This window comes from Scleropages formosus, chromosome 2, assembly GCF_900964775.1.
Source record: "Scleropages formosus chromosome 2, fSclFor1.1, whole genome shotgun sequence".
Taxonomy (NCBI): Eukaryota; Metazoa; Chordata; class Actinopteri; order Osteoglossiformes; family Osteoglossidae; genus Scleropages; species Scleropages formosus.
The window spans coordinates 38,490,803-38,562,743 of NC_041807.1; the positions used below are offsets into that span (position 1 = coordinate 38,490,803).

At 42.0% G+C, this 71,941-nt stretch overlaps 5 protein-coding genes and 2 long non-coding RNA genes across 16 annotated transcripts in view; 1 reads left to right on the forward strand and 6 right to left on the reverse strand.

Annotated features, from left to right (window-relative positions):
* The window catches only part of LOC114909864 (uncharacterized), a 3,885-nt gene extending 3,783 nt beyond the window's left edge, over positions 1-102 (reverse strand). The window contains exon 1 of the long non-coding RNA XR_003797423.1: positions 1-102. This exon is cut by the window's left edge and continues 51 nt beyond it. This is a non-coding gene — a long non-coding RNA (uncharacterized LOC114909864).
* Positions 103-5,313: 5,211 nt separating this feature from the next.
* On the forward strand, positions 5,314-13,191 carry LOC114909860 (tumor necrosis factor receptor superfamily member 14-like). Of its 10 annotated transcripts, XR_003797412.1 has the most exons (11): positions 5,314-5,546; positions 7,091-7,150; positions 8,277-8,371; positions 8,493-8,618; positions 8,806-8,961; positions 11,083-11,170; positions 11,287-11,465; positions 11,665-11,684; positions 11,782-11,821; positions 12,790-12,864; positions 13,110-13,191. XR_003797412.1 is itself a non-coding variant. In XM_029249792.1 (8 exons), exons 2-7 carry the CDS (start codon positions 7,104-7,106, stop codon positions 11,441-11,443), a joined length of 669 nt encoding a protein of 222 aa, XP_029105625.1. In that variant the 5' UTR covers positions 5,314-5,546; positions 7,091-7,103; the 3' UTR covers positions 11,444-11,465; positions 13,110-13,191. The 10 variants fall into 10 exon arrangements, 2 of the variants coding, with proteins under 2 accessions (XP_029105625.1, XP_029105624.1); XR_003797409.1 differs by having other exon boundaries at positions 11,287-11,684; XR_003797413.1 differs by lacking the exon at positions 11,782-11,821.
* A 9,675-nt stretch (positions 13,192-22,866) lies between these two features.
* LOC108922362 (tumor necrosis factor receptor superfamily member 14-like) lies at positions 22,867-25,363 on the reverse strand. Its single transcript, XM_029247054.1, has 6 exons — positions 25,310-25,363; positions 24,411-24,513; positions 24,150-24,275; positions 23,645-23,800; positions 23,162-23,249; positions 22,867-23,014 (listed from the first exon to the last, which is right to left on the reverse strand). Exons 1-6 carry the CDS (start codon positions 25,325-25,327, stop codon positions 22,867-22,869), a joined length of 639 nt encoding a protein of 212 aa, XP_029102887.1. The 5' UTR covers positions 25,328-25,363.
* Positions 25,364-29,207: 3,844 nt separating this feature from the next.
* On the reverse strand, positions 29,208-31,062 carry LOC114909861 (uncharacterized). The gene is made up of 4 exons (XR_003797416.1): positions 31,002-31,062; positions 30,837-30,856; positions 30,652-30,699; positions 29,208-30,396 (listed from the first exon to the last, which is right to left on the reverse strand). It is a non-coding gene; the product is annotated as an uncharacterized LOC114909861 (long non-coding RNA).
* On the reverse strand, positions 31,063-39,364 carry LOC114909232 (tumor necrosis factor receptor superfamily member 14-like; the record flags this gene model as incomplete). Its single annotated transcript, XM_029247057.1, has 7 exons — positions 39,337-39,364; positions 34,535-34,687; positions 33,346-33,448; positions 32,840-32,965; positions 32,590-32,745; positions 31,338-31,425; positions 31,063-31,195 (listed from the first exon to the last, which is right to left on the reverse strand). Coding segments are annotated over exons 2-7 (672 nt in total), but the record flags the coding sequence as incomplete, so codon positions are not given.
* Positions 39,365-47,248: 7,884 nt separating this feature from the next.
* LOC108922356 (tumor necrosis factor receptor superfamily member 5-like) overlaps positions 47,249-71,941 on the reverse strand; it is a 533,457-nt gene continuing 508,764 nt past the window's right edge. The window contains exon 10 of the transcript XR_003797213.1: positions 47,249-47,288. The gene's annotated coding sequence lies outside the window, so the exon portion shown is untranslated. The remainder of the gene's footprint in view (positions 47,289-71,941) is intronic.
* LOC114909233 (tumor necrosis factor receptor superfamily member 14-like) overlaps positions 68,958-71,941 on the reverse strand; it is an 11,424-nt gene continuing 8,440 nt past the window's right edge. The window contains exon 8 of the mRNA XM_029247060.1: positions 68,958-69,083. Within this exon, the coding sequence (XP_029102893.1) occupies positions 68,958-69,083 (126 nt within the window). The remainder of the gene's footprint in view (positions 69,084-71,941) is intronic.

Sequence of the window (71,941 nt, forward strand, 5' to 3'; positions counted from 1 at the left end):
GACACTGTTAACTGTACAAAGTCCACGATCCGCTCGCACTCGGAATGTAACACATTGAGGACGAAACAAAGTAACTACAGTAACTTGTTGCTCCACCTCAATTTCCAGCCCGGATCTTTACTCCACCTACCGAGACAAGTTCTGCTCGACGATGAACGACGAATTTAATGCGATTCGTCTCCACCTCCGCTTCTTCTTGACTCCACCCCAGTTTACCCTGCTTTACCTGACCTGTAATACCACTTTCGTACCTCCTCGCAGCGCTTCACAGACTCAGTGCGCAGCTTCCCTCTATAAACGCAGCGATTCAGTGTCCCTTTATTTTCTCCTCTCACTTGTGTTTTTCACCTCGTTTTACCACCTTCTCGCTCTAACCAGCTGCATCGAACAACTCTGTGTGTGTGTCGTGTTACTGTTAAGATAGGACCGCTTTTGAGAGAAAATTAGAAATACTGAACTTGGCCACTCAATTCAATACTGAACAAACTGCGATGCTGATAAACAATATTGGAATCCGCCCCCCCATCGAGTCACAAATACTTCCAGTTTTAATATGAACAGCTGAGGAAGTTCAGACTGAACAGAAAGTGTACAAAACTTTTATCCTGTTTACTGTACTGTGTAATAAACTCAACACAGCTTTACCACTGTTGATGTTCCATATGCATAAGGGAACACCTCAATAGTTTATTTTTATTTTAAAGAGGGAAAAAACAGCACAGTGGTCCCATAGGAAGGGGTTGAGAACCACTGAAGTGATTGGCGGCAGCAATCCACATCTCCTAGTCTGTCATGCAGAGGTGTGTATTAGTAGGGTGATGTATTCAATTAGAATATGTAAAATATATAAGTGACTTGATTACGAAGTAGGAGGAATTGATGCGTGTTCATGCAAGATGGCGGAATAAAGAAGCCACGTTAACTCAGCCATGTCTGGAATGCTCATTATACCACAAACAAAACAAGCAATGTTAGGTGTACTACATTTATTCACTTAGTAGACACTTTTTCTCCAAAGCAGCTTATAATGGATACTATGTAGTGTTACCAGCTCATACACCTTATTCACCAGGGTGACTTACTCTGCTAGATACACTACTTACACCGGGACACCTGAACAGCATGTTTTTGGATTGTGGGAGGAAACCCGTGCAGACACAGGGAGAACATGCAAACTCCACACCAACTGAGCAGGGATCGAACCCACATCCTCTCCTTCCACCCAGGCCCTGTGAGGCAGCAGTGCTACTTGCTGTGCCACCCTGCTACCTGTATAAATGCATTTTTGACTTATGATGGGTTTCACGCAACATAACTCCATCATAAATCAGGGACCAACTATGTATTAAAAAGGCATCTTTTCTTCCGTAGGTTACTGAATGACCTCCACACTTCTGCAATGGGAACTGAATGAAACCTGCTTCCTATTGAGATGTTCTGATGTAATGTGGACAATTGTCAAAACCTGGATGAGTTCTGCACTATGTTCTACCAAAAAGTAAATAATTTGCTAACTTTCCCACATAATTTAAAGTTCCTTGTTTATCATGTTTAGTGATTAATATAACACCTCTGCAGATCATACCTGAAACTGTTACATTGCAAATGACTGAACCATTTCACATTTCTTTCTAGAAATTTTTGATATCTTTCTTCATTATTACTTATGACCTCTGTTCCGGATGTGATCGGGCTGAATATGAAATAAAAGGTGAATGCTGTCCTATGTGCCCTCCTGGTAAGTTGTGCTTCATTGCAGCATTTTAATGCAAAGTGTGATTTAAATATTCCCATATTATCACGGCATATTCTTATTAGGGGAAGGGTATCACTCAGAAAAGTTAAATGAACCTGTTTTTACTTTTCTTTAGGAACCCGAGTTTACAAACACTGTACAAGAAACAGCAGTACTTCATGTGTCCCTTGTATTGGACCCACTTTCACTGACAAGCCAAATGGTCTCATTCACTGCTTTCCCTGTACGGTGTGTGACAAAGGTGAGATTTCCTGTGTCACAGCGACAAGCTCTTTATTTTTTGTTTATACGTGAAACGTTTCTCAGACTTTATTCTTTTAACTTCCACAAGTAAACATATTTTCTTAAACACAAGAGATTGTTGGTGCGCACTTTGTACTACACCTTGTCATTATTAGTGTTATTACTGCCTATTTCCCCCACAGGTCTTCATTTAAAGACAGTAAAGAAGTGTACAGCTACTTCAGACACAGTGTGCGGAGCCCTGGAAGGGAACTATTGTATTGATCCTTATGAGGGAGGATGTAGAGCAGCACAGAAACACACAACCTGCAAACCTGGATACTTCATCAAACACCCTGGTCTGATGTCCTTTGTCACATTTTCACTACTAATATTTTGCACGTTAAAAATGAAACAGTACACCATGTATTTCTCATCTTTTCTGTTTACTACTGTAGGAACAGACTCTACTGACGCTGTGTGTGAGAAGTGCCCTGAAAATTCTTACTCTGTTGAATCTTCTACATCCTGTACACCACACACACAGTAAGTGTGTTATTACAGTACAATGCACTGATTCATTCATGAACATTTTTTTTTAAATATTAAAAGTTCTTTTATTCTATTGGTTTCTATCATGTATAATCTCATATATATCTGTAAATGTTTTTTCACAGCTGTGAATCCAAAGGACTTCCCACAGTCAAACTAGGAGACAGTGTGTCTGATTCTCTGTGTGGAGAGAATTGGATTCCCCTTCTAGTTGGGATTATTATTGTCTTTGTTATTGTTGCTGTTGTAACAGTAGTAGCAGCTTATGCGCAAAAAAAATTTAATCTTCTAAAGATGGTAAATATTTTTGTATTTTAATTTTAAAATGTAAATGAACAAAATTTGTTATTGTTCAATGAAAACACTTCAAAATACCTGAAGCTGCTTAAAATTAGTTTTTTATCTCAGCAGAAGCTTAAGGAAATCAATTCCAGACTGCCATTTATTAAATCTATACAAGTAATAGTGGAAATAATTAATTAATGTCAGCTTAGATTATGCAGTTCTTTTACTGTGGTAAATGTAATTTTTTTTGTGCTTATTTCCTCAAATATTTAATCTAGTCATTTTAACCTTTTACCGATTTATCAACCATTACCAGTATCAGACATTAGTATGTAATAGTAAGAACAGAATTATGAGAATTAAGCATTACTGACACTTTTTGATTTCTGATTTCTGAGTGTTGTGGCTCATGTGGTGTTGGATTCCAGATGATCCTCTGGTTTTGTTAAGTGTTGTACTAAAAAAAAATGAAATTCCTCAGTGTTGATGAGCAAGGTTACTTTCCTAATGAAACATTATGTTCATTTGTATACCTGTTTCTTTCTACAGCTGTACAAGATTATCTACACAAGGACCTGCATAATTCTTACATTTATTCCCTTAGCAGACACTTTTCTCCAAAGCAACTTACAATGCATACTATGTTGTGTCACCAGTCCACACACCTTATTCACCAAGGTGACTTACACTGCTAGATACACTACATACAATGGGTCACTCATCCATACATCAGTGAAACACACTCTACCAGTGTCACTCACACACACTATGAGGGAACCTGAACAGCATGTCTTTGAGAGGAAACCAGAGCACACACAGGAAACCCACACAGACACAAGGAGAACATTCAAACTCCACACAGACTGAGCAGGTATTGAACCCACATTCTTTCACACCACCCAGGCACTAGGAGACAGCAGTGCTACTCACTGTGCCACCATGCCACCCATTCTTTACATTAACCACCTGCTGAAGACATTTGCTTCTGAACTAAAATAAAATACAATAGAAATCTCACCAGGAACAATATAAAACTGAACACATAACTGATTTGAATGATGACCTTTTCACAAGGGAACAGCAACAGGAGGGGATAGTTCATGACCATAAAGACATTTCCCAGAAGCTCCCTGGTTGTCCAAGTGACTATATTGATAATACAAGTAAACACCACTCTACCATAAACACCTTTCATGTTACAGAAAAAAAGGTGTGTAATATAATTATCAATTACACACACACTGACTGAAACCTCTTGCCCCGAGCAGGGTCGCAGCAAACCGGAGCCTAACCTGGCAACACAGGGAGTAGGGACACACCCAGGACAGGACACCACGCCATCACAAGACACCCCAAGGAAGACTTGAACCCCAGACCCACTAGAGAGTAGGACCTGGCCAAACTCGCAACACCATCGCACCCCCCCAGTGTAGTGATACTAAAAACATAAGGCCAAATAATAATAGCTCTTTCACATTTATCCGATGTTTTTCTCTAAAGCAAACTTATAGTGTTAAGCTACTTACAATGATTTACTTATTTATACAGCTTTAATTTTACTGGAGCAATTTAGGGTAAGTACCTTCCTCAAGGCATTAAAAAAAAAAAAAAAAAGGAAAAATGTTGTCCGAAAAAATTCAATGGTTAAGTGTGAGAGTATGAAACCTGACAAACTGGTGTTAAATGCCTCTGGAGTAGACGCTAAGTCATGAGTAAAAAAAAGTGAAATTATTATTTTTTTGGACATACGCTTACACACAGCTTTAAAAAAAAACGATCAGGTCAAAATGCTACACACTTTCAATGTCTAACACTCTGACAAAGCAACAAAAGTCAAATTAAAATCTCTGGGAGATGGTTTTGTTCAGTTTATTGTGCTCCTACATCCATCTGGGAAGAACATCAGTTTACTGAATGTCCAAATCTATTTTGTACACAAGTTACAGTAAATTACACAATTTGCTTTGTGTATATGAACAAAAACAGTTCACAGGGTTTCAGTGGTCCTGCATCCATTCTGGAAATATAAAGGCATGAGACAGTGTACAGTCAGGATGGTGCAAGTGTATAACAAGGCAGTGTGTCTATCTGCTCCATATTCTTCATATCACGGTGCACACACACACACACACATTCACTCTGCATTTGAGAACATCACCCTTTCCATCTGCATTATTTTTGGACGTGACCGATAACTTGCGTGGGGAAAAAAATAAAGCACAGGGACACATTTTTGGTTGGGTCTCCTTGCCTCTGCAATAATTCAGCTCCCACTCCAACTTCAGATGCAACTGCTTCCACCACAGATAGATCTGGATGCCTTAGGAGGCAAAGGTGTTCATCCTGAGTCTAAACCTCAGGGATCATAACAATAGTACAACTACCCCTTTTCCTCCAGGGCCTGAACCTCATTCCAGCCCCCCACCGACTATCTCCTCCTTGACCTCCTCTGGTGGACGCAATCGCCCCCTTATACCCCCTGCGTCGTCGCCCAAATTCAACCAATTAAATGTTCGCGTTCTCCCGCTCAAACTAAGCCACGGCAATAAATTAGACACAGTGTATGTTACATAATTTCTTCACAGTCTCTTAGTTCTTCTTTATTTGGCAAACTTCTGGTTTCTCTTCCAGAATGGCGTCAGAATTGGTCCGATTAATTTAAATAAATAAAAGAAGTAAATAAATGCGTGACAAGCCAAGGGTCCTCGCTCCATGATACCTTCATATGACCGTAAGTACGAAGCGCCGCGAGTTTCTGAGACTCGGACGAAATTCGGAGTCGGAAACCAGTAGAATCTTTTTTTTTCTTTTTTTATTATTGAACAACAAATCACACACAATACCAGAACATTAATTCAGAACAGGAAACCAGTAGAATCGCGCTTTTACACCGACTCCCTGCTGCTGGAGAAACTTCCTCTTCTACGTAACATGATCTTATTTATTATGAGCGATTGTGACGGAGCACCAATTAATATGAACGATTTTGTACCTTTGAAAGTTTGAGTCCAGTTACAGAGTAAAACACACACACACATTGCTGAAACCGCTTGTCCGAATAAAACATTTGCTGTTAAATCATGGAATAAACTCACGTGGAGCCCCAATGAATGCGCGCAGACGCGACGCGGCTCAGTCAGTGTATTATGTCGGTAAATTAAATGTCGTTTGTCGGTCGGTCGACACAGACCTGCTCTTCGAAAAAAAAATCTAGCTATGCCATGGTCCATGGTCTGTTACGTAGCAAAAGTTTTTTTTTTTAATTTTTTTTTCTCCCTCTGTTAAACCGCAAACAGTGTCATGGTTGAGATGTTATCATAATGTGTCCATCACCCCCCTCCCCATGACTGTCGAACAGGTGACCGCAGTACCAACTGTAAGAAAATGGTGTTGGGTTTGTTGGATTGTGGATTTTAATGTATTGTTTTGGTTGTGTATTATTGATAACTTTATCAAATACAGTTAAAAAAAAAAAAAAAAACAAAAAATTGTACATCACTCCACTGAGTACTACTTTTATTAACATTTTTTGGTCCCCAAGTCACAAGTGCCTCGCAGCTTGTTACGTCGCTGCTGCTATTGGGATGATGTGTAAAGATGTGTCCTGTTACATGTGCACAATTCACATGATCATGTCTTTTATACCAGGGGCGATTCCAGGATTTTTTAAATGAGGGGGGTCCAAGAACCAGTCGGGGGGGGATGATGGGGGGCATGGGGAATCAGAAAATTCTATCAGAAACAAATACTGTACAGCGCAGAAAATTGGCTTAGAAAACATTGCGCACAGTTTCCACGCTCTTGCCTCTTTCTTTTGGCAGCGAATTGTCAGACTGACAGTACTCTATCCCAGAGGCACTGGGGGGGCACCGGGGGGCGATGCCACCCCTTTAGACACACCCCTATTACAGTAATATGTATGTGCCGACGTGCAGGCTGACGCATGCGCATTGTGTGTGTAAAAAAACTGCGCTCGAGGGGTGGCTGTAATCATGTGCTCCGTATGTTTAAATGTAACAGTAAATAAAATGCTTCCCTTCCAAACTGACATGCCGTATGGAGAAAAGCACGAAACATAGTTTCGGTTTCAAAATGGGACATGATTTTAGCAGTAGCAGGCGGCCGTAATTTTGCTCTTTTTTTTAAAAAAAAAATCCATTTGTCTAGATTGTAAATCGACTTCAGGACATAAGTGAATCCGGTAGAAAATACTGTAACAAATGTGCGTTTTGTCTTCAAGGTGTAACTGTGCAAAAATGTGCTCTTCTCTCCTAGTTGCCTGAATCCAATGGAACCCACTTTGCTACACATCTGGGACAAAAACAAGCCCCTGAGGTGATGGTGGTTATGATTTATGAAAAATTGTCTGAAGCCGCATACATTTTTTTCCTAAAATGATTTTTGGGTTATGCTCTACCTTTTTGTACGTAGTGTTGACATTTGCCTGTCTCCTGGCTTATGTAGCAGTGGAGAAAATCATCATGAAAAAATAATTTAATGAAGCGTTTGCATCTTTTTTTTAAATAACTTTGATACCTCAGTGTTTTGTGCAGTTAAATTTAATGGTTTAGTGGATTTTTTTTTTTTTTTCTAATGCAAAGTACAGTACAAATTATAATGTATTCTTTCTTAACTTTTTTCCAAGGTGACTTAATCGACACTTAATGGCCTACAGTCATTCAATCATCACACAGCACAGCAACGTAACACACACACACACACACAGTAATACGGAGTCACTGGTTCTCCTGAAAGATGGGTCTTTGGCCTGTGGGAGGAAACCAGAGCCATTGGAGTAAACCCAATAAAGAAATTTCATGCAGACTGAGTAGGGACCGAACCTATATCCGATCACACGGCCCAGATGCTGTGAGACACCAGCTCTACCAGCTGTGCCACCTACCTTCAGCATTTAAATCAACTGGAATGTGAATAGCTTTGCTTTTGGACCTAAATACATACATTTTCACATAAATAAATAAATTTTTAAATTGGTTTTATGAACAAGGTCACAACAGCATACAGATAGACAGAACTCCAAGAAAATGTAAAAATGTCCATATACATAGAGTGAGGGCCCAGGGTCAAATGTTTATAATTTCTCACAGTTATGATTATGGAGCACCTTCTAATAAATTCCAGAAGGGTGTCTAGATATTTCAGAATTAATTGGAACTGTCATGTAAATGACAAATTTAAACATTTCCGTTATCTACATGCTACAACTGTTTTTATCATTGCAAATGACAACACTTTCTCTTCATAAACCCCTTTTTATTGCCTGTTGATAAATTCATTCAATAAACGTGTGCAAGGTTTGTCATCGTGTTACTGACCACCAACACTGAAGCACACCGGACATGACTGAAATACTGTGGAAGTGAGCTCCGTTAATCTGATACTAGAACAAGTGCCTATTAATTGTTTATATATCTAAAGGGAATATCTTCCATTTTTTCAGATATGTTGTAATCCTGCTCGTAAAATACTTTTGTTCTGCATGTGATCTGGCTGAATATGAAATATATGGAGAGTGCTGCCCAATGTGTTCGCCTGGTAAGACATTTTTTTTGTTACTTTTGTGACTTTAACATTTTCCAGTATCATACACAAATATACACTTTTTTGATCCTCAGATATGTGCCCAGTTAACACTCACCCATTTATTTTTCGTTAGGAACTCGTGTTTACGGACACTGTACGATGTACACCAGTACATCTTGTGTTCCATGTGATGGATTCACTTTCACTGATAAACCAAATGGTCTCAGTGACTGCATACCATGTACAATGTGTGACCAAGGTAAAAAAAAAAAATTACAGGACATTTTATACATTAACTTACACTGCAGTACAATAGAGTCATTGTCATGTCCAGGATGAACCCTTAGCCTTGCACCCTGTGGAAAAAGGATAAACTCTAGTTAATTCTAAAGAATGGATGTAAGTCACACTACAGTTCATTCTGTTCATTCTCAATTTTCAAACAGGTCTTGGTTTAAAGACGGTGAAGGAGTGTACAGCCTCTTCAGACACAGTGTGTGGAGCCCTGGAAGGGAACTATTGTACTGATCCTTATGAGGGAGGATGTAGAGCAGCAAAGGAACACACAACCTGCAAACCTGGAGACTTCATCAAACACCCTGGTCAGAATGAACTTTTTATGTTTTGATATTAAATACTAACCCTTATTTCCACGAGGTCTACCGGTGTTTAGGAAAATACCGTCAGCACTTGTCCTTAACAAGCGCAGACAGTTTCCAGCTTATATAATATGCGACTTCCAGAAATGTTTACAGAATAAGAATGTCATCATCAGAAATTCTACAGAAAATATGCGACACTGTTTACACGGTGCCACCTTGCAGCGATGCGGATGACATGCAATACGATCGCTTGCTGGCCGTCTGTGCCGTCCTCTGGTCTTCCGTCACGTTTTGTTCTTGCTCCCTGATTGGTTATACAGCAATTCCTTTTGTACACTGCAATGTACTGTATTTTAAAATATTTATGGTGCATTTTTACTTGTTTCTTTAGTACTACATATTTATAATATATTTATAGAGTACAGTGTACTATAAATACTGTAGCGGGTGGAGGTTTGGGCTCTGATGGGGTGAGGAAAAATGCACAGAAGCCACAAATAACTGAAGGTTTACTGGAACACCATAACCCATCAACAATTATCTGCAATATAGAAGAAAGTACATTTTTTTTACTGGTCAGAATGGAACAAAAACATAATTAAGAAAAATTAATAAACACTAATGTGTACAGTAAATTAACCTACACTACACTAAACTAACATTTAATAATAATAATAATAATAATAATAATAATAAACACAGAGGGGGTGCCTTGTGACGGACTGGCGTCCCGTCCTAGGTGTGTCCCCTCCCCCTCCAGCCTTACGCCCTGTGTTGCCGGGTTAGGCTCCGGTTCACCGCAAACCCATGGGACAAGCGGTTTCAGACAATGTGTGTGTGTGTGTGTGTGTGGAATGGCTACAGGCTGGACTCCATGCAAGCCTTCCGTGAGGCTTAAAGTGCATATAAAGGTTTTAAAATGTTTAATATCGTCCTTCCTCTCAAGAAAAATATTAAAGTCTCCTCCTATTATCAGATATCTTTCAGTCACGCAATAAGTGATCAAGTCATCTAACAGAGCGATGCAGGATCTGACCTTCATCGGAGTCATAGACACACAGAATGCATATGTGCCGACTTCTCCACATGACGTCCGCTCCCAAAACCCGGCCAGAATGAACAGTAAAAGGCCTTACCTTCTCAAAAGCACGGTCCTCAAAAACAATCCCCACACTCATAGAGTGGATGCCACCTATGCTCCGCTTACTTCCTCCATTTGCTAGAGAAGAGAGTCACATCCTATTTGGTTACATTAAAAGAGTAAAAAAAGGTAAAACGCTAAAATAAGAATAAACCTGTCCATAATTATTCAGTCTATGAAAACCTCCTCCCCGGAGGAAACAGCCCCCGCTGCCCCACTAGAGTCCCCCTCTGGCAGATATGTCTCTGAGTTCGGCGTCGCCCAAACACCTTCATACGATGACCACCGGCTCGAGACATCAACAGGGAACTCCGTAGGGTCCACGTAGTTTCCATCTCTTCCGCAGAAGTAATGTCTTCTTAACAATAGAAGAAAGTAATACTCTCAGTCTGAGCAATTCCCTTCTCCTCAGTGGCCAACACCTCAAGTCAGCCTTCTTTCTACACCACTCAATAGGTTCTCACCCCTTCATAGTTTCCGCTGTGGTTGCACTATTTAAATTTCCCAGCAACCCTTGTTCACATCAACCATTTACACCCCATCCCCTTTCCTCCCCCTATGGGGCAGAACTTACCAGTAGTGTGGGTTGCTATAAAACTGTTCCTATCAAAAAAAATTTTGTGACAATTGCATATTTTTTATTTCTTTCTTCATTACTAACTGTATGTAAAACATATATTCATATTAATGAGAATTAAATTTTTAAATATTGTATTTTTATATTTTACACTATACACTATTACATAACATTAATGCTGTACTTATTTGATGCATGTTTCATATTAAACTGATGTCAATGTAAAAATTAATTCTTTCCTTACGTAAAATTTCAACTTAAGTAAGGGTTTCCAGAACAGATCCATTACATAAGTCGGAAAGTATATGACTAATTTTCATGTTCATGTCACTAAAATCGTGTCGTGTGTAGTCTTGAAAACTCCAGTGTTTTATAGAATACTTTCAACTCTTTAATATTGCAGGAACATTGTCTTCTGACACTGTGTGTGACAGCTGCCCAGAAAATTCCTACTCAAATGGATCTTCAGAATTCTGCAAAAAACACACAAAGTAAGTCTGTCTGCACTAAATTCACCCCAGTTTATATTAAAATGTTACATATGGAGTTTCAGTTTTACTTACACATTTTATAATAACAGAATAATTTTTATTATCTATTTTCACAGTTGTGAGACCAAAGGACTTCCCACAGTGAAACCAGGAGACAGTGTGTCTGATTCTAAATGTGGAGAGAAGAATTCTGGACATCTTATAGCTGTGATTATAGGTCCAATTATAGCTGCAGTTCTTACAACAGCAACTGTAGCAATATTCATATTCTAGAAAAAATCATCACTTTCTGAGGGTAAGATTTTTTATAGTTTTATTAGTACTCAACTGCACAAACAAAGGCTTTTCTGGTAAATAAACATTTATATTATTGCTTATTTAAAATTGTAGTTCAATGGTTATATATTCAAAAATATTGTGATGATGATGTATAATGACAAAGACTGTGTAACATCAAGCTAAGCTGGATCTGTTAATGGCTGTCTTTATTTTAGGTGATTCAAGCATGAGTCCGGTATGTTTTTTTCTTGATTTGAGCTTATTTATTGTTTGTTTACTTTTTATTGTCTACTGACTGTAGTTATAAAATTACCATTTAATTGCCTTACCAGAGACAAGAAATGATAAATGGCCTAAAAGCAAAAGCTGAAAGTAAGTAATCATAAGCAAGTAAAGAGCCATAGTTAATAGAAGGCTGATGATGCTGTATTCAAAGTGAAACACACACACACACATTTTCCAAACTGCTTGTCCCATACAGGGTCGCAGGGAACCAGAGCCTACCCGGTAACACAGGGCATATGGCCAGAAGGGGAGGGGACACACAGGACGGCAGTCCGCTGCAAGGCACCCCAAGCAGGACTCGAACCCCAGACCCACCAGAGAGCAGGATCTGGTCCAACTCACGGCGCCACCACGCCCCCTGAAGTGAAACAGCTAGATGTTAAACATCATCATGCAAAATTGTGCAGAATGTTTGTAATATCGATAACATATTTTTTCAGGTTACTTGGAGGGAAAACAGGTATTTTAGTTTTTTCTGCCCGTTTCTTGTAATTCATTGCAATGCAGAATACAGTATTTATAAGAACTCACTTCTGTTGCTTCAGCCGATGTCAGAGAGAAAAAGTAAACATGCTTCTTCAAGAACATGAAACAGATACAAGTAACAGCAATAAGACTTTCGACAATTTAAGATGTGCTTGGTGAAACCCCTGATGTATTGTCATAGGTAGCAGTACCACAAAATAAGGCAATTCACCTTCAAATGAGGAGGGGAATGGTGACGGAGTGGGTTGGACCGGGTAGTGCTCTCGGGTGGGTCTGGGGTTCGAGTCCCGCTTGGGGTGCCTTGCAATGGACTGGTATCCTGTTCTGGGTGTGTCCCCTCCCTCTACGCCCTGTGCTGCTAGGTTGGGCTCTGGCTCCCTGCGACCCTGTTTGGGACAAGTGGTTCAGACAATGTGTGTGTCAGACAGACCTTTGAATGAATATGATTTGCTTCTAGAAAATTTAAGCATAGAACAGCAATACTATTTTTGTTACTTAGTTTTTTCCATCCCTGTGTCTTCCAAATCATCACCATGTGTTGTGAGAATTGACTTGTACTATTTTATCAGGCATCTAGAAATGGATCCAAGTCACTGGAAAAGTTGTCATAACAGAGTCCTCAGCTAACAGTGAAATCGCGTGAAGTAAGAGTTTGTCAGCCTTTTGGCTAAGATCGAGTGCAGTACTGGGGATTTTAGCTGGGGCAAAGTAGAACATAATACAGGACTGTGCATGACCCCAATATTCTCAGGGGGAAGCTCTGCTCCTTGGTTGGGTTTTATTTTTTTTGGGTAGCCTGCTGAGCCTAAGGTGCAGAAGTTCAGCTGGCTTCTCTGCTCTCCCCGTAGGGTGACGCAAAGATTTTTTTTTTTTGTATTTTTGACTCTAGGTAGCCCAGAGTAGTTTCACTCCTGAAGATGTCAGTAGCCCCAGGTGAACATGAAAGGACAATCAATGACTGTGGAAGGGACGGTGAGGCTCCCAACTGAAGAATACCATCCACTTTATCAGAAGGAACCAGGACTACACCGATTGATTTCGTCAACATATTGGTTTTGTTCAACAGATGTTCATTGAACTCTTGGGACTCTTGGGACTCTTCCAGTGGAGGAAATTGTGTTATGTCCTTGTACAGGTTTACGGTATTTTATGCCTTTCTGCGTTTGTATTTCTGCTCTCGGCACAGGTCGATTGTCTATCATTGGTTGCCATCCCTGTTCATCATCATCAGTTCCTGCATTTGGACAAATCACCTCTAGACCCCACCATCTTAAAAACCCCTCCATTTCCCAAGAAAATCAGACTGTCTGCTGGTGCTTGTGTTTGGCTTGTTGATGTTGGTTTGTGTGTTAAGCGCTTCTGTTTGGTTTATTGTTATGATTTATCTATTAACTTGTTCTTGTCTTTGGGGGAAAAAGCACATCATGTGACCTACATATCCAGCATGTAGGTTTCAGGCAGCTAACTGTAACCCTAACCCTAACCCTAAACTTAAGCACTTTGTGTGTATGTTTTTGTGGGCCCCTTGTTACCACTCACCTGATGTTTTCCCTAATCACCTCTAGGTGCCTGGAGTTGTAGCGGTCTTCATCCAGTGGAACAGGCCATTGTCCTTAAACAGTAATGAATAGTTCCGAAGGGTTTTGGGAACATGTAGGGTTGAGTGCATTACAGTCTAAACTGTGCCCCTACTCCAGCAGACTTATATGGAGGACTCAGATCAGAAACTGCTCACATCCCCTAACTCCTTTGTGTCAGCAGACATGAGAGCCTTTCTAGCTCTATTTGTTGAAGTCTTTCCTGGATATGAAGAGGGGGACATGTTTGGTTGCATCCCAGTCCAAATGCCACCCTCCACTATCCTTTGCCATGGAGAAACAAAAGGGTACCTGAACATGTCGTGCTATGCTGTGTGTTATTGTAACAACTATGTGAGTAAGTGGGAAAAACAAAAGTAATTTTATAGTTAAATGCACTTAGTGGGCACACACACACCGTTGTTGTCACGAACCACGTTGCAGCTTCTCAAGTTCGCAAATGACGAGACCGACTCCTGGGTTTCTAATAAAACGTTACATTTAATTAAAATACCAACAACCATCCGTCGCTCCACTTGTACACTCTGAGGCAAAACTCTTCTTCTCTACTTCTTTTTTCATTTACGCAGAAGACCAAGGGACGTAATTAACGTATGGACATCTAGTGGCAGTTCTATAAATCGCATTTCAAATTGTACAATTAAACTCAATGCCAATCATTCATCAGCAATTACAAGTTGACAACCAAATACAAACAACGCCTTTCCACACAACATCAACAACACCAACGGAAACAACAAAAATACAACACATCGAGTTGGCTATATTCTTTGAATCCACAGTCACAGATGTTCATTCAGCAGATTTTTTTCTGCAAGGCAACATACATCTCACAGAATAATACAAGAAGTGGATTACAGAGAGACTTGTAAATGTGATTCTGAACCACAGCTAATTTATCACATTCTCCCATATGAACCAATGTACATCAAGTAGCTGCACAAAGCTTAATCCAATAACAGCTGTCACAACATTACTGAACATAAATATTTGTCATGCACTTAGATCATGGGATAAGTGACTAATAAATTGGTAAACTATGTGTATTTTAACATTGTTAATTTTTTTTGGGGGGGGGGAGCACCCACTAAATGGGTGAATACAAGTGTTCCCAGTGTCCTTGTTCTGTGTGAACTTGGTTATTCTTCACGTTTCCTGGTGCCCAAGTCAACTAGAAACTAGTTCAGTTCACCTTAACTGAAATCTCCATATGCTCATGATACGCACTACAAAACTCCAAAATTTGTCACATATCAAGCAAATTACCACACAAATCTTTTGGGATGTTGTGCACCATAGTCTCAATAATGCAAAATGCGAACAGTAAACAACTGCATAAAAATACGTTATTGTCAGTAAGAAGTACACTGTATGTGGGTCTTCCAGCAGTTAAAAAAAAAAAACAAAAAAATACACCCATACAGCACACTGTCCTACTCAATTAGGAACTAACACAACTAGAGGAAAAAAAAAAAAAAAAAACTCCATATGGAAACACTGTCACGGTTGCGCGTAGCATGGACGGACTCAAGTGCAGAGTGTTCGGATCGACGTGCACGGAAGCCGAATCAGAATCCATAATCGTAGTCGAGGGGCAGGCGAGGGTCAGGCGATCAGCAAACGTCGTAGAAAGGGCTAGGCAAAGAACGTGGTCAGGAAGAAACAGGCAAAGGGTCGAAGTCGTAATGGGTCTCTCAGTAATACGGTTTGCAGGGAAACGAGGCAAAACAAGGTTCCGCGTCTGGGCTTCCTCGGCTTCCCTCTTTATAGTCGTTCCCATCAGGGAACGGCAGGTGTTGCAGAGGTGCCAGATGCGGAGAACGTGACAGTACCCCCCCTCCACGGGCGGCTCCGGACGCCCTGGGCCGGGAAGGAGGACGCCCCCGGGGACGCGGAGCCGGGCACTCGGGATGGTCCCTATGGAAAGCGACCACCAGGTCGGGGTCCAGGATGTCCGAAGCAGCTACCCAGGAACGCTCCTCCGGACCATACCCCTCCCAATCCACCAGATATTGTAGTCGACCTCTCCGTCGGCGGGAGTTTAGCAGGGTTCGGACTGTGTAGACATCGTCCCCTGCGAGGGGTAGTGTCGACGGTGGTGAGGTTGTTTCTACTGGTGGCTGATGCAAGGACACCCCAACCTGTTTCAGGAGGGAAACATTCAATGTTGGGTGCACTCGGAGGTCAGGAGGTAACTGAAGGCGGTAGGTAACCGGCGTGACACGACGCACTACCTTGAAAGGGCCGATGTAGCGGGACCCGAGTTTCTTGGAGGGGGTCTTCAGGTGAAGGTCTCGGGTGGAGAGCCAAACTCTTTGTCCAGGCAAGAACGAAAGGGTGCGCCGGTGCTGGTCAGCCTGACGTTTGTGGCGTTCCACACTGCGGAGCAGGTGCGCCCGGACCGTCCTCCAGATGCGGGTGCTCTCCTTATGCCATGTCTCCACAGCCAGAACAGGACTTGGAGAGGTCTCACTAGGGAACAGGACAGGTTGGTAGCCTAACACACACTGAAAGGGCGACATACCTGTGGATGTGTGAGGCGCGGAGTTGTGGGCATACTCTGCCCAGGCCAGGTAGCGAGCCCAGTGGTGGGGCCTTTGGGAGCAGTAGGCTCGGAGAAACCTTGCAACATCCTGTTGCAAGCGTTCCACGTGACCGTTGGCTTGCGGGTGATATCCTGATGTAAGGCTGACCGTCACTCCGAGCCGGCTCCAAAAGGCCTTCCATACCCGAGAGGTGAACTGGGGACCTCGATCGGAAACAATGTCTTCGGGGAGTCCGTAGAGTTTAAAGACTTGCTCGAATAGGACCTCCGACACCTCGAGAGCGGTGGGCAGCTTCGGAAGGGGCACCAGTCTGCAAGCCTTAGAGAAACGATCTATGACGGAAAGGATCACGGTCTTACCCTCTGAGACCGGGAGGTCCACTAGGAAATCCAGTGCCACGTGGGTCCAGGGTCGGGTCGGCGTAGGCAAGGGTTGTAGGAGACCTGCTGCCTTTTCGGGTAGGGTCCTGGTCTGAGCGCAGGTGGCACAGGCCTGGACGAAGTCCCTGACATCGTCGGCCAGTGAGGGCCACCAGAACCGTCTTTGGACCAGGGATAGGGTACGGCGGATCCCGGGATGCCCGGCCTCCGGAGCCTCATGGGCCCATTTCAGCACCGCTGCGCGGAAGGAACTGGGGGCATACGCATGGTCGATTGGCCTCCCGGGCGGTTCTGGTTCGCTGTCCTGGGCTTCTTGGATGTCCTGGAGGAGTTGCCAGTGGACCGGACCCACCACGCATCCCTGGGGTAGGATCTCCTCTGGGTTGGGGGGCAGTGGTTCTGGGTCATGAACTCGCGATAAAGCATCAGCTTTTCCATTCTTGGAAACTGGCCGATAAGAAACAGTAAAGTGGAAACGGGTGAAGAACAGGGCCCATCGGGCCTGGCGGGAGTTCAACCGTTTTGCGGTCTCTAGGTACTCTAGATTGCGGTGGTCCGTGAGTACCACAAAGGGATGGACCGCACCCTCCAGCCAGTGACGCCACTCCTCAAGCGCGAGCTTGATAGCAAGGAGTTCCCTGTTCCCAATGTCGTAATTCCGCTCGGCAGGGGTCATCTTCCTGGAGAAGAAGGCACAGGGGTACAACTTGGGAGGGTCCCCTTGCCGCTGTGACAGGACTGCACCCACCCCTACCGAGGAGGCGTCGACCTCCACCACGAACGGCAAGGAAGGGTCCGGCTGTTTCAGCACGGGGGCGGAGGTGAACCGTGTTTTTAACTCCTGGAAAGCCTTCTCCGCCTCCGCCCCCCAAGGGAGTCTTCGGTCCTTGCTTGCTGTTAACGCGGTAAGGGGTGCGGCTACTGTGCTGAAATTACGGATGAATCGACGATAGAAATTGGCGAACCCAAGGAAGCGCTGGAGCGCCCTTACCGTGGTAGGTCGAGGCCAGGAGGTTACTGCACCCACCTTCCTGGGGTCCATGGAAACTCCCTCCTGGCTCAGGATGTAGCCCAGGAAGGAGATTTGGCGTTGGTGGAATGCACACTTCTCTGCCTTCACATACAATCGATGTTGTAAGAGCTGCCTGAGGACCGCCCGGACCTGTTGGATATGCTGCTCTTGGGTCTTCGAGTAGATCAGTATATCATCCAGGTAAACGATGACGCAGTGATGAAGGAAATCGCACAACACATGGTTGAGAAAGGCTTGGAAAACTGAGGGGGCATTAGCTAGACCAAAGGGCATGACCCTGTACTCATAGTGACCTAGTGAAGTGGAGAAGGCCGTCTTCCATTCATCCCCCTCACAGATCCGGATGAGGTTATATGCACTGCGGAGGTCTAATTTCGAGAACCAGGTCAATCCATGGATCCCCTCCAGAGCCGAGGTAATCAATGGTAAGGGGTGCGGGTACTTGACCGTTATGGCGTTCAACCCTCGGTAATCTATGCACGGCCTCAGTCCCCCGTCCTTCTTACCGATAAAGAAGAACCCCGCCGCTGCTGGTGACGTTGACGGCCGGATCAGACCAGCTTCGAGGGCCTCCCTGATGTACTCCTGCATGGCCCGTTGTTCCGGTAACAACAGGGGGTACACCCGGCCCCGAGGTGGTGTGGTACCTGGCAAGAGGTCGATAGCACAGTCCCAGGACCGGTGAGGAGGCAGTTCAGCGGCGCGGACCTTGCTGAAGACCTCTCGTAGATCCTCATAGTCCGGGGGTATGACCGGCGGGAGAAGGCCTTCTACCCCTTCCACCGACGTGGCCCGGCAAGGAAGCGTGAGGCAGGATGCGTGACAGGATCCTCCCCAAGAAACCAGCTCCTTGGTACTCCACCTAAAGACGGGGTCATGTCGTGCCAACCAGGGGTAACCTAAAATGACAGGGGTGTCTGGAGCTCGGATCAGAAAGAAGGTGAGTTTCTCGTGATGACACGCGCTTTTTTCGAGCACGAGAGGTGCCGTCCGGGAATCAACCACCCCATCACCCAGGGGTTGACCATCCAGGGCTTTCACACTCAGGGTGACTTCACATGTTTTAATAGGGACATGGTGCGCTTGGGCAAAGCCTACATCCATGAAACAGCCCGCGGCTCCGGAATCTATGAGGGCGTTCGTCTGCACCCGGCTTGCCCCCCAAGAAAGACTCACCGGCAGACGTAGCTGTCCCTGGTGCTCCCCTGGACTCGCCTTCGTTTCTGTGGAGGTCCCCTGAGGTGGTCGCTTGGGGCACGCCGCACGGAGATGCTCCGGGGACCCACAATAGAGACACAGTCTCCCCACCTGGCGCTGTCTCCTTTCTTCTTTCTGGAGCCGGTCCTCTGCTGGGCTGGTCCCCAGGGGTTGTCGACTCCTGCCAAGATTGTCGATGGCGATGGCTGTCTCCACAAACCGGTCGAAGTCCCTCTCCTCACCCCTGTACGTGAGCTCGTCCTGGATCCGGGGATTCAGCCCTTCGAAGAAGCAGGTGAGGAGGGCAGGGGAGTTCCAGCCACTCTTGGCCGCGAGGGGTCTGAACTCAAGAGCGTACTCAGCCATGCTTCTACTTCCCTGGGTGAGACGCATGAGATAATTACCTGCCGCGCGTCCCGCGTGCGGGTGGTCAAAAACCGCTTCGAACTTTTCGCGGAGAATGTCATAGGTAGTTCTAGGGCGAGTGCGCCACCCAGCGGTGGCCCACTCCCAGGCTGGACCGATCAACAACGACAGGACAAAAGCGATCTTAGCTGCGTCCGTCTGATACATGCGTGGAGAACACTCAAAAACCAACTCGCACTGCATCAGAAAGTCCTGACATTGATCGGGCGAACCGTCATACCTCTCTGGGGTCGCGATCCTTGTGACCGTCCCCGAAGCCTCGAGGGGTGTGGGCGGGACAGGCTCAGCAGGAGTCGCGGGTGCACCCTGGAAGGCGGGGTTGAGAATACGTCCGGTTTGGAGGACCTGGATTAATCCGTCGACATTTTCTTGTATGCGCTGCAACGACTGGGAATGCATTCCCAAAAACTCGCCTTGCTTGGTGAGCGCTGTACGCAGTTGCGCATACTCTGCTGAGTCCTGGTAGCTGGCAGAACCTTCTGTCACGGTTGCGCGTAGCGCGGACGGACTCAAGTGCAGAGTGTTCGGATCGACGTGCACGGAAGCCGAATCAGAATCCATAATCGTAGTCGAGGGGCAGGCGAGGGTCAGGCGATCAGCAAACGTCGTAGAAAGGGCTAGGCAAAGAACGTGGTCAGGAAGAAACAGGCAAAGGGTCGAAGTCATAATGGGTCTCTCAGTAATACGGTTTGCAGGGAAACAAGGAGGCAAAACAAGGTTCCGCGTCTGGACTTCCTCGGCTTCCCTCTTTATAGTCGTTCCCATCAGGGAACGGCAGGTGTCGCAGAGGTGCCAGATGCGGAGAAGGTGACACACTCCTTTCTGTACTTTAAAAAAAAAAAATTAAAAAAAAACAGGATAAAGCCAGCTTGTCATAGTCTCACTAATTTCATGACAGAACCCATAAAACAGTCCATGTCTAAAACTCCCATCCAATCAGATGTTGTACAAGAATACTGACAAAGTGCTTACCAACTACCTCAGTGACTTCCATCAGGGAAATGCACCCTGACAACCCGAAAGCCTCTGGCCCTGACTCCTGTTAATAGAGGAGATGTGTTGTGAAAAGGGAAACACCCAGAAAACAGGAGGTGAGGTGTATGGTAAGACCCTGGGAACAGACCAGGGGACCCCCCCCATCTTGAACGATAGATTTACTGGGTAAGTTCCTTTTAATGATTTATGGTTTTAAGCCTTGGGGTATTTTTTTTTTAAGGTTCTGTCATGCAGTCTTTATATTGGTTTTATTGACACTTATTGTTTTATTATATTTTATTATTCGCATGACAGTTTTTAGAATTTATTGAATATATATTTTAATTAGCAGAAATAATGAATGGAGAATTTTTTAACCTGTCGAGTCTAACACTAAACTAAACATAAAATAAAATAAAGAAATGACAATAAATAAATGGAACTCAAGGTCAAAGAATTTTCTGCATTTCTGAGTGCCAAAATCAAGACCCCTTTATTAAAGCATCACCGAATTCCACATTCAAATAGATAGTTATCCTATAGTTCATATTGATTATAGTACAACATAACAAAGTTCCAGGTTTTCCTTCATTATTTACTCTATAATACTGTACGGCTATTTACCTGCACTCTTTCAGCTCTTTCATAGCTATTCCACACTGCACATTTAACAAAGGTTCACAAAAACATATGTACAGCACTTAATGTTTAAACTTTTCTTAAAAATAACAGAACAGTAAAACAAAAGAAATTGATGAAAACAATGTAAATAAATTATCTCCATGTACAAATGGACATGTTTTGGACAGTCCAAATTGGGACATGATCACAGAGGTATAACAGGTGAAACTAGTCAATGAGGACTCACTCCTGTTTTTCTCTACATCTTTTTACACTGATTTACCCATTTATTCTCGGTCGTTTTTTTTTACTGTATCAGTTCAGGATAATGGCAGACACAGGGATCTGAGCCTGGATCCTTCAGACATAACTCAATCTATGAGACCACAAGTTGTCCTAATTTAAAAAAAAAAAAAAAAAATTGGCATAACTGCCTCACGTCTACATCTGGATGTGACTTTCAGTCCAGCTCAGCCTGTCCACTTTGCATGTTCTCTCTACATTCATGTTGGTTTCTGTCCAAAGACATGCATTTCAGGTGTTCTGAACAATATAAAACTGCCTGTGTGAGTGACTGTGTTAAACTTTGTCCCAAGATGATGTCACATGACCAATTTGGTCATAAGTCATGGTATTTCTATTAATTATGCTTTTTTCAAAGAATCTGAAGAACTTTTAACTGTCATTTTCTGATTTGAAACTGGGGGCTTCGATGGTGCAGCTGGTTTCGCTGGGTCCTGCTCTGCGGCGGGTCAGGGGTTCGAGTCGGATTAGGCTCCGGTTTGCTGCAACCCTACTTAGGACAAGCGGTTTCAGTCAGTGTGTGTGTGTTGCGTTCCATAATTAATCTGTTGCAAAATTCTTAAAAAACTCTATGTGAAGCAGTTCATGAAAACTCCAGAAAAACATTTCACAAAATAATACTTCAGAAGAGGGTGTCAGCAGGTACAACTTCCAGCACCTGGACTGTGCAACGCGATGTAGGTTTGCTTAGTTCACTCTTGGTGTTTGCATGTTCTTCCCATGTTTGTGTGGGTTTCCTGCAGGTGCTCAGGTTTCCTCCCACAGTCCAAAATCATGCTTCGGGTAGATTGGTGACACTTCATTGCCCTTCGTGCATGTGTCACTGTCCTGTGATGGACTGTCATCCTGTCCAGGGTGAACATTGAGTAGCCTGGTGCCTTGTGCTTCCAGGATGGTCTCCAGACTGCAGGAACTCTACTTTAGGATAAGCAGTTAGGGGTCATGAGTGAGTGGATGATATTTCATGGGCTTAACAGCCTTCCCAGTCTTCCTTGAAAACACCAGTCGTCACACCTTCGCTGTCTGATCTCTGCTCAACAGGCTGAGGTGAGGTATGTAATTCTCTGCAAAATATCGTTTGTTGGTTTGTTTCACAATTTATGAGGATCTGAGCAGGAATCTGGAGAAAGAAACAAAGAGATTTTAAAGAAAAGCAGCACAATATTAACTTAGTAACAGTAACTATAATGAGCAGTAATGTATTTATATTAAAACTTTAAAGATGTATCAGCAATTGATATTGCCTCTGAAAAAACAATTTCTCAGTTGTTTCTTCACTGTCCAAATTAGTCCAGAGTAGCACATAGATAATACAATATGTTGTGAAATATTGGACAGTAAATTGGCAAAAGCATATTAAAACAAACCTGATTTTGTAGTAAGGGTCTTACAAAAAGGAATAAAATGTTAGATTCATTCTATCTCAATGTCAGTTTAATTTCAGTGTTAATGGAAAAACCGATGGTAATTTGGTCAATTTTTAATGGACAGTCTTTGTATATATAAAGTCATTACTATTTTCTTACCTGGTTCACTGGAGTTGTTTCTTTGGACGGAACTGTGATTTTTACAGTGTTATTCCTCCAATTGCTAATAACAATAAAATTATTAGAACTACAGTCCCAACTATCAGAGGACCCAAATTATTCTCTCCACACTGAGAATCAGACACACTGTCTCCTGGTTTCACTGTGGGAAGTCCTTTGGATTGACAGCTGTGAAAATACATTTAAATATATACATTATACTGTATATTATATACTTCATACACATTGAACACAAAATTAACTGCATTTTTCCTTTATCCAATTAAATAAAAACTAAAGAGATAATGAAAAAAACAAGAATCACGACAGACTTACTCTGTGTGTGGTGTACAGGAGGTAGAAGATCCATCTGAGAAAGAGTTTTCAGGGCAGATTTCACACACAGTGTCAGTAGAGTTTGTTCCTATAATAGTTAAAGAAAAAAAATATTTTACCAAACCTTAAAATCAATGTCAACTTTATTCTCACTTCCACAGTATGTTTGGAACATACATCTGAGCGAAACAGCATTTTTCCAGGACCATGATGTGACAGAGGACAAGTAAAAACAATAAATAGAAATATATAATATATTGTTCAATGAATGGAAATCTAAATCGAGTCAAAAGTCGTAATGCAAAAAGTGAGTTTTTTGCAGTAATCGTTTGGAAAGAAGTAATACACGGTGTTAGTATAGTCTGTTCCTATAACAGTAAAACAAAGAAAATATTTTATCAAAGCCCAAAATGGAGACTATATTACAAATTTGCAAGATCATAAATCAAACAGATGGCGTTAAAACACATGAACATAGCAGACCAGGGTGTTTGATGAAGTCTCCAGGTTTGCAGGTTGTGTGTTTCTTTGCTGCTCTACATCCTCCCTCATAGGAATCAGTGCAATAGTTCCCTTCCAGGACTCCACACACTGCATCTGAAGAGGCTGTACATTCCTTTACTGTCTTTAAACCAAGACCTGTTGATGCATTTACATTTACATTGTTAAAATTTTAAATTTATTCATTTAGCAGATGCTTTTGTCCAAAGCGACTTACATCTCATCAAAAGTACAATTCATGCATTACATTAAGAGAAAGAGACATGGCTGCAGATGTGTAACTCAAGTAAACCAAGTAGTGTTTTTTCCCTACCACTTGCTGTACTGAGGTTCATTGCTCAAGTAGGTGCATAAAACACAGGAGAGATAAATCCTTATACCCTCCTACCAATTTTTTTTTTTTTTAATGCAAAATCAAGAATATCCATGATAGATTGTACAATTAATTTGTACAAAAAAGTGGTTGATTTGAAACATGACTTCTCACCTTCTTCACACACCGTACAAGGAACACAGTGAATCAGATGATTCGGTTTGTGGGTGAAAGTGGATCCGATACATGGTACACAGGAAGTACTGGTGTACGCTGTACAGTGTCTGTAAACTCGGGTTCCTAAAGAAAAGTGAATGTCTGCTGATTATTTCACACCCTTTTCCGACAGAAAATATGTACCTGTGATCCGCAAATCAAGTGTCTGTACACTGTATAGACATTAGAGGGGCTGCAGTATAATGAAACACAACTTACCAGGTGAACACATGGGACAACACTCTCCATTTATTTCATATTCAGCCTGATCACATGGAGAACATAAGTTCGATTTTAAAATCAGAAGAAACACTGAACATATCTGAGGACAGAAGAAAACATTTCAGTTTAAACATTATATACAGGTACAAAATAAATAAATGGTGGAGTATGTTGCAAACCATTGATGAAACCACACGAAGCACGGAATACGATGCACGCATGTTATTAAAGGACACTTCCACCTTGTAAGAAATACCAGACCAAGAGCTTTATTATTAACCACAGTAAAAATAAGATTTTTTCCCCTCACTGGAAAATATCAGTATCATTCACACTGAAATCACAACAATATCCATCTTTTGTGGTGACACCTCTGCTGTCTTCATACTGACCCATCTGACTGGTACCTTGTTAAGGTGAATTCTCATCTTGGAGATTAATCAGAAGGTGTTTTCAGTATGACTTCATTAAAAGGCTCTGCTCTTAGATACTGTACAAGTTCCCTTTGTGTTATAATTAAATATTAGTGGTGTTTTGTGATTACTGCATTGTCTGGGATTTGTCTGTAAAATAATAAGAAAATTTCACTAACATAAAATCAGATGGAATCCCACAAACCAAATATTCATCACACCCACTATTTGAGGCCAGATTGTGACCAAGAATGTAGTGACAAGAATCATTTCATTCAATGAAAGTAGCAGAGTGTTTAAAAAGTACAGTATTTAACTGACATTGACAGCTGTTTTCTGTGGGGAGTCAGTGGTAGCTAAAGCTGAACGTGATTTTCTAACAAATAGAATATTAAACAGTCTGAGGAGTCACTACACACAAGGTCAGTGTTATTAACTTGAGAACTTCTCTCTTAAATTAAACAGACATTTATTCTTACATACCATTTGGTAGAACATCATATGCAATTCCACTGGGAAAAAATATCAATTGTTTGATAAGCACCCATAAATGGGAGTTAAGTAATAATATCTCATATAAAGCTGTTTTTATCCTTTTGCAACAGTGCGAAGTTCATTCAGCAGCCTGGGGAAAAAGAGACTCATTTCAGTGCATTTATATTTCAGTCAGGAGATACATGGTCTCTGTTACCTGCAGTATCTACTTGACTGCTTCTTAAGCCCATTTCTCCACAATCACTGTTTTTTCTTTTATTTCACACTGAACTTAAACTTGTAGACATGATAACTGAACTGCTTATTCCTTAACCCTAAAAGCAATTATAACGTACAGAAAACACTTTAATTTCACTTTCACTTTTAAAATGTTCTCCGTCATACAAACTACACTGCCCGTTGGACCTGAGTGTCTCTTTCACCCTCTACTAACCTTTGGTACATAAACTGGTATTTATAATTATTCTACTGCGAGTTTACACACAACGACATTAATTTACCACATTATTGGCCCGTTTCGACACGACTGTTCATATTGACACTAAATGCTCCTTCTAGATGTGGACTTTCTGTATTCGTCATCGCTATGAAGAATAAAAAGTCCATACTGAAATAGAATCAGAGTTGCAGGACACAGTAAATAGGAATATTTACACTGCCTGTCAGAGTAAAGAACAGAAACACCAACAGTGTTAAAGCTGCATTGAAGCACACCAGTTTATTACCAGAGAGTAAACAGGGTAAAAGTTTTGCACACGTTCTCTATACTGCGAACTTCCCACAATCTTGAGAGTGAAATGCAAAAGCATCTTTTTGGACTGTGGGATCAGACCAGAGCAAATTGGCACAGATTGAGGGGGGATTGAACCCATGCCCTCTTGCACCCCCTAATTGCTATGAGACAGCAGCTACTTGCTGCAGCACCCAAATTCTTCCACATGTGAGTTGGAGAATACCATCATAAGAATACGGTACTCAGAAAGACTACAGGTACTTTCAAAATGAAAGAAAACCATTTCTAATGTATTTCCAACCAGGGAGAGCTCGAAACAGAACAACACAACTGTCTCTGAAGGGAAAAACCAAAGTGAAACTGAAATTCCACAGGTGAATTTGTGTGTCCTGTCTCACCCTAGAGGCTCCGGACCATCATGGCGAGTTAATGACAATTCATTCATTTTTACCAACATGTTGCTGTTTAAAAGCAATGATTTCTGTGATCTGCCTTCAGAATGTTACTCAAAGAGGGAGTAAAACTGTGAACAATTCACAGGAGAAGTTCAAAAGAGTAAAATATACATTTCCTCAACGTAAATCTCAGAGAAAAAAAAATACAAACTATAAACAGAAGAAAAGCTGCAGTAGTGAACACATGTATATTAACCTCATATAGATTCATACACAGCACATATTTTGTTTACAATGGATTTATAGTGATTCTTACCTTAAATTGTTAAATGACGCCGAATCCTCCCGTATCGCTCGATATCTGTAACCGAAAAGTGTCCAAGTTTAACAGTCTTAACTGGAAATTATCTACACGCTTACACAGAAATATAGTTCTCTTTTCTATATTAACACAGCTGCTATATAGCAGACAAATAAATCCCAAGTTTTCCCTTAACAAAGATCAGACAGCACCATAGACTGTGAAACCTGCTCTGGTTTCCTACCTTTCGCTGTCAGGAAATGACATGTAGCTGAACTCAAACTCGGAACGACGATATTCAAAATGTTGCAGCCCTGTCACTCCGATAGTAAACTGTGTAAATGTGGATTTGCGTTATACTGTAATATTTACTACAGCAGTTCCACCTGCTTTGGATGTTTAAGTTTAAACCCACTTTTAGAACTCAGTCTCACCTGAGTGTGTGTGTCTCCCTTCCAGGGTAGCAGTCCTGTTCTAGCATCTTCTGAAGTATTCATTTAATAAAAACAGTGTAGAGTGTAAAACTTTTTCTGTTTTGTCCTTCTCCGAATTCTGTTATCTTATCAACGTGCTGAAGTTCAACCCCTCCAGTGTGGAAATTCTTTCGCTTTCATTTTCTTTTTTTTTTAAAATTCATTTACAGAACTTGAACACAGCACTTTTTTGGACAGTTGGGAAATACACCAGTTAGTGTTGGTGAATTGACTGGAGATACAAGAATTTTTAGTTGTGCTGTCAAGTGCTGAACACCAATCACGTCGAGGCAGAATTCCACGACTGTGATATTTAATACATGGAAGGTGCCGAGTCAAATCTGACCCAGAGCGTTTTCGAGGTAGCTCAAGGCAGGAAGAGATGTGGGTTTTCAGGTCCTTCCTCTGCATGTTAAGCGAACACAAGGGGAAGTACACAGCCGCTGTGCGTCCAAGCACGGCTCGAACCCCAGGCCCACCGCACGGCGAGGCGCTGGTCAAACCCGCCGCGGCACCACATGCCCCCTCGGAGCTAACGCAATGGAATAATACATTTTGATGAAGTTGTAACAATGTTTTCCATCATCGTATCACAGCGACATACCATTTCTTCTCAGTTTACATTCATGAAGGGTGTTTGAATGTAATTTCTGATTACGTTAACCGACTTATACTTTAGCTGATGTGATGTGCACTGTAACATATAAATGCTCTGATCCGTACTGATCTGAGATGTATGTCGCTTTGCCGAAAAGTTTCTGCTGAATGAACAAATGTAAATACAAATGTAAAGACCCTCTCCTGAACAAATTTTTAAGTGTCCCTAACATTTCAGATAATTTTGATAAAACATTTCAAATAAGCACTATTTATCTACCGTTCACCAATATAAAGTGACAACAAAATTAGTTAAAAATTTCATAAACCTAAATTCATTCTTATGTTTAAAGTGATCAGGTCAAATTGGACTGAGAACCTAAGTGAAAATTATATAAATCTTACTGGCTGAGAGAGGTGTGCAGTGGCGCAGCAGGTTTGGCCTGATCCTGCTCTCTGGTGGGTCTGGGGTTTGAGTCCTACCTAGGGTTCCTTGTAATGGACTGGCATCCTGGCCTGGGTGTATCTCCTCCACCCTGTGTTGCTGGGTTAGGAAGGAAGCGCACCTCTGATCCAACCCTGAGCTTTCATGTAAGTTGCTGAGTGAAAATGTTAATTTAGCTCTTCCTTTGTAATACAGCTACTTAAGCTTCTTTAAATGATTTACTCATTCATACAGTTGAGTAATTTTTTACTGTCAGTTCAGAGTATAACAGGTACAGGGATTTGAACCTGGGTCCTTCAGACAAATATTTACATATATTTACATTTATTCATTTAGAAAATATTTTCTACAAAGCGACTTACATCTCAGAAAAACACAATGTGTGCATTTCATACTCAGAAAGAGACTAAGATGCAAATGTGTGATTCTAAAGTACAACTAATTTACTTTCCACCATATGAGCCAATGTTCACCAAACAAGTGGGTGCATAAAGGTTTATACAATAATTAGTAATTTCTAATCACAAAATTTTAACATTTACATCACACAAAACCTTATCATAAGGTGAACTTGAATAAACTGAAGACATAATTTGTATTAGTTTCAAGGCCAAACATTTTTATGTGTTGCTGAGTGTCAAAATTAAGACCCATTTTTACTGAAACATCACCAAATTCCACATTCAAATGGATACAGTTATCCTGTATTTCATATTGGTTGTAATGCAACATAACAAGGTTGTTTCCTTCATTATTTACTCTATAATACTGTACAGTTGTTTACCTGCACTCCTTCAGCGCTTTCATAGCTATTCCACACTGTACATTTTACAAAGGTTCACAAAAACATATGTACAGCACTTAATGTTTAAACTTTTATTACAAATAACAGAACAGTAAAACAAAAGAAATTAAAGAAAATAATGTCAATAAATTCCACGTACAACTTGACATGTTTTGGACAGTCAAAATGGGGACATGATCACAGAGGTATAACAGGTGAAACTAGTCAATGAGGACTCACTCCTGTTTTTCTCTACATCTTTTTACACTGATATACCATTAATTCCGGGTAGTTTTTTTACTGTAACAGTTCAGGATAATGGCAGACACAGGGATCTGAGCCTAGATCCTTCAGACATAACTCAATCTATGAGACCACGAGTTGTCCTAATTTTTTTAAAAAAAAGGGCATTACTGCCTCACCTCTACATTTGGATGGGGGTATCAGTCCAGCTCAACCTGTTCACTTTGCATGTTCTCTCTACATTCATGTTGGTTTCTGCCCAAAGACATGCATTTCAGGTGATTTGTAGAGTATAAAACTGCATGTGCCAGTGACTGTGCTACAGATGGTGTTAAACTTTGTCCCAAGATGATGTCACGTGACTAGTTCGGTCATAAGTCATGGTATTTCCATTAATTATGCTTTTCAAAGATTCTGAAGAACTTCTAATTGGCATTTTCTAACTTGAAACCGTTAATCTCCATACATGTGTCATCCATAATTATGTAACTGGAATTAATCCCATTTCTCTAATTCCATTTGTCTACAGTATTGTGTTCCATGATTCATATGTTGCAAAATTCTTAAAAAACTCTATGTGAAGCAATTTATAAAAACTCCAGAAAAACATTTCACAAAATAATACTTCAGAAGAGGGTGTCAGCAGGTACAACTTCCAGCACCTGGACTGAACAACGTGATGTAGGTTTGCTTAGTTCACTCTTGGAGTTTGCATGTTCTCCCCATGTTTGTGTGGGTTTCCTGCAGGTGCTCAGGTTTCCTCCCACAGTCCGAAAACATGCTTCGGGTAGATTGGTGACACTTAATTGCACTTTGTGCGTGTGTCACTGTCCTGTGATGGACTGTCATCCTGTCCAGGGTGAACATGGAGTAGCCTGGTCAGTTGAGTAGACTGTAGGAACCCTACCTTAGGATAAGTGGTTATGGGTAATGAGTGAGTGGATGATATTTCATGGGCTTAACAGCCTTCTCATTCTGCTTCGAAAACACCAGCTGTCACATCTTCACTGTCTGATCTCTGCTCAACAGGCTGAGGTGAGGTATTTAATCCTGTGCGAAATATTGTTGGTTTGTTATCAAATTTATGCGGATCTGATCTGGAATCTGGGGGAAGAAACAATGAGATTTTAAAGAAAAGCAGCACAATATCAACTTAGTAACAGTACCAATTATGAGCAGTAATGTAATTATATTAAAACTTTAAAGATGTCTTTTCGGAGCCAATATCAACTAAAGACTAATATGAACTAGAAGTCACGAGCAGGACCCGGTCCAAACCCCTGCGCCACCGCACCCCCCAGAAGCCACATTTAGTCAATGGATAATTTCTTTTAATAATTTAATGATACAATTTCTTACTTGTTTATGAACAACTTCACTTTCTTCTGATTGCTGCAGTTGGCATTCCTGTTATAACAGTAGAACACTGAATTATTGTTAATTGTACCAAGTTTAAAGAAAATTTAATCCAGAGTAGTATATAGATGATAAAACATGTTGTGAAATATTGGACAATAAACTGGAAAAAACACATTAAAACAAACCTGATCTTGTTGTAAGGGCCCTAAAAAAAGAATGAAGTGTTAGATTGTTCTATCTCAATGTCTATTTGAATAGCTAATTTCAGTGTTAATGCAAAAACTAAAGGTTATTTGGTAAATTTTTAACGGACAGTCTTTGTATATACAAAGTCATTAAAATTGTCTTACCTGGTTTACTGAGGTTGTTTTTCTTTGAACAGAACCCTGATTTGTACAGTGTTACTCCTCCTCCAACTAGAAATAACACTACAATTATTCCAACTACAATCCAAACTATCAGAGGAGCCCAATTCTTCTCTCCACACTGAGAATCAGACACACTGTCTCCTGGTTTCACTGTGGGAAGTCCTTTGGATTGACAGCTGTGAAAATTCATTTAAATATATACATTATGTATTATATACTTCATACACATTGAACAGAAAATTTGTTGCATTTTTGATTTATGCAATTAAATAAAAACTAAGGAGATAATGACAAAAACAAGAATAATGACAGACTTACTCTGTGTGTGGTGTACAGGAGGTAGAAGACCCAGATGAGAAAGAGTTTTCAGGGCAGATCTCACACTCAGTATCAGTAGAGTCTGTTCCTATAATAGTAAAACAAACAAAAAAAATTTACCAAACCCTAAACTCAATGTGTGAAGTTTACTGTCACTTCCACAATATGTTTGGAACACACACACACACACACACACACACACACTTTCTGAACCGCTTGTCCCATACGGGGTCGCGGGGAGCCGGAGCTAAACCCGGCAACACAGGGCGTAAGACTGGAGGGGGGGGGACACACCCAGGACAGAACGCCAGTCTGCCACAAGGCACTCCAAGCAGGACTCAAACCCCAGACCCACCAGGGAGCAAGACCCTGGTCCAACCCACTGCGCCACCGCGCCCCCCTGCAAATACCATATTTACCTCAGTTTTCAATCATTCATTTGTTTATTATCCATAATTGTATTATAAATTCCCTGTCAGTCATGTTTGTACATTTCATAATGAATGAAAACTTTTTTTCAGATCAAGGCAGCAAGCGTACATGGAAAAAGTCAGCAAATAATAGAGATGGTCTTACGATGCCGTTGAGACTGTAATTATGCTGTAACTTTGACCAGTTTACCTCTCTATTCAGAAGTGGGGTTAATGTTTTTGAAATGTCTCTCTTATATTCTTTCCTTAAGGGAGAACTGAAAGTGAAACACTTTTCACAGTTATTACTAATTTACAATAATCCCAATATCATTAGTTTTATCATGTACAGAAACGGTACAATTTTACTGTTGCTTTTAAAATGTTTTGCATACATCGGAGTGAAATAGCTTTTACCCAGGAATACAATGTGACATAGATGACAACTAAAAACACATCACATCACACACATCGTCTGAACTGCTTGTCCCATATGGGGTCGCGGGGAGCCGGAGCCTAACCCGGCAACACAGGGCGTAAGGCTGGAGGGGGAGGGGACACACCCAGGACGGGACGCAAGTCCGTCACAAGGCACCCCAAGCGGGACTCAAACCCCAGACCCACTGGAGAGCAGGACCCGGTCCTACCCATTGCGCCACCGCGTCCCCCTCCAACTAAAAACAATAAATAAAAATTTACAATAAAATATGCAATGAATAAAAATTTAAATAAAATTCATAATGCAAAAAGTGAGTTTTTGCGCAATAATTGTTTGGAAAGAAATTGAAATTACATTACAAATTAGTAAGATTACAAATCAAACGGATTTAAGCATATCAGACCAGGGTGTTTGATGAAGTCTCCAGGTTTGCAGGTTGTGTGTTTCCGTGCTGCTCTACATCCTCCCTCATAAGGATCAGTACAATAGTTCCCTTCCAGGACTCCACACACTGTGTCTGAAGAGGCTGTACACTCCGTCATTGTCTTTAAACCAAGACCTATCAAAGCAAAATCAATAATATCCATGACAGATTGTAAAATAAATTAGTCAAATTTACAAAAAAGTGGTTAATTTGAAACATGACTTCTCACCTTGGTCACACACTGCACAGGGAAAGCAGTAACTCAGACCATTTGGTCTGTTGGTGAAAGTGGCTCCAATACATGGCACACATGAAGTACTGGTGAACTCTGTACAGTGTCTGTAAACCCGAGTGCCTAAAAAAAATAAATAAATAAATAAATGTTTTCTGATTGTTTCACAGTGTTTCCCACCTGGGAAGATGTATCTGTAATCCAGAGATCAAATGTCGATTGTATGTTATCTATGAATTATGTATATTATTATGCATCGATCCAATGTACACTGGGTGTGGGTCCAGTGGTGCAGTGGGTTTAGCTCAGGCTTCCTGGCTGGTGGGTCTGGGGTTCAAGTCCTGCTTGAGGTGCCCTGTGATGGCCTGATGTCCTGTCCGGAGTGTGTCCCCTCCCTCTTACGCCTTGTGTTGTCGGGTTAGGCTCTGGTTTGCCGTTACTCTACTTGGGACAAACGTTTTCAGACATTGTATGGGCTGCAGAATAATCAAACTACAACTTACCAGGTGAACACATGGGGCAACATTCTCCATTTGTTTCATATTCAGCCCGATCACATGGAGAACATAAGGTAGATTTTAAAATCATAAGAAACACTGCACATATCTGAGGACAGAAGAAAACATTTCAGTTTAAATATATTATATACAGGTATCAAATCAATAAATGGTGGAGTGTGTTGCAAAACATTGAAGCCATTATGGTGAAACCACATGAAGCAGAGAATAAGATGTTTGCATGTTATTAAAGGACACTTCAGCTTTGTAAGGAATGCACCAGTTGAAGGGTTTCATTATTAACCACAGTAAAAAAAAAATATGGAAGATTTATCCCCCCATTGGAGAATATCAATATCATTCACACTGTAATCACAACAATATCACTTTTTTGTGGTGACACCTCTGCTGTCTTCACACTGTCCCACCTGAGTGGTACCTTGTTAAACTGACTCTTCACCTGGGATGTTAATCAGAAGGTGTTTTCACTCTGACTTTTCTAAAAGGTTCTGCTCTCAGATACTGGGCAAGTTTTCTTGGTGCTATGATAAAATATTTGTGGTCTTTTCTGAGTACAGCTCCAGCTATTGTCACTAATTTGCATAAAATTCTATAAATCTAATTGGTTGAGAGTAAGGGCTGCTGCACACTGAACTGCTGCAGTATGGAGGGGCAGCCTGGAGGGAGGTGCACTGGGCGCTCGAACCCTGATTTAACTCTGGGACCAAATAGGACAACGAGACCAGCTGACCAGCAGGACACAGGTTGGTGAATAAGATGATATTAAGATTAATTCATTTCTACGAAGACCAGGGTGGTCGTTAGCCAGGAGTCCACTGTACTGCATTTTCTAGGATTTGTTTAGTAAAATAATATTTAAAAAATGCACTAACATAAACTTTGCTGGAATCCCTCAAACAACATATTCATCACACCACACTATTTGAAGGCAGACTGTGACCAAGGATGTAGTGACAAGAATCACTTAATTCACTGAATGCAGCAGAGAGTGTTTATAAAGTACAGTATTTAACTGACATTGACAGTGGGCTTCTATGCGGAGTCAGAGGTAGCTAGAGCTTATTAATATGTACATTTTATTTTCAAGCAAAGAAAATTGCAATAACTTGACTCAAACACACACAAGGTAAGTGTTCTTAACTGAAAGACAGAAAAGACAATCATTCTTACATACCGCTTGGTAGAACATCATATCCAAATCCATTGAGGGAAAAATTTCAAGTGTTTGAGAAGTGGCCATAAATGCAAGTAAATTTAATAATATCTTATACAAAGCCGTTTTTATCCTTTTGCAACCACGATCAGTTGTAAAAGTTCATTCTTCAACCTGAGGAAAAAGAGACTAATTTCAGTACATTTATATTTCAGCCAGGAGATACATGGTCTCTGTTACCTGCAGTATCTACTTGACTGCTTCTTAAGCCCATTTCTCCACGATCACTGTTTTTCCTTTTATTTCACACTGAACATTGCCTGATTCCACTATTGACAATTCTCTATGTAGATTGACTGAACATGATGAATTCAAATACTTTTGTGCCTCCATACCCAGAAAGGGCTGAAAAAAGTCAAATGAAGCAGAGAAGAAATGCTGTGTAACCTATTGTGTGTTTTACCATTTGTGGCATTTTCTAAATGGAGTGTGTTCCACACTAACTTGCTCTGTTACTTCCTTATATGTAATGGACTGAAAATCTATCAACTTTTTTGGGCCTTTCAACAGTTACTGTGCAACTGCAAAGCCCGATAATACCATAAACAGTAAAACCATGAATCCATGAAAGTTTAAAATGAACCAGTGACAAGTGTGAGCAAATCAATCATGTAACACCCAGGAGTTCATTATACTTCATACATCAGCAGGTAAGTAGAGCAGCATTTGTGACCTCGGGGACTGATCTCTGATACATCAATATTGAATAAAACATGTAAACAATGACTGAATACCAGAAAAAATTCTTCTTCTGCAACTAAATTCGAGGGCTGCGTTTCACTTCTTCTTCACCACCACTGCCACCACCATGCTGTTCCCAGGTACAGTCCCTGGTCATAATAATTTTAAAAAAATCAACTGGAAGGAAAACTTCATCCATCCATCCATCTTCCTCCGCTTTTATCCGGGGCCGGGTCGCGGGGGCAGCAGTCCGAGCAGAGTACTTCAGACTTCCCTCTCCCCGCACACCTCCTCCAGTTCCTCTGGGGGAACCCCAAGGCGTTCCCAGGCCAGCCGGGAGACATAGTCTCTCCAACGTGTCCTGGGTCTGCCCCGAGGCCTCCTCCCAGTGGGACAAGCCCGGAGCACCTCCCCAGGGAGGCGTCCAGGAGGCATCCGGAACAGATGCCCGAGCCACCTCAACTGGCTCCTCTCGATGCGGAGGAGCAGCGGCTCTACTCCGAGCTCCTCCCGGGTGACCGAGCTCCTCACCCTATCCCTAAGGGTGCACCCAGCCACTCTGCGGAGGAAACTCATTTCTGCCGCTTGTATCCGCGATCTCATTCTTTCGGTCATGATCCAAAGTTCATGACCATAGGTGAGGGTAGGAACGTAGATCGACCGGTAAATTGAAAGCTTCGCCTTACGACTCAGCTCCCTCTTCACCACAACAGACCGGTACAATGACCGCATTACTGCGGACGCCGCACCGATCCGCCTGTCAACCTGCCGCTCCATTTTTCCCTCACTCATGAACAAGACCCCGAGATACTTAAACTCCTCCACTTGAGGGAGCAACTCCCCCTAACCCGGAGGGAGCAATCCACCTTTTTCCGACTGAGAACCATGGCCTCGGATTTGGAGGTGCTGATTCTCATCCCCGCCGCTTCGCACTCGGCTGCAAACCTCCCCAGTGCACGCTGCAAGTCTTGACTTGATGAAGCCAACAGGACCACATCGTCCGCAAAAAGCAGAGACGAGATCTTGCGGCCACCAAAACAGACACCCTCCGTTCCCTGACTGCGCCTAGAAATTCTGTCCATAAAGATAATGAACAGAATCGGTGACAAAGGGCAGCCCTGGCGGAGTCCAACATGCACCGGGAACAGGTCTGACTTACTGCCGGCAATGCGAACCAAGCTCCTACTCCGGTCATACAGGGAACGAACAGCCCGTAGCAACGAGCCCCGAACCCCATAATCCCGAAGTACCCCCCACAGGATGCCACGAGGGACACGGTCGAATGCCTTCTCCAGGTCCACAAAACACATGTGGACTGGTTGGGCAAACTCCCACGAACCCTCCAGCACCCTAGTGAGGGTATAGAGCTGGTCCAGTGTTCCACGGCCAGGGCGAAAACCGCATTGCTCCTCCTGAATCCGAGGTTCGACTATCGGTCGGATTCTCCTTTCCAGTACCCTGGCATAGACTTTCCCAGGGAGGCTAAGGAGTGTGATCCCCCTGTAGTTGGAACACAATCTCCGGTCCCCCTTCTTAAAAAGAGGGACCACCACCCCGGTCTGCCAGTCCAGAGGCACCGTTCCCGAACTCCACGCGATGCTGCAGAGGCGTGTCAGCCAAGACAGCCCCACAACATCCAGAGACTTGAGAAACTCGGGGCGGATCTCATCCACCCCCGGAGCCTTGCCACCGAGGAGTTTTTTGACTACCTCAGCAACTTCAGCCAGGGTAATGGACGAGTCCCCCTCCGAGTCCCCAGCCTCAGCTTCCTCTACGGAAGGCGTGTCGGAGGGATTGAGGAGATCCTCAAAGTACTCCTTCCACCGCCCGAGAACATCCTCAGCTGAGGTCAGCAGCGCACCACTTCCACTGTAAACAGTGTTCGTGGAACACCGCTTCCCCCCTCCGAGTCGCCGGACGGTTTGCCAGAATCTCTTTGAGGCCGACCGAAAGTCTTCCTCCATGGCCTCACCGAACTCCTCCCAAGCCCGAGTTTTTGCCGCGGCGACTGCCAGAGCCGCGCTCCATTTGGCCCGTCGGTACCTGTCAGCTGCTTCAGGAGTCCCATGAGCCAGCCAGGCCCAATAGAACTCCTTCTTCAGCTTGACGGCATCCCTTACTTCCGGTGTCCACCACCGTGTTCGGGGATTGCCGCCGCGACAGGCACCGGAGACCTTATGGCCGCAGCTCCGAACCGCCGCACCGACAATGGAGGAGCGGAACATAGTCCATTCGGACTCAATGTCCCCCACCTCCCTCGGGACCTGGTTGAAGCTCTGTCGGAGGTGGGAGTTGAAGACCTCTCTGACAGGGGCCTCCGCCAAACGTTCCCAACAGACCCTCACTATGCGTTTGGGCCTGCCAGGTCTGTCCAGCTTTTTCCCCCGCCATCGAATCCAACTCACCACCAGGTGGTGATCAGTTGACAGCTCAGCCCCTCTCTTCACCCGAGTGTCCAAGACATATGGCCGAAGGTCAGAAGAAACGACTACGAAGTCGATCATCGACCTCCGACCTAGGGTGTCCTGGTGCCAAGTGCACTGGTGGACACCCTTATGCATGAACATGGTGTTCATTATGGATAAACCGCGACTAGCACAGAAATCCAATAACAACTCACCGCTCGGGTTCAGATCAGGGAGGCCGTTCCTCCCAATCACGCCCCTCCAGGTATCACTGTCGCTGCCCACGTGGGCGTTAAAGTCTCCCAGTAGAACGACAGAGTCCCCAGTGGGAGCGCTTTCCAGCACGCCCCCCAGGGACTCTAAAAAGGCCGGGTACTCTACACTGCCGCTAGGCGCATAAGCACAAACGACAGTGAGAGACCGTTCCCTGACCCGAAGGCGTAGGGAGATGACCCTCTCATTCACCGGGGTAGACTCCAACACATGGCGGCTGAACTGGGGGGCTATTAATAAGCCCACACCAGCCCGCCGCCTCTCACCTTGGGCAACGCCAGAATAGTGGAGAGTCCACCCTCGATCGAGTAGAGTGGTTCCAGAACCCAAGCTGTGGGTGGAAGTGAGCCCGACTATATCTAGACGGTATCTCTCAACTTCCCGCACCAGCTCAGGCTCCTTCCCCGCCAGTGAGGTGACATTCCAAGTCCCAAAAACCAGAGTTGGCGCCTGAGGTTTGGGTCGGCCGGGCACTCGGCCCCGACCACCGCCCAAATCACAATGCACCGGCCCCTTACGGTTTCTCCGGCAGGTGGTGAGCCCACCGAAGAGCGGCTCCACGTCATGGCTTCGGGCTGAGCCTGGCCAGGCCCCGTGGGCATAGACCTGGCCACCAGGCGCTCGCATGCGAGCCCCCCCCCCAGGCCTGGCTCCAGGGTGGGGCCTTGGTGACCCCATACCGGGCGGGGTAAACGGACGCCTTGATTTTTCCTTCATAAGGGGTTTTTGAAAGGAAAACTTATTAATTATTAACCACCTTCTTCACAACCAGACATCTGGACTTTGATGACTTATACAATTCACTCATCTCAGGGGAGACTAAGAAAGTTCATGAAGGGCTTCTGCAAATACCACACACACACACACACACACACACACACACACACACACCCTGGACAGGACGCCAGGGCGCCACAAAGCACCCCAAGCAGGACTCAAACCCCAGACCTGCCAGAGAGCAGGACACAGCCAAGCCCGCTGCACCACCCGCCCCAAATACCATATTGACCTCAATTTTCTCTCTTTATTTGTTTATTATCCATAACCATATTACAGATTCACTGTCATGTTTGTACATTTCATAATGAGTGAAAACTTTTTTCAGATCAAGTCAGCAAGTGTACATGGAAAAAAGTCAGCAAATAATAAAGATGGTCTTACAATGCTGTTGGGACTGTAATTATACTGTAACCTTGACCAGTTTACCTCTCTACTCAGAACTGGGGTTAATGTTTTTCAAATGTCTCTGTTATATTCTTTACTTAAGGGAGAATTGAAAGTGAAACATTTTCCACAGTTATTACTAATTTACAATAATCCCAATATCATTAGTTTTATCATGTACAGAAACGGTGCAATTTTACTGTTGCTTTTAAAACATTTTGCATGATGTGAACTAAATACCTTTTGGATTTTAGTTCCACCTACTGCACATACAACTTACTGCAGTTCTTGTTCTCGCTCGACCAGAATCCGCTTCTCCAAGTCAGGGTCACAGTGGCCCGGAGCCTATCCTACAAACACAGGGCACAAGGCTGAGCAGGTGTAGAGTGTGTGTGTTGTGTATAATCACACACTAGATCAGGGCTTCTTGACCTGTGTGCTGCAGTTAACCTGAGGTCTCTGGACAATTGAGGTTTATAGACAAATTGAAAGTGATCAAATTGCCTTTTTACTGCAGTTTGTCTTCAGAGATTAATTGGGAAAGAGCTGCAAACCTTTGAGGGAAAATACAAATAAATAAAAAGAAAAAATAGATTAAAACCACTTGATATGAATTGTACTGTGAGAAGCTCACTCTGTGATCAAACCTGTTTTACACACACTTTGTACGCAATGCTCAAATAACATTGGAATTTAATCTGCCGATACTTTTAGTTTCAGTGTGAACACACAGATTACAGATCCCTGCTCTACTAGTGTGTGATCGCACTCACTCACAGAATCACACGAGTTGTTTGACCCGGCTGGTATTTATTTTCTTTATTTACAGAGCAAGAGCCAGATGGTGGTAAGAAGAAGGTGAAGAAAAAAAGATGTTCAAACGCTGTTCTGGATACATTTAGTAAGTGAAACAGCCGCAAATAGTGGCCAGATCCAAGGGGGATCGGATCTGGACCACATAAAAAAAAAAGTGTCCGTTAAATCCAAAACTGTATAAAAGGTACTGCCTGCCAGTTGCTCTACAAAGCAACCTGGCTTTGTTACTTTGTAAGAACAAAGCTACTTGTGTTTAGAAACTACCCAAAGAGTCTGGTGTGTTGTCTCTGGAAACCACGTCAAAACTTATGCTCCAGACAATGAAAATTCATTTCCGTATTTGAAGGATATGTATTTATTGTGCAGATTCTCCCTCCAGTAGTCCAAACACATGTGTTAAAGTGAATTGGTGACCCTACATAATAATGTACATTGCCGTGTGCCCTGTTCTCCATCACGGTCCCCCAACCTACATTTATAGCCGAATCTCCGGACCAAAACGACAAGTTCCTGAAAATCGATTAATAATGATTTTTCACCAACATGTTCATGTTCATCATGTTTCTGTTTAAAAAGCCATGATCTCTGTGAGCTGCCTGAAGTTACTCAACTAGTAGTGGTAAAACTGCACAATTCGCTGGAAAAGTTCAATACAGTAAAACACAGTACATTTTTTCTCCACATATCAGTACATAAATAAGCGACGACGTACATCTCAGAGAAAAAATACAAAATGTATAAACAGAAGAAAAGGTGCCGCAGTGAACACTAATGTAACATGAACTTCATAGATTCATACACAGCACATATTTTGTTAATTTATAATGATTTATAGTGATTCTTACCCAATTGTGATGACGCCGAATCCTCGTATCGCTCGATGCCTGTAAGTAATGGAAAAGTATCCAAGTTTAACAGTTTTAACTGGAAATTATCTACGCGGTTACACAGAAATAGTTCTGTATATTAACGCAGCTACTATGTCTATATATTATATAGCAGAAAAATATATATCCCAAGTTTAAACTTAACAAAGATCAGATCCGGTGTAAAAGCTGCTCTGGTTTCTTCCCTTTCGCTTTATCAGTAAATGACACGTAACTGAACTCCGCCTCAAGACGACAGCATCCCACATGGAACTACTAGAAACCGGCTCAGGAGTCAAAGGTAAAAGAAACGCGCTCTTACTGACCACGTACATGTCTTTCCTCAACAATCTTAACAAAGAGGCTTCAGACAGTACAAAAGTCGTACTTAACACTGGAGAATCCACCTTGCCCACTCGCAGCCCCTCTACTGCACCCCATGGTTAAGGGGTTACCCCCAGAACTCCCCAGAATTCCACTCTTAACCACTGAGCATAAACAGAATGGCAACAAACAAATCGAAATATCACACACACAACTATGTACATATATATATACGGACCTAATTTCAGCTATTTACACGGAGCTATTATTATTAGAACTCCCCTCAGCACCGCTACAATTGAAAAAATGTCTCCTGCCAGTCTTTCTCTTCCTCTTTATCTTTTGAAGTAATGTATGAGTTTTTTCCATTATCATATCATACAGTTTTAAGTACCCCACACAAGTACACATTTATTTCATGAAGGCTATTTAAAACAGCGTATCTGAAGTTCAATGCCTCCAGTGTGGAAATTCTTTCACTTTCATTTTTAAAAATTAAATTGCAGAACTTGAACACAGCACTTTTTGTACGGTGGGAAATACCAGTTAGAATTGGTGGATTATTTAGAAATAGCAGGGGGCGCAGTGGATTGGACCGGGTTCTGCTCTCCAGTGGGTCTAGGATTCGAGTCCCGCATGGGGTGCCTTGCGGCGGACTGGCGTCCCGTCCTGGGTGTGTCTCCTCCCCTTCCGGCCTTACGTCCTGTGTTGCTGGGTAGGCTCCGGTTACCACGACCCCGTATGGGACAAGCGGTTCAGAGAGTGTGTATTTAGAAATATAGGGAAATTTCTACAGTTATGGTGGGAAGTGCTAAATGCCAATCACATCCTTCACATTAATGCTGAATTTCAGGAGTGTGATATTTAAACAATACATTTTAATTATGTTGTAACTATGTTTTCCATTATTGTATCACAGCAACAAACAGTTTCTTCTGTTTACATACATGAAGGGTGTTTGAAATATGTTATTAAATTAAATGTCACGATTCATACGTGTTGTCACAACCCCATGAAAGAAAAGCCCGGATTCCCACTAGAGGCACCACCTGAGAACCATGTAATTGAGCAACACCTGCTTTCAATCAACCTGATCAGTTTCCAGCCCTATAAAGGGGCTGAAGTCACTTCACTAGTTTGTAGATTCTTATACAACATTTGGTTGGATGACTGGTTTAGTTATGGACTGGTTTACAGTTTTGCTCATGAAATCAGTAAGACTGTGACAAGCTGGTTCTCTTTCCCTTAATTTTTTTAAATGCAGAAAGGAGTATAGTCTTTCTTCTGGTTGTATTTGCAAGTGTTAGGTGCTAACTGAGTAGGACAGTATGCTGCACAGGCAATTTTTTTTAAAATGAACTGCTGTAAGTTCAAGGTTTATTGTCACAAGTACCATGAAATTCTTGTTTGAGTGCTTCTCCAGACTATGAACAAAAAACAATCGATAGTACTATACAGAAAAACAATGAATAATGCTAATAACAATAAATAACAGTAACAAGAGCCAGCCAGAGTACTTAAAACTGAGAATACTTAAAGTGACAATGCAAGTAATGTGCTGATGTGCTTAGAGGGAACAGTCGAAGTCTAGTTGCAAAAGGTGGCAAATTGGTGAGTGCTGTATACTCTCACAGCAGTGGGGTAAAAGCTGTTCCTGTACCTACCTGTGCGAGTTGGAAAAGACCAAGAGTTATACTGTAATATTTGCTACAGCAGCTCCACCTGCTTTGGACATTCAAGTTTAAACCCACTTTTAGAACTCAGTCTTACCTGTTTGTGTGTGTCCCTGTGTCCCTTCCAGGGTACCAGTCCTATTCTAGCATATTCTAAAGTAAACATCACAGAATGTAAAACTTGTTCTGTTTTGTCCTTCTCTGAATTATTTTATTTTATCAGTTTGCTACAGTTCAATCCCTCCAGTATGGAAATTCTCTCACTTTATTTATTTTTATTTTTTTTTAAACTAAATTACAGAACTTGAACATGCCACTTATTTGTACAGTTGGGAAATACACCAGTTAGAATTGGTGGATTAACTAGAAATTACAGGAAATTCTGTAGTTATAAAGGTGGCAGTTGTTGTAAGTTGTATTGCTCAGTGGTATTGCTGAAGGAGCAGGGATATGAACCAGGCTGGGAAAAGTTACACAAACGCTATCACTGGTATCTTAAACTAACGAGGTATCATTTCTCTGGGACCATGGGGCAACACAGAACAGTATGCAAGACTTAAATAAAATGCAAATATACAACAGTGTGAGATGAGTGCAGGACAGTAAATTATAGAACATCAGATACACGGACAATAAACTCACAGGACATGGGCTGTAAACTGCAGTGTAGCAGCAATAAGTATTAAGCAGTAGCAAAAATGAGTTCCATAATAAAACGTGTCTGATGCAGCTTCATAAAGCTCAGGTGTGCAGCGGCATTGAGTCATGCTGGGTTAGCTTTTTCACTTGGATCTTTAATTGAACACGATCTTAAAGTTATTGTGCATGAACCTTTACACCTTACATGGACTTAGGAGATCAGGGGTGAAGTCAGTCCAGAAGAGGTGAGTTTTAAGACCCTTTTTAAATGTGGACAGAGATTCAGCAGTTTTGAGGGAGAGGGGGAGGTCGTTCCACCACAACGGAGCCAGGACTGAGAACCTCCGTGCTTTACCTTTCATACGTGGAACCGCCAAGCAGGCAGATGTGGAAGAGCGTAGCAGTCTGGTTTGGGTGTAGTGGATGATCAAGTTTTGTAGATATCTGGGAGCAGTTTCACTGATCCTTTTCTATGCCAGAGTCTTGAATTTCATTCAGGCAGCTACAGGAAGCCAATGCAGAGAAATGAGAAGAGGAGATACATGGGAACGCGTCAGAAAGTCAAACACAACTCAGGCAGCAGCATTCTGTATCAGCTGTAGAGGTTTGATGGCAGTAGCAGGAAGGCCACACAGGAGAGACTTGCAGTGTCCAGATGGGATGTCACTATGGCCTTGACAAGTAGTTGGAGAGATAAGGACGAATCCTGCGGATGTATCTGCAGGTCTGGATTGTAGCTTTGATGTGCTGAGAGAAAGATAGATGTGAGTCGATCATGACTCCCAGACTCTTGGCCGAGGAGGTAGGCAAAATGAGTGAGTTGTCCAGTTCGATCGAGAGTTCGTGACAGGAGGACAGGCCAGCTGGGAGGTGTAGAATCTCTGTTTTGGAGAGCTTGAGTTGTAGGTGGCAATCAGACATCCATGCAGACATGTCTGACAGGCAGGCAGCGATGTGCGCGGAAACGTCTGATGCTCCAGGTGAAAATGAGAGGAAGAGCTGGGTGTCATCAGCGCAGCAGTGGTATTTGAACCCATGGGAGGCGATGACAGGGCCGAGGGAGGAGGTGTAGACTGAGAAGAGCAGAGGGCCCAGTACCGAGCCCTGTGGTACACAAGTTGAGAGAGGTAGAGGAGAAGAACGGAGACCCACTTGATAAGATCTGTCTGATAGTGCCGCTCCTTTGATCCCAAGCTGACCAAGAGAGGAGAGTAGAATGCGGTGGTTGACAGTATCAAATGCTGTAGACAGGCTAAAGAGGATGAGGACCAAGGAGAGGGAGGCCGCTCTAGCCACTTGGAGAGCATCAGACACGGCCAGGAGCGCTGTCTTGGTGGAGCGACCAAGTTCGGATCCGGACTCATATCCATCGAGGAGATGGTTCTGGCTGAAGAATTCAGATAGTTGGCCGCCCATTCTGGAGTTTTAGACAGAAATGGGAGGAGGGAGACTTGCCTGTAGTTTTGGACTGAGACAGAATCCAGAGAGGGTTTCTTTACCAGAGATGAAATGAGGGCAGTTTTGAAAGCAGATGGGAAACAGCTACAGCAGAGCGAGGAGTTGATGATCTTAGAACTCAGAATATGAAACTTGCAATTTGGCAGTTTTATTACAGATTACAGAATGGTAAAACAAAAGAAATAGATAAAAATAATGTAAATAAATTCATTATCAGTGTACATGTAGACATGGTTTGGACAGTCCAAGTGGGGACATGACCGCTGAGATATAACAGGTGAAACTAGTCAATAAGGCCTATTGGAGATTGAGAATTTAATGCTGTACAAGCCAAACTAGAACTGTGAAGAAGCGCACATGGTATATATGTGTATATATTAAACATACAGTATACACACACACACACACACATTTTCTGAACCGCTAGACCCATAACGGGGTCACGGGGAACCGGAGCCTAACCTGGCAACACAGGGCGTAAGGCCGGAGGGGGAGGGGACACACCCAGGACGGGACGCCAGTCCGCCGCAAGGCATCCCAAGTGGGACTCGAACCCCAGACCCACTGGAGAACAGAACCCGCTGCATCCCACTGCGCCGCCACACCCCCTAGCAATAGTTTACGCCCTGTGTTGCCGGGTAGGCTCCAGTTCCCCGTTTACCAACTACCTGATATATTTTATTATTCGCATGACAGTTTTTAGAATTTATTTATTGAATAAAGATTTTAATTAGCAGAAATGATGAGTGGAGAATTTTTTACCTGTCGAGTCTGACACTAAACTAAACATAAAAGAAAATAAATAAATGACAATACATGGAAATCAAGGCCAAATAATTTTATGCGTTTCTGAGTGCCAAAATTAAGACCCCTTTATTAAAGCATCACCGAATTCCACATTCAAATAGATAGTTATCCTATAGTTCATATTGATTATAATGCAACATAACAAGGTTCCAGGTTTTCCTTCATTATTTACTCTATAATACTGTACGGTTGTTTACCTGCACTCTTTCAGCTCTTTCATAGCTATTCCACACTGCACATTTAACAAAGGTTCACAAAAACATATGTACAGCACTTAATGTTTAAACTTTTCTTAAAAATAACAGAACAGTAAAACAAAAGAAATTAATGAAAACAATGTAAATAAATTATCTCCATGTACAAATGGACATGTTTTGGACAGTCCAAATTGGGACATGATCACAGAGGTATAACAGGTGAAACTAGTCAATGAGGACTCACTCCTGTTTTTATCTACATCTTTTTACACTGATTTACCCATTTATTCTCGGTCGTTTTTTTTACTGTATCAGTTCAGGATAATGGCAGACACAGGGATCTGAGCCTGGATCCTTCAGACATAACTCAATCTATGAGACCACAAGTTGTCCTAATTTAAAAAAAAAAAAAAAAAATTGGCATAACCGCCTCACGTCTACATCTGGATGTGACTTTCAGTCCAGCTCAGCCTGTCCACTTTGCATGTTCTCTCTACATTCATGTTGGTTTCTGTCCAAAGACATGCATTTCAGGTGTTCTGAACAATATAAAACTGCCTGTGTGAGTGACTGTGTTAAACTTTGTCCCAAGATGATGTCACATGACCAATTTGGTCATAAGTCATGGTATTTCTATTAATTATGCTTTTTTCAAAGAATCTGAAGAACTTTTAACTGTCATTTTCTGATTTGAAACTGGGGGCTTCGATGGTGCAGCTGGTTTCGCTGGGTCCTGCTCTGCGGCGGGTCAGGGGTTCGAGTCGGATTAGGCTCCGGTTTGCTGCAACCCTACTTAGGACAAGCGGTTTCAGTCAGTGTGTGTGTGTGTGTTGCGTTCCATAATTAATCTGTTGCAAAATTCTTAAAAAAACTCTATGTGAAGCAGTTTATGAAAACTCCAGAAAAATATTTCACAAAATAATACTTCAGAAGAGAGTGTCAGCAGGTACAACTTCCAGCACCTGGACTGTGCAACTCGATGTAAGTTTGCTTAGTTCACTCTTGGAGTTTGCATGTTCTTCCCATGTTTGTGTGGGTTTCCTGCAGGTGCTCAGGTTTCCTCCCACAGTCCAAAAGCATGTTTCGGGTAGATTGGTGACACTTCATTGCCCTTCGTACATGTGTCACTGTCCTGTGATGGACTGTCATCCTGTCCGGGGTGAACATTGAGTAGCCTGGTGCCTTGTGCTTCCAGGATGGTCTCCAGACTGCAGGAACTCTACCTTAGGATAAGCAGTTAGGGGTCATGAGTGAGTGGATGATATTTCATGGGCTTAACAGCCTTCCCAGTCTTCCTTGAAAACACCAGTCGTCACACCTTCGCTGTCTGATCTCTGCTCAACAGGCTGAGGTGAGGTACTTAATCCTGTGCAAAATATCGTTTCTTGGTTTGTTATCAAATTTATGAGGATCTGAGCAGGAATCGGAGGAAAGAAACAATGAGATTTTAAAGAAAAGCAACACAACATGAGCTTAGTAACAGTACCAATTATGAGCAGTAATGTAATTATATAAAAACTTTAAAGATGTCTTTTCGGAGCCAATTTCAACTAAAGACTAATATGAACTAGAAGTCACAAGCAGGACCTGGTCCAAACCCCTGCGCCACCGCACCCCCCAGAAGCCACATTTAGTCAATGGATAATTTCTTTTAATAATTTAACAATACAATTTCTTACTTGTTTCTAAACAACTTCACTTTCTTCTGTTTGCTGCAGTGGCCATTCCTGTTATAACAGTAGAACACTGAATTATTGTTAATTGTACCAAGTTTAAAGAAAATTTAATCCAGAGTAGTATATAGATGGTAAAACATGTTGTGAAATATTGGACAATAAATCGGAAAAAACACATTAAAACAAACCTGATCTTGTTGTAAGGGCCCTAAAAAAAATAATTAAGTGTTAGATTTGTTCTATCTCAATGTCTATTTGAATAGTTAATTTCAGTGTTAATGGAAAAACTAAAGGTTATTTGGTAAATTTTTAATGGACAGTCTTTGTGTATACAAAGTCATTAAAATTGTCTTACCTGGTTTACTGGAGTTGTTTTTCTTTGAACAGAACCCTGATTTGTACAGTGTTACTCCTCCAACTAGAAATAACACTAAAATTATTCCAAGTACAATCCCAACTATCAGAGGAGCCCAATTCTTCTCTCCACACTGAGAATCAGACACATTGTCTCCTGGTTTCACTGTGGGAAGTTCTTTGGATTGGCAGCTGTGAAAATGCATTTAAATATATACATTATATATTATATATTTCATACACATTGAACATAAAATTTGTTGCATTTTCGTTTTATGCAATTAAATAAAAACTAAGGAGATAATGACAAAAACAAGAATAATGACAGATTTACTCTGTGTGTGGTATACAGGAGGTAGAAGATCCATCTGAGAAAGACTTTTCAGGGCAGTTCTCACATACAGTGTCATTGGAGTGTGTTCCTATCACAGCAAAACAAAGAAAATATTTTTCCAAACCCTAAAATGGAGATTACATTATTAATTTGCAAGGTAACTAATACTGATGGATTTAAAGTAAAACACATGAACACATCAGACCAGGGTGTTTGATGAAGTGTCCAGGTTTGCAGGTTGTGTGTTTCTGTGCTGCTCTACATCCTCCCTCATAAGGATCAATACAATAGTTCCCTTCCAGGACTCCACACACTGTGTCTGAAGAGGCTGTACACTCCTTCATTGTCTTTAAACCAAGATCTGTGGAGAAATACAGACAAGAAAATGTTCTATTATTTAAATGAAAATACACGTTTACATTAAAAACATTTTCTGTAATTAAAAAATGTGTTCAAACTTTTCTTTGAAGGGAGAGAATTCTTACGTTCATCACAGGTTGTACAGGGGTTGCAAATTTGGCGTCCATGTGGTTTATTAGTGAATGTAGATTCAGGACATGGAACACACTTTGTTGTGTAAGCTGCTGTACAATGTAGTTGAACACAAAATCCTAAAGAAAAGTGTATGTTAGTAATTTTTTGCTGTTTTCAAATAATAATGTTCCCCAATGAAAAAATGTGCTGTAACAGTTTTGATATATAAGTGACAGAATAAACAAAACCCACCAGGATCACAGGCAGGACAACATCTTTCATATACTTTATATTCAGTCCCATTACACGCAGAGCAGTGATTATGTTCCATAATCAGAATGAAAGATGCATATATCTGAAGAAATAAATAAAAAGGTACATTCAAGAATTAAAGTTTTCTTGGTGTTATTAAATATTAGTCATCTTTTTTTTAAGTACTGCATTTCTGGGATTTGTAAAATATTGAAATTTTTTTAACATGAAGTTTGCTGGAATCCCCCAAACCAAATATTCATCACACCACACTATTTGAAGGCAGATTGTGATGAAGAATGTAGTGACAAGAATCATTTCATCCACTGAATGCAGAAGAGAGTGTTTATAAGGTACAGTATTTAACTGACATTGACAGCTGGTTTCCGTGGGGAGTCAGTGGTTCAGCTTATTAATATGTACATTTCATTTTTAAGCGAAGAAAATGGCAACATACTGGCTCAAATACACACAAGCTGTTATTAACTGAAAGACAGAAAGACTTCCCTTATAAATTAAAAAGAGAATTATTCCTACATACCGCTTTGTAGAGAAGATGATTATGCAAATCCATTGGGAAAAAGTGCCCATAAAGCGAGTGAAGTAATAATATCTTATACGTAACGTATAAAACTGTTTTCATCCTTTTGATACAGTGCGAAGTTTGGTATCCTGAGGAAAAAGACTCATTTTAGTGCATTCATATTTCAGTCAGTCCCCGAATTACAAATGAGTTCTGTGTTCCCAGTCTGTCTTTAAGTTGGATTTTGTCTTTAGAATCGCATGTCTGCAGCTATGTGTCTCTTTTTTCTAATGTAATGCACAAATTGTATTTTCTATGAGATGCATGTCACTTGGAGAAAAATGCTACATTAATAAATGTAAATCGGCATTGGAACAGTTAGGTGGGTATTCTATCTAAGATGTCGTCAGTTGTCAAATGTTTGTCATCCTATCGTGTACCTTTCTATGCATAAACAATTTTAAAGAAACACTTCCGGATACACTAGAAAATATTTAATATAACAATACAGTAATAATAATAACAACAACAACACAATGTGATGATAATTACAGTGAAAATAACAATGTCATGATAATGACAACAACGAATAATAATAAATGTAACTACAGTATTTATAATAGAGAGAGAAGTACAGGACCGTTCATTCAGAATCAAAGGACTAGACTGTAGACATGTTCTTGTGGTCAGGGACGGGCGAACGGCCAGATGATCGGAGAAGTAACAGAGGCGAATATCCGAAATCGTATTCAAGGGACAACAAGCCACAAGCCAAGGTGAGTGGTTGTTATCAAAGAGACGTGGAGCGGGACTGGGGAACGATGGATGGGGGTCAGGACTTGGAAAAGCAAAGTGAGGTCCGTCACAAGGCACCCCAAGCGGGACTCGAACCCCAGACCCACCGGAAAGCAGGACCCAGTCTAACCCGCTGCACCCCCCTGTATACAGTAACTTGATTTTTTTTTAAAAAAATAATAGGCTTAATAATGAAGTTTTCATTTGATTGTTACTTAAGACGGACAAAAAATTAACTTCTAATCAGTAATGGGGCGGTTCGTAACTACAGTTTGCACGTAAATCGAACGTTCGTAATCCGAGAACTGCCTGCGCATGGTCTCTGTTACCTGCAGTTTCTACTTGACTGGTTCTTAAGCCCATTTCTCCATGACCACTGACTTGTTCTGAAAAATGTTTATGGCGTTGTTTGTGGTGGAGACACTAGTCCGTTCTATTGTTTAGCACCTAAACTCCAGTCCTTTTGTGGAAAAACCCCCAGCGTGGTTCCGAACTCCTTCGGGTCATTACAGTATGAACAGTGGTGATGAAACGAGCCAATCGTGGTAAATTAATGGATATGTATGTGTGTAAACTCGGAGTAGAGTAACTATATACCAGTTTTATGTACTAGGGCAGAGACACTCAGATCCACTTAGTTTGTTTCACGGAGAACATTTTATAGTTGCTTTTAAGGGTAAAGAATAAGTTGTTTAGTCATGTCTACACGTGTCAGTTTCGTGTGAAATAAAAGGACAACATTAAGTCTTTAAGAGCATGCACTGCATCACTCCCACACTTCTTACGTCACACCGTTCTTTGAACCCCGCCCTCATAACAAGAACAAGAAGAAGAACAAGAACAACCCATAGAAATAAAACAGAAACGTAACAACTTATTGAACAATTAAATAACAAATTAAATAACAAATAATACCGCAAAACTTACTCAGAATGCTCCTTCTAGGTGTGGATTTTTCTGTATGAAAAATAAGTATCGAAACAGAGAGTCGCAGGACCACAGTAAACAGGAATATTTACACGCGCGTCTGTCCGAGGAAAATACAGAAAGAAACACCAGCAACGTTAAAATCTGCGTCGAAGCGCACGAGTTTATTCCTGGAGAGGAAAACTTGAAACTTTTCGATCGATGTCCTTCTGTCTGAACGTCCTGTTTGCTCTTGTTCCAACTCCAACGTAAAAGCGAAGTATCTGTTACTCGGCGGGTGGGGGGGGGAGGGAGGGGGGAGTGTATCTAGTAGTACAAGTGTAAAAGGGCTGCACCAGTACCTATCCTGTGTTTGTGCAGTGAAACCTACAACGTTTAACCGCCGAATGAACTCATTCGCAGTACAACAATGTCATTTGCAGTTTTTACCTTTTTTTACCCCCCACCAATCAGAGTAACATGAATTTGAAACAGTTGCACGACCCAGCTGGGTTTATTTTATTTTATTAACAGAGCAAGAGCGACATGCACATGGTGGTAAAAACAAGGTGAAGAACCCAAGTGAGAGGAGAAAAGAAAATGACATAGTCAGTGTTTCGGAGTGAAGCGGTGCGAGGAGGTACGAAGGTGGTATCACAGGTAAAAGCAGGGTAAACTGAGTAAAACTGGGATGGTGCCTTTGTTTGTTCCATGCGAGCGCAGTGTGTTACACATTACTGTTCAAACTGTTAACATTACTGGTGTTCAAAAGGATGCAAATAACTTGTCATTGATGGCAATGAAATAAGATATTAATAACTAATTGTTATCAAGGTGCATAGTTGTATTCCAGTGTTACCAAACCTCAATCATCCCACCTCATTTCATGTCTAACCTTGAGACAGACAGTTCTCTAGAGTCAGAATCATAAAGGAGACCAGTTGTCTCATTGAGATTCCACAAGTTTGAAGGTGCTAAGGGGGGGGGGGTCTTTTAAAGCCAAGTGTTCTAATTGTCATCAGGTGCTTGATCGTCTTCAGGTGCTGTCAATTGCGGTGCGGGTGTGAACGTGACAAATACAGCTGGGAATTTTTGTTGGGGTAAAATATCTTTCCTGAGTGTACTGTAGCTGAATTGAAATTGTCAAGAATCTTTAGATCACATAACTACGGTCCCTTTTAACTGACTGCTAATTACCACAGATGGTTAAAATTATTTGTGATTCAGTGCAAAACACTTCCCACTGACAGTTGTATAATTCTAATTTACAACAACACAAATTGGCTAAAGCTGCTAATCCCGACATCCTGACACCACACACCTTCAGCCACCTACTGATATATTACAATGCAAGAGATCACTATAGCTGCAGTCCAGCCATTTCCCAGGACAGCCTCCTCATTTGTCCAAGGCTCCTTTAAGGTTATAGCGAGTGGCAGTTTTGGAAGGCCAGATATTCCTGGACATTGGCAGAGTACTGCGAGTAGTCTTGGTGTGCCAGGAGATCGGCTGTGAGAGCTCCCAGGAGCTCTCCTTTATCACAACGTCTGTCCATCAGATGGCCTCAGTAGCAGTTCAGTGACTCTCGGTGTTCCAACAGGTGTTCCAAAGTGACAGCCAAGTGTTGGCAGCTCACAGCACTGCTCAGATGTGATGTCCAGCAGAAGGCTGAGTGTTCTGGCCACTAGAGGAGCAGCAAATGCTGCTGCTTTAGTCAATGTGCAGAACACAGGCATCTATAGCTGAAAATCTATGAGGAAAAGAAAAAGAGGAATCAGAAAAGGCTGAATGGCAATAACACTTCATTCTCTTAATTCTTTTTTTTAATCAATAAATACTTGTTTTTTGATTTTTGTGAGATCTCCTCCCCCCCCCCCCCCCCCCCCAAGTGTTCCCTGGTTTACCTAAAAGTAACACATTTATTAAAAAAAAGCATAGTCCTTTATGCTACTGTTTAACTGTTTTATTTGACTACACACTAGTGGCCTGATTTAGCTCATCTTAATTTCATTTTCAAAGTTCTGTCATTGTATTTACTTACCTGTACAAAGTTCTTCTTGAAGCATGTTTGTATTATTTCTCCCTTTGCATTTCTGTTAACACAGTAATAGGCAGTTTTTATTAATATTATATATTGCAGTAGACGGGGGGACACGATGGTGGAGCGGTGCAGAGGGTTTGGCCTGTGCCTGCTCTCTGGCGGGTCTGGGGTTCAAGTCCTGCTTGGGGTGCCTTGTGACGGACCGGCGTCCTGTCCTGGTCTGTGTCCCCTCCCCCTCCAGCCTTACGCTCTGTGTTGCCGGGTTAGGCTTCGGCTTGCCGTGACCATGCTCGGGAGAAGCGGTTTCAGACTGTGTGTGTGTGTATTGTGATGTATGCCATTCAGTGGGCATAGAACAAAAAAATTATATACCTCTGTTCCCTTTGACTTAGCAAGATAGTGCAGGGAACATGAAGATTGATGTACCAGTTTCTTGTCCTGGTTCCGGCACTTTGACCCTGCATGGACAAAAGGTCAAAAATGAATGAGTGAATTACATTCATTAAGAACATACACAGCCTACACTTTGTGGGCAAATGTTACAAAGTAACAGACTCAAGAAACCTACATTACATTGTATTTATTTTTGTCTATAGTTTCTATCTGCTTATCATAAACCGTTCACTTAAGTCAGTTGATACAGAATGCTACTACATGAGTTGTGTGACCTACCAAAGCATTCTCATGTTCCCCGACTCCTTGTCTATCTAAAGTGACTTCCTGTAGCTGTATGTGTAAAGTTCAAACCCCTGGATAAAGCCTACAAACCCATCAACAAATCTACTCCCTGATATTAGTAAGTAACAATTCAGTCTGTTCATAAAACAGTAGAACAAAGAAAATATTTGACGAAACCCTAACAACGAGATTACATAAATTTGCAAGTTACAAATCATACAGATGGATTTACTTGAGGTGGCACAGCGAGTAGCGCTGCTGTCTCACAGTGCCTGAGTGATGCAAGAGAATATGGGTTTGATCCCTGCTCAGTCTGTGTGGAGTTTGCATGTTCTCCCCATGTCTGTGTGGGTTTCCTCCAGGTGCTCCGGTTTCCTCCCACAGTCCAAAGACATGCTGTTCAGATTCCCCCATAGTGTGTGAGTGACAGAGAGAGTGTGTTCCACTGATGAATGCATGAGTGACCCAGTGTAAGTAGTGTATCTAGCAGTGTAAGTCACAGCGGTGAATAAGGTGTGTGGGCATAGTATCCATTGTAAGTTACTTTGAAGAAAAGCCTCTAAGTGAATATATGAAAAATTTAAAGTAAAGCACATGAACACATCAGACCAGGGTGTTTGATGAAGTGCCCAGGTTTGCAGGTTGTGTGTTTCTGTGCTGCTCTACATCCTCCCTCATAAGGATCAATACAATAGTTCCCTTCCAGGACTCCACACGCTGTGTCTGAAGAGGCTTTACACTCCTTTACTGTCTTTACACCAAGACCTGTTGATGCAAAAATGAAGAATATCCATGATAGATTGTAGAATAAATTTGTCAAGTTTAAAAAAGTGGTTAATTTGAAACACGACTTCTCACCGTTTTCACACAGTAAAGTACTGGTGTATGCTGTACAGTGTCTGTAAACCTGAGTTCCTAAAGAAGAGTGAATGTGTCCCGATTTTGTCACACCCTCTTCCAAATGAGAACATGTGCCTGTACAGGCAGTCCCCAGATTACCAACGAGTTCCCTTCCTCAGTCTGTCTTTAAGTCAGATTTTGACAGAAGTCAGAACGGTTCGGTATGGTGGGTATCTAACGTCAGTCAAATGTTTGTCTTTGTATATGGTATATTGTGTATCTTTCTTTGCATATGAAACATTAAGGAAACACTTCCAGATACACTAAAACATCTTTAATATAACAATAGAGTGATAATAATAGTACAATATAATGATGTAATAAGAAATGTAACAACAGTATTGATAATAGAGAGAGAGAGACATAGAAAGAGATGATAATTAATGTTACTACTTTCATGATAGAGGACACTGAGGAAGCTGGACCCAAGTGCAAGATTGTTTATTTAGAAAGGACTAGATGAATGGGGGGTGTGAGGACATGGCAGCTTCAGCTGGTACCCACTGTGTGGTGGATCTAGGGTTCGAGCCCAGCTTGGGGTGCCTTGTGATGGACTGGTAATCTGTCCTGGGTGTGTCTCCTCTCCTCCTCGGCCTTGCACCCTGCGTTGCTGGGTAAGGCTCTGGCTTGTCGTGACCCTTGGAACAAGCGGTTGTTGACAATGGATGGATTGACTAGATGTGTTCTCGTGGATGGGGAAGAGTGAATGGTCAGTCTTAAGTGCATGAAGTCAGAGCCATGAGGGAATCTCTGGGGAAAGCTAGACGGTCATCCATAATTAATATTTTGCCACCATGTCTGTTACCCAGTTATACAGCTGTGTAATTTTTACTCCATCAGTTCAGTATAAGTCCCGCTCAAGAGGAAAACAACAGGAACAGGATTCTTCTCTATCCACTGCTGCTCATCCAAGAAATTCAATGGATCTGTTTTCCAGGAATGAATCCCAGTTCTTTCATTTCACTTTTTGTCTTCAACGTTCTGCTCCATGACTCATCTGTTGTACAATTCTTCTAAAACTCTATGTGAAAAAGTTTATAAAAATATTTAACAAAATAATACCATGGCTCACAGTTCTCTGGTTTCGGATGAAGCGAAGATGGATGCACAGGCAGCGTTTATAATGAACATTTTGATAGAGCACCAGCACACAGGGAAATAATACTTTTGGTCGAAGGACCCCATTTCCTATGGTACCTGTGCGCCAAGATAGCCCCCAAGCTCTTTCCTCTCACAAGCAAACAGTCACCCCTGTATTTTGTCCATAAGTCTCCCTAGTGGTTGAGCACTTTTTATTTATTTATTTTTTTAACCAGTGCATCAAACCTGCCTTCTTAACCTGCTTGGCACCCCCACCCTCCGGCTTTCATTTTACCCAGAATCCAACTACTTACAATAGACCTGTTTTCCCGCCCAAACTGGTGGTAACACGGGTCATTGCAATACTTCAAGAAGAGGGTGGCAGCAAGTCAAACTTCTGCCTCGCAGCACATCGATTGTACAACTAGATGTAGGTTTGCTTAGTTCAATCTTAGAGTTTGCATGTTCTCCTAAAGTTTGTGTGGGTGTCTTCCACGTGCTCGGGTTTCCTCCAGGTGCTCAGGTTTCCTCTCACAGTCCAAAGTTGTGTTTCAGGTGAATTGGTGACACTAAGTTGCCCTTCATGTGTGTGTCACTGCCCGGTGATGGACTGGCATCCTGTCCACAGTGAACACTGACACTGAGTAGCCTGGTGCCCTGTGCTTCCAGGATGGGCTCCAGACTGCTGCAACCCTGCCTTTGGATAAGTGGTTATGGGTCATGAGTGAGTAGGTGATATTTCTTGGGCTTCCCATGCTTCTCCTTCAGTTTCACCTTATTACAAGACTTTTTGGAAAACATCAGCTGTCACATCTTCACTGTCTCAACAGACTGAGGTGAGCCATTTAATCCAGTGCAAAATGTCATTTGTTGGTTTGATTCACAATTTATGATGATCTGGGCAGGAATCTGGGGAAAGAAAGAATCTGATGTTAAAAACATCCAACAAGCTTAGTAACAGGACCAATAATGAGCAGTTGCGTTTACATGAAAACTTTAAAGATGTGTTTTCAGAGCCATCATCAATGGAAGGCTCATATCAGCTAGAAGCAACATTTAGTCAAGCATTTATTTTAATAATTTTATAACAGTTTCTCACTTTTTCCTGATCGATTTCACTTTCTTTTGATGGCTGCAGTGGCCTTTCCTGTTATAACAGTAGGACATAGAATTATCGTTAAATGTACCAATTTCAGAAATTTAAATAATTTAATCTAGAGAAGTATACAGATAATAGAAAAAAATAGTATGTGAGACATCAGACAATAAATAAGCAAAAACATATAAAAACAAACCTGATCTTGTTGTAAGGGCCCTAGAAAAGAGAATAAAATGTTTGTACTGTACTGTCAATGTCAATTTGAATAGTTAATTTCAGTGTTCATGGCAAAAATTGATGGTAAGTTTAATTTTGTTAATTTTTAATGGACATGTTTTCTATATACAAAGTCATTAGTATTGTCTTACCTGGTTTACTGGAGTTGTTTTTCTTTGAACAGAACCCTGATTTGTACAGTGTTATTCCTCCAATTGCTAATAACAATAAAATTATTAGAACTACAGTCCCAACTATCATAGGACCCAAATTCTTCTCTCCACACTGAGAATCAGACACACTGTCTCCTGGTTTCACTGTGGGAAGTCCTTTGGATTGACAGCTGTGAAAAAACATTTACAGATATATATGAGATTATATATGATATACCTAAGATACACTGAACCATAAAATTTGTTGCGTTTTTGTTTTATGCAATTAAAATCTAAGGAGATGATGACAAAAATTAGAATAAGAGAATTACTCTGTGTGTGGTGTACAGGATGTAGAGGATCCATTTGAAAAAGAGTTTTCGGGGCAGATCTCACACACAGTGTCAGCAGAGTCTGTTCCTATAATAACAAAACAAAGAAAATATTTTACAAAACCCTAAAATGGAGAGTACACTGCAAATTTACAAGGTTACAGAGGGGTTTAAAATAAAAAATAAACACATCAGACCAGGGTGTTTGATGTAGTGCCCGGGTTTGCAGGTTGTGTGTTTCTGTGCTGCTCTACATCCTCCCTCATAAGGATCAATGCAATAGTTCCCTTCCAGGGCTCCACACACTGTGTCTGAAGAGGCTGTACACTCCTTTACAGCCTTTAAACCAAAACCTATTAAAGAAAAATTAAGAATATCCCAGACAGGCTATAGAATAGATTTATCAAATTTACAAAAAAGTGGTTAATTTGAAACGTGACTTCTCACCTTTGTCACACACTATGCAGGGAAAACAGTAAATCAGACCATTTGGTTTGCTGGTGAAAGTGGACCCAATACATGGTACACATGAAGTACTGATGAACTCTGTACAGTGTCTGTAAACTCGGGTTCCTAAAGAAAAATAAATGTGTACTGATTATTTCACACCCTCTGCCAAATTAGAAAATATGCCTGTAATCCACAAATCAAGTATCTGTACACTGTATATTAAAGGGGCTGCAGTAAAAGAAAACTCACCAGGTGGACACATGGGACAACATTCTTCAATTATTTTATATTCAGCCTGATCACATGGAGAACATAAGTTTGGTTTTAAAATCAGAAGGAACACTGCACATATCTGATGAGAGAAGAAAATATTTCACCTTAAGTATTATATGCAGCTATCAAATAAACGCTAGAATACTGCAAAGCACTGAAGATAGGGTGGAGAAACCATCTGATGTATGCATTTTAAAGGACACTTCAGCTTTCTAAGATACACAAAAGAAAACTGTTTTTTATAATGATAAATCATAATGAAAAAACATACATGGAATTTTTTTGTCCCTGATTGGAGAATATCAATATCATTCATACTGAAATCACCACATTATCCATCTTTTTGTGGTGACACGTCTGTTTGTCACTGGTGTTCCTGGCATCCCTGACAACTGCGTGCTTGACAACCGTGGATCCGATGACCGCGTGCCTAACAGCTACCTGCTGAACGACCACCACGACCCTCCCAGTGACAACCCCGGAGACACAGTATAAAAACACCCACTCCGACGCACCTGGCCACGAAACTTACAACTGAGAGATGTTCTCCTCACCTATCTGCCAAGGCTCTCTGTTCTGTGGGCACAACCTTCATGTGATATAAATAAAGCAACTTAAACATCAGCATCTGAGTCTGCTCTTCTGGTTTCCTACACTCAACATGACACCGCTTCCTTCAGATTAACCCACCTGAGTGGTGTTGTGTTTACTCAGTAAACACACTGAGAATGATTTTGTTAACTGGCACGTAGCCTCGTTTAATGTCCACGCTGGGTTTTCACAACCATGTGCTTTTTTGTATCTCCTCTAAATCCGCTTCCTTGCTGCCTAGGTATCCTTCCTGTACCTACCGAACACATCTGCCCTCTATAGGTAATAACAGAAACAACAACTGATCACCACATCCCCTTTCCTTTGAAAGTAGAAACCTTAATAAACAGAACTAAAACATGATAGATACTTAGATACTATATTACAACAGATAGCCAAGTATTACAAAAACCAAGAAATTTCAAAATTATACATATTCTATATGCACAAATGCCACAGAAAACAAGCATCTACAAATTAAGTCTGTCGGGTTTCTTTATGGTTCGCAGTGATCTTCTTAGTACCGGAGGATCACTTGTCCCGGCAGAGTGATCATTGTCAGGTGCTATGGACGAGGAAGCCTGTGTGCTCAAAGGCACTTGATCCTGTGATGAGGCTTGAACCTCTTCTCTCTGATGATCATCCAATGATTGGCTTGTTTCTTGTGTCTTGAGAAGACTCCTACGATTTCTCCTGAAGACCTGTCCATTTTCTGCTCTAACCACGTATGATCTCGGATTCACTTCTTCCAGCACAACAGCTTCCCTGTCCCAGTGGTTTGAATCCCCAAACCTGACAACATCATACTTTGATAACGGTTCCAGTCTTTTGGTATTTTTGTCGTAGTTTGTCTTCTGTCTCTGTTGTAGAGCTTTTTGTTTCATTGCGATGTCCTTTATTACATCTTGCTTCATGTCACCTCTGTAAGGAAGCGTTGTCCTGATTTTGCGACCCATCAAGAGTTCTGCAGGAGATGCACCATGTTCCAGAGGCGATGCGCGATAACTCAGAAGAGCTAAATATGGATCTGATTTGCTCTCTGACGCCTTCTTGAGCAATTCACAATGTGCACTCCTTTCTCCGCCTTCCCATTGGACTGAGGAAACTGTGGACTTGAAGTCACATGCTGGAAATCATAGTGAGCAGCAAAGTCCTGAAACTCACTTGAACTGTAACAAGGACCATTGTCACTCATCACCACAGTCGGAATGCCATGCCTGGCGAAAACGGATTTCATGTGCTGTATCACACATGCACTCGAAGAATTGGACAACAGTGCTATCTCAGGGTAACTGGAAAAATAGTCCACTACCAAAAGGTAGTCCTTCCCATTGAAATGGAACAGATCAGTACCCACCTTTTGCCATGGATACTTAGGTAAGTCCACTGGGACCAAGGGCTCTCTTGCCTGCTTGTTCTGATGCTTGAGACAAATTTCACATGTACTGACCATTTTCTCAATGTCAGCATTCATTCCAGGCAAATATATTGCATCCCTTGATCTTCTCTTGCATTTCTCTATTCCAAGATGTCCTTCATGTATCCTGCAAAGCATTTCCTTTCTCAGGACCTGTGGAATTACAGTTCTGTTTTGTCTCAACAGAAAACCAATTGCTACACTGAGCTCGGCTCAAACATTGTAGAACTGTGGACAGGAACTCTTGACCCATCCATTGTTCAAATTTGTAATCACCGTCTGCAGAACTGGATCTTTTCTCGTCTCTTCAGCTATTTGCTTGGACTTCTGATCAGACACTGGAAGGCTTTCCACAACAACATTCACATGCATGTCCACATCAACTTCAGTAGAGCTCACTTCATGCGATTCGCATGCTGATGGTGCGCGAGACAATGCATCAGCTAAAACAATGTACTTCCCTGGAGTGTACACTAGTTCAAAGTCATAACGCTGCAGTCTCATCATTAGACGCTGAATGCGTGGAGACATCTCATTCAGATTCTTTCGAATGATTGCTATTAAAGGCTTGTGATCTGTTTCAGCAGTGAATGATGGTAAACCATATACGTAGTCATGAAATCTCTCAAATCCAAACACAAGTCCCAAGCACTCTTTCTCTATCTGAGCATATCGGCTTTCAGATTGTGACATTGTTCTGGAGGCATAAGCTACTGGTTTCCAGCCGTGAGCCTCTTCTTGGAGCAAGACTGCGCCTAGCCCATATTTTGATGCATCTGTGGAGATTTTGATCTTCTTGGACGCATCAAAGTATACGAGAACTGGTGCCGTTGTCAACGTTGACTTGAGGATATTCCATTCTTCCTCATGCTTGCTTGTCCATCGAAACTCGTTTTTGTGACTCAGCAGTTCCCTGAGTCTAGTTGTTTTCGTGGAGAGATTTGGAATGAATTTACCAACAAAGTTCACCATCCCCATGATCCGCAGCACACCTTTCTTATCCACTGGACTCGGCATGTCAAGGATTGCCTGTATTTTACTTCTATCAGGCCCTACACCATGTCCTGACAACTTGTCGCCCAGAAAGGTAATTTCAGTTACACCAAACTGACACTTGGCTTTGTTGAGCCGCAGTCCATATTCCCTAATTCTGAGAAGTAGCTTCAGAAGCCTCTCGTTGTGCTCCTGTAATGACGATCCCCATACCACTATGTCATCAACATATGCACGAACTCCACTAAGCCCTTCTATGATGTGCTCCATGGCACGATGAAAGATTTCAGATGCTGATATTATGCCAAAGGGGAGTCGTAGGAAGGAATAACGTCCAAATGGTGAGTTGAATGCGCAGTATTTGGTGCTGTCCTCGTGAAGTTTTAATTGCCAGAACCCTTGAGAAGCATCAAGTTTGCTGAAATACTTAGCACCAGCCATCTCACTGGTAATCTCCTCACGCTTTGGAATCTAGTAATGCTCTCTTTTTATATTCGCATTTAAATCTCGAGGATCCATGCATATCCTCAAATCACCATTCTGCTTCTTCACACAAACCATGGAGTTCACCCAGTCTGTGGGTTCCTCCACTTTCTTTATAACTCCCAGAGCTGTCATCCTGTCAAGCTCCTTTTTTAGTTTATCTTTTAGTGGTGCTGAAACTCTTCTTGGAGCATGTATCACAGGCTGAGCATCTTCTCTAAGCTGAATTTTGTAAGTAAATGGGAGAGCTCCCAGCCCCTGGAAAACATCCTCAAATTTGCAGACAATATCATTTGGAGTTTCCTGTTGTGCCAATGCTACATCATGACTATTGATGCAATACACTCGTCTGACGAATCCTAACTCCTCACAGGCTTTGTCACCAAGAAGGGAGTGATGATCATCTGGGACTACAACAAAGACAAGGCGATGAATTTTGCTCTTTACACGTACTTTGAGTCTACACACACCTTGAGTGTTATGTCCTGCCCATTGTAAGCTTTAAGCGACACTGGACTTTTCCGAATGTGAGGTCTAATTTTCATCTCCCTTATGTCACTTGTGCTTATCAGATTGGCCTTAGCTCCAGTATCAAGTTTCAGTGAGACAATGGACCCATTTATTTCTAATGACACAATCCATCTATCCCCAGACACACTGTCCACCTTTGAGACATTTTCTTCTTCAGTCTCATTGCAGCGCCGAACACTTTCTGTATCACCGTCGATCATCCCCACAAAGAAAGTCTCTGACAATTCCGTCTCTTCCACAGCATGCACATTTGTTGTTGACTTCGACTTATTCTTCTTTGAGAAACATTGTTTGGCAAAGTGGTTCACACCTTTGCATTTTGCACATTGCTTCCCATAAGCCGGGCATCGCCTGGGTTGATGCACCGAACCACATCTTTTACAACTGAATGCCTCAGTGCCTGTCCTCGGCGTGGATCGTGCACTTCGCTTTTTCATTTGTGTCAGCAACAGCAGCGCTCACTTTGTCACCGAAAGTTTTCGAATGCAGCAAAGCAAGTTCACTCGCATGACAAATCTTGACAGCATCATCCAACGTTAGCTCCACTTCCCTAAGCAGTCGTTCCCTCACTTTCTTCTCGTGAATGCCAAAGACAATTTGATCCCTAATCAGCGAATCAGTCAAAACACCAAAGTTGCACGTTCTCGCTTTTAGCTTCAGGTCAGTTAAGAAAGAGTCGAAGCTTTCTCCTTGAATCTGAACACGCGAGCGGAACACATACCTCTCGTACGTCTCATTTTTCTTGGGCGAGCAGTGCTCGTCAAATTTCCTGACGACTTCCTCAAAAACCTCTCCATCCCCAGGTCTTGCGAATGTGAAGGTGTTGTACACGTCTAGTGCCCGAGGTCCAGCCACCGTCAGAAGCAACTCAATCTTTCGCGCATCCGGCTTGTTATCCAGCCCAACCGCTCGCATGTACAGCAAGAATTGCTGCTTGAACGCCCGCCAGCTGCTGTCGACGTTCCCGGTTAGTTTCAAGGACTCAGGCGGTTTAACAGCATCCATCGTATTGGTATTCCTCACGTTTGTCAGCTGCTCAGAGTCAGAGCACTCCTGGTACCATGTTGTGTTTACTCAATAAACACACTGAGAATGCTATTGTTAACTGGCACGTAGCCTCGTTTAATGTTCACGCTGAGTTTTCACAACCATGTGCTTTTTTTCGTATTCCTGCTAAATCTGCCTCCTTGCTACCTAGGTATCCTTCCTGTACCTACCGAACACCTCTGCCCTCTATAGGTAATAACAGAAACAACAACTGATCACCACAAGTGGTACTTTGTCAAGGTGAATTCTCATCTGGGATGTTAATCAGAAGGTGTCTTCAGTGTGACTTTATTCAACGGCTCTGCTCTCACATACTGAACAAGCTTCCTTTGTGTTGTCATTAATTATTAGTGGTGTTTTGTGAGTACTGCATTTCGGGGATTAGTTTGTAAAATAATAATGAAATTTCGCTACTGTAAAATCTGCTAGAATCCCCCAAACCAAATATTCATCACACTGTACTATTTCAGGCTAGATTGTGACCAAGAACGCAGTGACAAGAATCACTTAATTCACGGAAAGCAGCAATGTGTGTTTATAAGGTACAGTATTTAACTGATATTGACAGCTGGTTTCTGTGGGGAGTCAGTGGTAGCAACAGCTTATTAATATGTGCATTTTTTTTTCAAGCAAAGAAAATTGCAATAACTTGACTCAAACACACACAGGGTAAGTGTTCTTAACTGAAAGACGGAAAAGACAATTATTCTTACATACCACGTGGTAGAACATCATATCCAAATCCATTGAGGAAAAAATAAAAAGTGTTTGAGAAGTGCCCATAAATGCGAGTTAATTAATAATATCTTATATCAAGCTGTTTTTATCCTTTGCAACCATGTTCAGTTGTAAAAGTTCATTCTTCAACCTGAGGAAAAAGAGACTCATTTCAGTACATTTATATTTCAGTCAGGAGGTTCATGGTCTCTGTTACCTGCAGTATCTGCTTGACTGCTTCTTGCCCATTTTTCCACGATCACTGTGTTGTTGTGTTTACTCAGTAAACACGCTGAGAGTGATTCCTGTTAAACTGGTGTGTACCCTCGTCAGCGACACACATATGTAGACACGACTGAACTATTTAAACCACAAAGCAATTGAATTAGTACACAGAAAACACTTTAATTTTACTTTTAAAACATCCTATGTAATACTACTAGGAAGGTGATCAGCAATCATCAATATTCTGGTAAAGTTTTATGCAACTACTTGTGTGATGAACATTGGTTCATATGCCATGGAAAGAATCACACACACACACACACTTTCTGAACCGCTTGTCCCATACAGGGTCGCGGGGAGCCGGACCCCAACCCGGTAACAGAGGGCTTAAGGCCGGAGGGAGAGGGGACACACCCAGGACGGGACACCAGTCCATCGCAAAGCACCCCAAGCGGGACTCGAACCCCAGACCCACTAGACAGGAGTACCCGGTCCAACCCACTGCGCCACCGCACCCCCTGGCGACAGGAACGCAGTTTTCCTAAGTCTCGCGGATTTGTCAAGTGTACTTAAGAATCCTACGTCTACATGATCTATGTCTCTTTCTGCCAATATTAATACACACACTGTATTTTCTGACATGTACGTCGCGGCTTTGGAGAAAAGCGTCTGCTAAATTAATAAATAAGTGTAAAACGAACTAAGTCAGTCAGTGCCTTTTTGTCTGATCTGAGTGTCTCTTCCGCCCTCTTCAAAAAACTGTAGTTATTCTACTCCGTGTTTACACACATCTACATTAATTTACCGCGTTTTTTGCCCGTTTCGACACCACTGTTCATCACACACACGCATACTTACACTAAATGCTCCATGATCTGGGTGAAGATTCTCTTTACCCGTCGCCGGTATGAAAAATAAAACAAAAAAGTATCGAAAAAGAGTCGCAGGACCGCTGAGTAAACAGGAATATTTACACCGTCTGTCGGAGTAAAGAACAGAAATACCAACAAGAGCGGTAAATGTGCGTCGAAGCACACAAGTTTACTCCTGAAGAGTAAACAAACTAGTTAGCAAAACTGCATGATTCAAATCTGTTCAGTCTGGACTGTCATATCATATGCTGTTTCGTGATACTGATAGTAAAAACGAAAGTATCGGAGCTCTGTGTCACTCCGCGGGGGTGGTGATACAAGAATCTTAGTACAAAGTGTAAAAACTATGGCTGTACCCACCTATCGTATGTAATAAAACCTACAGCATTACCACCGAACGAATTTACTAGCACTAGTAGAAGCATAATTCTGGATTCATACGAAGTCGTTTTGACTTTTTTAAAGTTTTTACGTGTATTGTAACGACCCGCGTTACCCGGAGTTTGAAACCAGCCAGGAAAATGGGTTTGTTCTAAGTATTTGGATTGTGGGTAAAATATGAGTAAGTATTTCTGGGGATTTACGAGCAATATAAGGATGACTGTGTGTTGGAGAGTGAGGAGCGAGAATGGCAGGGGGGACGGGCTAGGTCTAGGATGCTGAGAAGATACTAGATAGGCTTGTTGAGGTGCAGGTCCTTCGGAGTTACGGGGTAAGTTCCTTTTTAATTATTTATGGTTTTAAGCCTTGGGGTATGTGTTTTAAAGATTCTGTCATGTAGCATTTATATTAGTTGGTCTTACTCATTCTTGTTTTTGTTTTATTTTACATTTTATTATTCATTGGCTTGACAGTTTTAGGATTAGTTTATTTATTGAATAGAAATTTTAATCGGCAGAAATGATGACTAGAGAAATTTTTACCTATCTAGTTGGACAGTGTGTGAAACAAACACTTTTTGTGGGCTGGTAATCCATTCCCTATATTTTGCAGTAGGGAAATGTCTTAGCACAAGGTCTTTAGGGGAATCTAAATTTTTATCTGCTCTAGGACTTTAACACTTGTAAGATCAGATAAAAATATGAAGATATGAGGAAACTCACCGAGTAAAACATTTGAGAAGCCGGACATTCTTTGCGTTTGGTGAAGGAAGTTTCTGCGTAAACAAAAATTAGGCTCTTCATTTCCCTGAACAACCGAGCGGTGAAGTGTAGTAGTGGTCGACGGTGTTTGACTGTCTGGTGGAGCAAGAGATGTCCTGGTGGTATTTTGGGTACAGATTTCCTGAAGTTGGCTTGGTTAAACTGCCCAGTGAGCAGGGCATCTGGGTGTTTGTTCTCATACAGGAATCAGCTTTATCTCACAGCGATCTCTACCAACTCCTGGTCCAGGCCATGGTGATATTCCACTTGAACTACTACAACTCTTTCCTTCAACTCTTTTCTATGGCTCTGCCATCAATCCACTTCAGTTGACACAGAACGCTGCTGCACGAGTTGTGTTTGACCTGTCTAAGAGTTCCTACCTATCGCCCCTCTTTTCTCTCTATTGGCTTTCTATGGCTACCCTGATCAAATTACATTTACATTCATTCATTTAGCAGATACTTTTCTCCAAATCTATATATACACACATACACACACACACACACATTTTCTGAGCCGCTTCTCCCATACAGGGTCGTGGGGAACTGGAGCCTACCCAGCAACACAGGGCGTAAGGCCAGAGGGGGAGGGGACACATCCAGGACGGGACAATGCCAGTCTGCCGCAAGGCACCCCAAGCAGGACTCGAACCCCAGACCCACCAGAGAGCAGGACCCAGTCCAACCCACTGCGCCCCCCTAATCTACATACATCTTATGGAAAATACAATGTGTACATTAGCAGAAGGAGAGACATAGATGCTGACGTGATTAATTGCATTTAGCTTCTTTCCACCATATTTTCATCATACGAGTAGCTACATAAAATTTATCAGTATATGCACAATTCCTGATCACCTTCCTAGTATTTTTTTAAGAGTACAAAACTGAGTTCAGAGTACAAAAATTCAGTACTCTGATCACAGCCTACAAAGCCATCAATGGATTTCCTACTTGATATCTACAACACCTGTTCACTCAATACATCCAAACCAGACTGCTACGCTGCTCCGCCTCTGCCTGCTTGGCGGTCCCACAAACAAAAGCACAAGGGTTTTCGGTTCTGACTCCGATGTGGTGGAATGAATTCCCTCTGCTACTCAGAAGTGCTGAATCTCTACCTTTAAAAAGTTTGCAAACTCATCTCTGACTCACTTTTTTCCTGATCTTTTAAGAGCATGATAATTGTGTAAATATTTAATAATTTTGTGACTAGAAATTGAATGGATAATGAATCTTATATAAATACTTTTGCCCATATTTATGATGATGGCACTTCATTGACCATGTTCCTAAAACAAACGTTTCCATTACTTGGATCAACAGTACTGGTAAATATAACCATAAGCAGGGTTGGGGTGAGTTTAAAGCAAATTCTTTTAAACACTTACTGTTTTAACATAACACAGCAAAACTCTTTTCAACATTTACATATTTGGTTAACATTTTCCACTAAAGCAACTTGCAATTATTTATCCAAGTATACAGCTGGGTAATTTTACTGGTGCAATTCAGGGCAAATACCTTGCTCAAGGGTATTACAGCTTGAGGGGGGATTTAAACTTGTGACCTTTTGGATCGAAGATTGCAGCACTCCCACTATGCTACCAGCTGTCTTACTGTTGTGGTTTCACAGAAATGTGGACCAAAGAAGCCAAAAGGTCTAAGAGGAACTAAAAGTATGACAGGAAAGTCCCCATTTCACTGAGCATGGCCTCACTCACAGAAACACACACACACACATTTTCTGAACCGCTTGTCCTATACAGGGTCACGGGGAACTGGAGCCTACCCGGCAACACACAGTGTAAGGCTGGAGGGAGAGGGGACACACCCAGGACGGGACACCAGTCCATCACAAGGCACCTCAAGCAGGACTCAAACCCCAGACCCACCAGAGAGCAGGAAACGGTCAAACCCACTGTACCACTGTAGCACCGCGTGTTTCTTGATGGAAACACATCAGTACAAATAGTGCTGCTCTGCACCATGTCTCTAACTCTGCTGCAGTCACTGTTGCAGATGTGTCATCTTCCGCCTTATCGAAATGACACAAATGCGTTCTTTCAACCTACAACTGAAGTGTGATAAACCTCATTATAGAAAGTAAAGTCTCTTCTAAATGCGTCTTCCTCAAAAACTATGGAGCACAGAGAGATGACGCACGTGTCATTAATGCACGTAAATGTGTGAGTGACTGCAACGCCTTAAATTTGAGATATCAGCCTTTATCTCATGTGTCAGCATCCTGCCATCAGCTCATCCGGGCGCACCCCCCCCCACTCTGTACAGTGTGTATATAAAGAGGACTCACACACCAGTTTCATTTGTTCACCATGTGTGAGCGCAGTAGTTATAGACATTCACACGTCCATTTAGTAATTTATTACACCCTCTTCTCCAAAGTGATCTACGATCCAGAGTGCATTTCTCTCACAGATAAATGCACAGCTGTAGACACTCAGTCCAGAACATTCTTCACACTAGTAGCTGCAACTTGGCCTGGTTCGGGCATTCGGGCGTGCCTCAAGCTTGGCGCTGAACCTCAGCAAGTCTCTTGTCAAGTTCTTCGGTAGCTGAAAAAGCAGAGAGGACTGCATCGGTGGTTTTTCCTGATGCGATGGTCCTCTCAAGGTGTTTGGGGTCAACTTTCTTTCAGAATGTGGCGCCAGGGCCAATTGGGAAGAATGCTTTACCAAAGCCAGATGGAAAATGGGTTTGTGGAGGACAAGGTCCCTCACTTTAATAGAAAAAATATTGGCGCAGAAGTTGGACATCCTCCCTACATTGCTCTGCCTTGCACAGGTGTACCCCTTGCCTCGCATGATGTGGAGAGGCCTTACAAAAGATGTTTTCAATCTCGTCTGGGGGGGGCAGGTACGAGTATGTGAGGAGAGAGGTCATGTACCTTCCGAAAGAGGAGGGAGGGAGGGTTGTGCCTGACATTCCTCTTAAATTGGATTGTCTCGTCTTCTCCCAGTTATGTAACCGACTGGCAGCTCCGATCGAGCTTCCCCACCAGTACTTTGTGCGTCTTTGGTTGGCCCTTCCGATGCGCCAGTTGGTGAAGTCCTGGTCCAACACCAGGCCGAATGACAAGAGATGGCCCGATCACTACAGCCACGCTGTAAAGTGGAGTAACACCACAGCAGGGCCTTGTATAAGGCCATGGTTGAGAGGAGAGGAACTCGAATTCTTCTGGGGCTCGAGGAGGGCACGTGGGGCAGGATTCAGCCAAAGGAGCTCAACCAATATCTGCAAGATTTGAACTGGCGTTGTCTACAAAGCAGATTGCCGGTCAAAGCAGTCCTGTACGAGCACAAATTGATCACCCACTCACTCCGCCCACGACTCCAGTGTGGCAAGAGTGAAACTTTTGAAACTGCGGACAGGTGCGGGAGGTCTGGTGTTTGGTGACTCGCTGTGCAGGAAGATCGATCCGCAGATGGTTTTGACGTACGACAAAGTCCTGAGGGGATGGAACCCTGGTGCTCAGAAGGCAAGAACCCAGCTGGTCCAGACAGGGGTAGACTTGGGCGTCCAGAGAGTGTATCATAAAATCCGGGCCAACCGAACGTTTAGGATGGAGAAAGTTGTCACTCACTGGGGTTACTTAGAAGCCAAAGAGAGGTGGAAGGGCCTCTTTTGGCTGTAACCCCACAGGTTTGTGGCAGATCCTCCATCCTGGGGTAAGTAACACACGTCCTTTCGCACTTACAAAACACCGCAACCCCTGTTTTTGGTGAATATAAGTGGTGCGTTTTGTGGTGTGTTATATGTTTTATGTTAGGTGTAGGGTTTCTAATTTTTATGGCACGTTTTATTTATTTTGCACTATTTTATGAATTTATAGCACTGATTGCACTTCCAAGTAGTCACTTATGAATTAGTACACATGTGGTGTGTTTGTATTAATTTATTTATTTATTGTTATTTATTCACTTTATTTTATGTTTAGTGTAGTGTAGGTTAGTTTGCTGTATGGGTGTTTGTTAGTTTCTTTAATTTTGTATGTGCATTTGTACCATTCACCTATTCTGCTAAAATGTTAATAGGGGAAATGTGTTGTGAAAAGGAAAACACCCAAAGATGGTAGGTAAGGTGTATGGTAACACCCTGGGAACAGGCCAGGGGACCACTTCTCTTGAGGGGTGAAGTTACCAGGTAAGTTCCTTGTAATTATTTATGATTTTAAGCCTTGGGGTATGTTTTTTAGTGTTTTCAAGGTTCTGTCATGCACTATTTACATTAGTTGGTCTACAGTGCTGGAACTGTAAACACTGTTCAGTCTTTTTCACTTTTTCTTTCATTAAAAAAAAACAGTTTTAACAATGCACCTATTCCTACTGCTGGGAAATATGCTTGTTTATTTACTGAAGTGTAAATAATTATTTTTTATTTGTTAAGTAAATTTACACATTACACAAAATTTACTTGAGTCAAAGTAAAAAATAAGGTAAAAAAAATCACTCACTGCTGAAGTTATTTTTATTCAAAATAAGCTTTTTAATGGTATGAATCCTAGCAATGTTAACATACACAATATGCAGCTTTTAACAACCTAACTTTTAAAAGAATTAAATCTGCTGAACAAATCAAATTAAATATTAGACTACTCAAATAAATATAAAACAAATGAGAGTGATAGGTGTTAACTATCAGAAGAAATCACTTTTTTCTAAAGCGATGGAAAATTCAAGGTATACTGACTTGTACATTAACATGTTCACATACATTTCGTTTATGTCATAAGTTTCCCTTCAGTGAAAGAGTGCTAATAACTGGTTGCAAACCCGTTTGTAGTTTCTTGTTCTTTATTTATTCTTTTTTTCGGTTCAGTAACACCTTCCTTGTACTCGGAACTGTAAACACTGTTCAGTTTCTTTCATTTTTTCTTTCATTAAAAAAAAAAAGAAAAAACAGTTTTAACTGTGCAATGCACAGTTAATGCACTTCAACAAAGTGCATTTTGCTAAAGAGCTTAAGTTCACACCCAAAACTTTTAAAGAAGTTTACCTGACAACACAACTTTGCTGTTGCACATCACTCAGATAGCTGCTTGTAGAACTGTGAGTCAGATAAGAGACACACAGATACTCATGACAGATGGAGCGATGCAGATTTATACAGCCACTAGGAGATCAGGTGAGAAGGGTGACTCAACAAAATGTTCTGAGACCCTTCTTGAAGCCTGGAAGGGACTGTGGAATTGTGAGGTAGAGGTGCAGTTTATTCCACCACACTGGGGCTACAAGGGAGAACATTGTCTTTCAATTTGCAACTTTTCTGAGCAGGACCACCATGACTATTAAGAATAACAAAAGTAAACAACTAAGAGTCCTGCAAAATTTTCTTCAAATTTACAGTACAACACTGTACTACAGGACATGCTTTGGAGAAAAGCATCTTTTAAGTGAATAAGTGTAAATTTAAAGGTCAAGATCCTGATGATCCTCTGGTATTCAACATCACAAGAGTCACAACACTCATAGTAATCATTTTCAGATACA

Excerpts from the sequence above, each read along its gene's own strand:
- LOC114909860 (XM_029249792.1), top strand. The coding sequence starts at position 7,104 with ATGGAACCCACTTTGCTACACATCTGGGACAAAAACAAGCCCCTGAG. Across the intron at positions 7,151-8,276 it reads GACAAAAACAAGCCCCTGAG|ATATGTTGTAATCCTGCTCG; the intron begins GTGATGGTGGTT and ends CCATTTTTTCAG. Across the intron at positions 11,171-11,286 it reads TTCTGCAAAAAACACACAAA|TTGTGAGACCAAAGGACTTC; the intron begins GTAAGTCTGTCT and ends CTATTTTCACAG.
- LOC108922362 (XM_029247054.1), bottom strand. Across the intron at positions 23,801-24,149 it reads TTGTACGGTGTGTGAAGAAG|GTCTTGGTTTAAAGACAGTA; the intron begins GTGAGAAGTCAT and ends ATGCATCAACAG. Across the intron at positions 23,015-23,161 it reads TCCTGTACACCACACACAGA|CTGTCAATCCAAAGGACTTC; the intron begins GTAAGTCTGTCG and ends GTATTTTCACAG.